Source organism: Lontra canadensis, unplaced genomic scaffold (assembly GCF_010015895.1).
Source record: "Lontra canadensis isolate GAN:19392208 unplaced genomic scaffold, GSC_riverotter_1.0 scaffold24, whole genome shotgun sequence".
NCBI classification, from domain to species: Eukaryota; Metazoa; Chordata; class Mammalia; order Carnivora; family Mustelidae; genus Lontra; species Lontra canadensis.
The window spans coordinates 21189487-21261575 of NW_022631018.1; the positions used below are offsets into that span (position 1 = coordinate 21189487).

At 42.2% G+C, this 72089-nt stretch overlaps 1 protein-coding gene and 1 non-coding gene across 3 annotated transcripts; both read right to left on the minus strand.

The window, feature by feature from the left end:
- Window positions 1-34145: 34145 nt before the first annotated feature.
- On the minus strand, window positions 34146-34280 carry LOC116870899. The gene has a single exon (XR_004383313.1). It is a non-coding gene; the product is annotated as a U4 spliceosomal RNA (small nuclear RNA).
- Window positions 34281-40398: 6118 nt separating this feature from the next.
- On the minus strand, window positions 40399-59592 carry METTL11B (methyltransferase like 11B). Of its 2 annotated transcripts, XM_032863085.1 has the most exons (4): window positions 59374-59592; window positions 47626-47801; window positions 41852-42101; window positions 40399-41087 (listed from the first exon to the last, which is right to left on the minus strand). In XM_032863085.1, exons 1-4 carry the CDS (start codon window positions 59450-59452, stop codon window positions 40816-40818), a joined length of 777 nt encoding a protein of 258 aa, XP_032718976.1. In that variant the 5' UTR covers window positions 59453-59592; the 3' UTR covers window positions 40399-40815. The 2 variants fall into 2 exon arrangements, with proteins under 2 accessions (XP_032718976.1, XP_032718977.1); XM_032863086.1 differs by lacking the exon at window positions 47626-47801.
- Between the last annotated feature and the right edge of the window lie 12497 nt (window positions 59593-72089).

Consider the following 72089-nt stretch of genomic DNA (forward strand, 5'->3'; position numbering starts at 1 on the left):
ATAATGGAATAAACAAGAAAGGCTGGAAAGTAATTTGGGGCTAAAAAAAAAAAAAAGAAAGAAAAAGAAAAGAAATCATGTCTAACAGAGCCAAGAAAATTCACTTCCTTAGAAACCAGATTATAACTAAAATATATATATATTTCTTAGTCTTTCTGAATAACAATGTATTTTTTCTAGCACTATTGCATTTTAGAAGGGGAGTCCAAAGAAAATGTTCTTGGCCCACGTTGGTACCTTTAATACTTCTTAGTGAGAAATATCCTATTAGTCACTTTGCAAACACTCATTTCAAACTTTAAGTGCTCACAACAATCCAGTAGAAAAAGTAAAAATGTCCTAATTGGATAGAAAAGAAAACTAAGGTTACTTTTCTGATGTCATCTTTTACCTGTTTCTGCCTCAATCAGTTCCAGCCATGCTGGCTTTTTCTCTGTTTTGAAAAATACCTCAAACAGTCCAGTCTTCAACTCTTTGAATCAAGTGTCCCTTCTGCCTGGGACACTCAGCTAGATTCCACATGGCTCCCTCCTTTACTGTACTTAAATATCTGTTCCAATGTCACCTTCTCTGAGAGCCCCTACTCCATTATTCTTTGTCTCCTCACCCTGTTTTATTTTTCTTCTGAGCATGTCACAGATTTTCCCACTAAACTGTCCTCAAGAGCTTATAAACATTTGGAGATGGAACCTAATTATTACATAGCTGAAGAGGAACACAGAAATTACCTTTGCTGTACAACCATCACAAAAATGCTGGCTTCCAATCTGACACCTTGCACTATCTTACCTGAAAGATTTTCAAACAAAGCTCACAACTCAATTTTAACAGGTTGTACCTTGTCAAATTCTTCTGTTAGATGGACATTATCTCAATAAGTTATTTCCTTTTACAGCAGCATTTAGACCTGTCAGATTCTCAGTGGGTACCAGTTGACATACTCAAGCCAAGAAAACTCTAGGAATATTAAGTAAGGGACCATTTACATGGCATATGAATTTCCTAGCACTGCTGTACAACAGAATAAGTGGCTTAAACAGAAGAAATTAATTGCTTCACAGTTTGGGAGGCCAAAAGTCTAAGATCAAGATGTCAGCAGGGTTGTTCCTTTTGAGGCCTGTGAAGGAGAATCTGTTCCTGCCTTCTCTCCTAGCTTCTGATGGTTTCTGGCAATCTTTGACAACCCTTGATGCCTCACCCTTGATCTCCACCTTCACTTTAAATGGCATTCTCCTTGTGCATATGTCTCTATGTCCAAATTCCTCCTTTTTTTTTTTTTCTAAAAACACAATTGTATTGGATTAGAGCCCACCCTAAAAACTTGTATGGTAACTTGATCATCTATGAAGATCATGTCTTCAAATAAGGCCATGGTTATAGGCACTGAAAATTAGGACTGCATTGTCTTTTAGGAGGATGTGATTCAACCCGTAACACATAGTACAGATGAGGTGTAGAAGAATTGCAACATGCAGTGTCGTAAGGACAGGACTCTTTCTACCTCTAGGCCTCAAAATGTAAAGGAAGGGCCCAGATACTTGAACAGGAAGGAGAAAGTTGTGTATGGAAGCTGTCTCAAGAAGAGCACTGACCTTTGATTTAGCAACAGAGCCAGGACCAAAGACCCAGGAGAGAGAGAGACCCTCTTTTCAGTCTCCTACCAGGGTTTCTGTTGGTCCAGCCCAGCCAGGAGTCAGAAAGCTAGGAATCCTTTTGCAATCATCAACACAAATCAATGTTTTAAAAACACTTCTAACTTTTAGTATGATCTTATTGTTTTTCATTTTTGTCTTTTGCAATTTTAAGAGAAGTTTACTTGGAGGATGACTTTACATTAGCTTGGAAGATTCCTTTCCTAGTTTTCCTTTATTAGTGGAGAGAAAATGCAGGGCTAAGAATAATAACTGAGTGGATGAAGACGTTTCTCCCCTCACTTGCACGGGCTGCCTCAGAGTCTTGCCCAGAATCTTGGCTCCACCATTTACTAAATGGCTGGACATGGCATGCTTGCCGAGCGTGTCTGCTGTTGTGTAAAATGAGGGGACTGGAGGCAGAGTCCAGGAAGCTAATGATGTTGTATGTGATGTGACTTCTCCCATAACTTCTCAGATCTTCAGTAAAAGCACTAGAATATGACATATTTGGGGAAGCAGGTTTTGCATTCGGATGACACAGGGTGACTACGAAGCAAGGCAGAGAAAACCAAGAAGAAGGAAGCCATTAGGAACTCACAGAAACTGCGGGGATGCTTCTGAACCCACCTACACATCAGATGGAAATCTTAAACCAAGTTGACCTAAGTCTGCAAGGCACAGTAGGACCTCCGCTGACAGATCCTTGACAAAATTCTCCAAGGATTTTTATGCTTTAAAACTTTTCATTCCTTTTTTTTTTTAATAATCCCTCTCATTAAGAACTTCAAGTCTAAATTGAAATTCTTATTTCTGTAATTTCATCTGAGCCTAGGGGTTGTAGGAATAGTCATAATAGCTTGTCAGGTATGAACAATGGAGTCAGACTGTCTGGGTTTGAGTCCCAACTACACTACTTATAAGTTCAGTTGAATTACTCACACCCTGGAAACTACAGTCTTTTCATCCATCGAATGGGATTGATGTCTACATCCACCATAAGGCACTTGTGACTATCAAATACATTAATGTGTACAAAAAAAGGAGCACCTAGTACAAAGCAAGTCCTTGATAATATTTGTTATTAATATCATTACCATATGTTGGGTGTTGTGCTGTTTAAATAAATCATCATATTTCATGCTCACAATAACCCTCAGAATTAGCTATTTTAATCTTCAGTTACATATAAGGAAATTAAAAGTCAGATAACTTAAATAATAAAAAATAGCTATTTTTATCCATGTCCTTCTGTATTTACTGTGGGGTCAATGTGATCATGGAGAAATAAATGTTTGAATGAATAAATTTCCTCCTCTGAACTTTCATGGACCCAGAGAAGGGAAAGAAATAATTTGTCTCTTAATTCCACCATTTTTTTATTGCCTACTAACACTTTCAAACTAAGGATTTGAGTGCCAATTTCATTAATGCTCTATTTTCTTTTTCTTCCAGAGAAGCAATAAAAATATTTATAGGAAAGAGATGTAAACTATTGCTTCCCAAACTCCAACACCTTGACTTTTTTCTTTCTTGATTCTTACACAAGGTGCCTTTAGAACATAATCTATGCCAATTGAAACTAGCTATCAAAATAAATAAAAAATACAATTTTGAAATTTCCGAACCAAACATTCTATAAAAACTCTAATAAATAACATCCGCTTTTCCTTCTCTTGCTAATATAAATTATTCTCCCAAAAAGTAATCTAATCTTCTTGGTACAATTTTTCCTACAGTGCTGTGTCCTCTTTTGCGGACATCATAGGCAAGCGAAGAGCTTTAATTTCTTTACATGAAAGTGACCGACCAGCCATATCCCTCGTGGTCAGCCTCTGTCCCTCCCTGCAATACTCAACACTGTGGTGCCTCGCTCCTCCTCAGCTGTCCGCCCCCCGCCTTCAGTCTGCCGCCCGCGTGCTCTCTGCTTCCTGCCCGTCTTTCGGACGTCTCCTCCTCGTCCACTTGCCTCATCACGTGTGTTCCCTGACTTTTGCACCTTTATTCCCACACTCAACAAACGGGGACAGAGGGGAAGATACAGAGATGAGTGGCACTGTCCTTGTCCCGGGGTGACTTTCAGGCTCACAGACTGAGACAGACGTGACATTAGCTAAGTGGACTCTGTTCCCAGTGCCTCTGAGTTCCCCGAAGTACAGAATTATTTGTCTTTCTCTCACTCCTGAAGTCTTCGGGGGCGGGGAAAAGCTCTTGTGTGTCTGTGGTTATAACATCTCATAGCATCTCTGCTATAACATCTCTGGCCCCTGTCAGGTTGCTTTCACAGAATCAGAGAGTTTCAGAGCCAACGTTTGTTTCACAGATAAGCCATCTAAACCTAGAGAGAGGAAGTCACTTGCCCTTGGCCACTAGGTTTGTAAGTGGCAAAGTGGGACCAAAACCAGACCTCAGGGCTCCCACTGCTTCTGCTGTCAAGCCTTGTGGCAGCCCTTTCTGGGCTGAATTTTCCATGTTAATCCATAAGTAACTTCATACTCAGTGACATAAGAGTTTGGGATTTCCCTCCCTTCCACAGAGCAGACAGCATGGCCTGCGGATTTGAACAGGAACAAAAATTCACACCTCTCCTGACAGCAAACAAATGCTTCAGGTTCCATGTCAGTTTATGGAAGATCCGCTCTGAAAGCCAGTGACCTCTGGCCTCCAGGCTGGAGAAGCCATTCCAAGTCCATTAAAATTCATGCTTGGAGCCTGATGGATCATAAGGGAGCTGCTATAACAGAAATCATTCCTAAGGTCACATGGTGCGTTAACCCCCTTGCTCCTCATCCCAGTGACGACGGCTCAGATCAACAAACGTGGATTTAATGAATCCTCAGATGGAAAAGTCTACCTGGAAAAAGGGTGAATGGTGTCCCCCAGGGCTGTCTGATGCAGGACACAGTATGGAAGAGCAAACATTGACAGAAACCTGATAATATGTACTTTGCTAGTGGTAAAGATGACATGTAGATATTCTGTGACCAAGTAAGGAAATAGGAGAGATTTAAAAAATAAAACAAAAACCAAAGGAGGGGAAGGAAGTCGGGGAGGGGAGGAGATGGGAGAGGAAGGAGGGAAGGGCAGGGGAGGGCAAGAGAGGGAAGGGGAGCAGAGGGAAGGGAAGGGAAGGGGAAGGAAAGGTACTGGAGGGGAGGGAGGAAAGGAGGGATAGAGAGAGAGAAAGAAAACAGGAAGGAAGGAGGGAAGGGAGGAAGGAAGGGAGGGAGTAAGGAAAAAATGGCAAGAAGGAAAACTGTGTCTCCAAACTGATACCTGTCAGGTAAAAGAGACTAGAGCCATAAATTCCTTCCAGCGTTTCTAATGGGATTTTAATACAGCATTTGGCCATCATCTTTCTTTCATTCCTTTAATGACATACATGCCTGAAGTGTAGCCACGGAGCCTCTGAACTCTGTATATTTCTGTAATACACAAAGAAAACAGCCGTCACATCCATTTTAAGGAACTTTTAAATACATTACAGTGAGGTCCGTAGGCCCCGGATCCGAAGGGAACGGCACAAAGCCTGTCTGTACATCATCTGTGACGGGCCTGAATTCCAGCCAAGGCAGGGCTTTTTTTTTTTTTTTTTTAAATAATAAAATAAAATACTGTGTTTTTTTAAAAGGAACATTATATTTTTAAACTGGAAATCATTGTATTTTGTATCTTATGTGGCATCTGAAAGTGATTTAGTTGAACAATGTGGTTTCTGATTGGTATTTGAATTGGTTCCAGAACATTTTTCACAATAACCATCTTAAAGATCCCAATTATCTGATCCTCTGCCCCCGCCTCACATGGTTTTGTAGGAGGTTTCCAGAGAAAGAGAGAAACCTGCAGGGCCAGGCAAGCCAGCTCACATCCAGCTAAGCCGTGTTTGCCGGCTGGGCTCAAAGGAAGGGCTTGCTAGTTACTCTGAGCTGTCCAGGACACATTTATGACTTCATAAAGGAGGACTTGGCCTTAGCAGAATAATTACTTACTCAAACAAGCCCATAAAACCAAAGGGTCACCCCAACTAAAAGGCAAGCAGGGAACTTTTTCCTTTTAGTGTTAACATGGAAATCTAGTAAACTGTATTTAGATTTCTATAAAATCAGCTCTGGATGCAAAAATGAATGCTTGATTTACCGGGTGGGTGTGGAATCAATTCCCCAGGGTTACAGAGCAGCTCAGGGAAAGCAGTCCTGTTAAATATGAAAGAGTCTCTTTCACAAATGGACCTAGCCTCGTTTGCAACGTGCAGAAATTGTGTGGAAGGTGAGAGAGCGGGTCTGGGGGTCAGCGGGGTCTGATGCCGTCTCCAGCACTATCGCACGGTGGTCCATAATCTTTGGGTTTCATGTGTAAAATAGCACTCATGTAATACCTATTTGAAAGGGTTGTTGGACGAAATGAATAGAATAATACCTGTGATCAGCTTGAGTAAGACCTTGTACATAGCAGCACACACAGTAATAGTAGTTCTTACTGCTGGAAGTAAGAAGCTGAGATCTACAGATCTACAGAAAGCGTTCCCGGAGTGAGTAGTAGTGTCTGCAAAGCACCTTGGGAGAGGGGAACATGGCAAAGACGAACCGACAGAGGATCTCTTCAGCCAAAGTGGAGAGGTACCTGGGCAGCACTGGGGGAGACGGGGTAAGAAATGTAACATGCTAGTTACAGCAGGCCAGTCCACAGCAACATGGACCCAACCACATCACACTGGAGATGATAAAGCTTTCCATCTCTCGTATAACATCCCAAGACAATTCCGGGCTACAGGCGGTGAAGGGGAAATCCCAGAGAATCCACTCAGAGATTCATACTAGTTCCTCTCCATTATCTTCGACATGTAGCTTTCAAAATCAACATAAGTGGCATCGTCCCCATCAGCTGGGAGGGTCGTGAAAGTAGCACAGTACCACCTTTGCTCACATTCCATTAGCTCAACTCAGTGACGTGGTCACCCCTGGGAGGAAGGGAATCTGGGATCTGCAAACTGTCTATGTCAAGGAGGAACAGGAAGGGGTATTATTAACAGCTCGTCTGCCATAGGAAGGAGAGCCAGATGATACAGAATTTTAGTTTTATCTCAGGACCAGCGAAAATCTACTGAGGAGATTTAAGCAAAAAGGAGTGAGAGGATCTGATATGCATTTTGAAAAGATCACTCTGGCAACAAACTGGAGAACAGAGGAGAAGGGTACCAGAATGGTGGTAGGGAGATCACGTATTTGAGGACCTTTTAGCACTCTAGGCTGGATGTCATGGGAGCTTGGAATAGGGTGGTTGGTGAGGCTAGAAACAGGGAGCAGCAGATGGATACATCAGTACCAGGAGACAAAACAGTGGCTAGAGAACAACAGGCAAATATCTAATAAGCCCATTTTCTTTGTTAAAATGTTTTCTACTTCCTGTTACCTCCCAGCTCTCCTTTTGTACCACTAGGCCCCTCGATCAACATCGGCAACAATGAAGATGTAAGAATCATCATAAGGGGGGCGCCTGCATAGCTCAGTCGGTTGAGCGGCTGCCTTCGGCTCAGGTCATGATCCCAGGGTCCTGGGATCGAGCCCCGCACTGGGCTCCCTGCTCGGCGGAGAGTCTGCTGCTCCCTCTGCCTCTGGCTGCCTCTCTGCCTGCTTGTGCTGTCTACATCTCTGTCAAATAAATAAATAAGAATCATCAGATCCTTGAATTCAGGAAAAGTTATCAAAGGGTCTTTAAAGAAGCTCTGGACAGAGTCCCTAGGGTGTCAATGGGTTCAGCGTAGCCTGGCCTTTTTTTTTTTTTAATACCAGGCATGTAAAATGAAGTTTAAAAAAATTTTTTTAAGATTTTATTTATTTATTTGAGAGAGAGAGAAAGAGAACAAGCACAAGTCGGGGGACAGAAGGGAGAGGGAGAAGCAGACGCCCCACTGAGTAGGGAGCCTGTCTGGGGCTCTATCCAATGACCCTGGGATCATGACCTGAACCAAAGGCAGATGCTTAACCGATGGAGCCACCCAGGTGCCCCTAAAAATATTTTTAAAAACAGAACACTAGAATGAGCACAAGACAGGAATCAGAAAACACAGGGCTCTTGGGCCGCTGTTTGTTTTCTGATACATAAAATGAGGATAATGATACCTATACGCTCTGGGTGCTGTGAGAACGAAATGCCATGGAAATCACTTACACGGAGGTGCACGGCGGTTCATACGAACAGGCTCTGTGGTGTTTGAAGTTCTGTAATTGCTTGTTCCGACCATTTAAGTATTTGCACATAAAATAAAGAATTCCATGTTCAAAAGCCTGTTCATTCTTTCCTTGTTTTACTGCTACCTAGTATCACCGTGAGTTAGTTACTTGCTAGCACAGACGGCTAAGCAAACAGTGGGCCCATAAGCACGTCACTCAGTGTGTGCTGTTTAACTGAGGAGTTGAGAGTTCATGGTGGAGTTTACTGGTGTGGGAGAGGGAGCTGTTCAACCTCAGCTTCCTCACAGCCACTAACTTCGGTTTCTCCCCTAGTCATCTCGTGGAAAACAGTAGTAGGAAGGGGGGCGGCTCGGTGGGCCCGACTCCTGATTCCAGCTCAGCTTGTGATCTCAGGGCGGAGCGATGGAGCCCTGCATTGGGCTCCTTGTTGGGTATGGAGGCTGCTTAAAAGTGTCTCTCTCCCTCTTCCACCCACCCCCTCTGTCTCTAAAAAAGGGGGGAAGAATCATAGGAGGTAACTCTTACTAAATACCAAGCGCTGTTCTAAGTAACATGTGTGCAAATGCTCCCACCGCGCACACATGTATATCAGTGTGACTGTGCCACTCACCACAACCCTACCCAGAGGGTACACTTACCATGATGTCCAGTTTACGGGTGAGGAAACTGAGGCCCTGACTGGCTAAGAAACTTGCCCAGAGTTGCAAAGCTAGTGAAGAACTGAGTCCGAATTCAAACTTTGGCACCCAAACTCCAGGGTATGTGCTCCTTAGTCCCCCAGAGCCGCATGTGTCTAATGTTCTAAATGCTGAATAAAGTACTATATTCTGCCCCTATTAAGATTATCCTCCTTCTCGGGGCACCCTGGTGGCTCAGTCAGTTAAATGTCTGCCTTCGGCTCAGGTCATGACCCCAGGATTCTGGGATAGAGCCCCAGACAGGCTCCATGCTCAGCGGGAAGTCTGCTTCTCCTTCTCCCTCTGCCCCTCCCCCCCACCTCCCACTCCCCACTCATGCTCTCTCTTATAAATAAATAAATCTTTTAAAAAATATTATCCTCATTCCACTTACTGCATTGTTTTCTCTAGAAGAATTTTCACGGACAGTCATCTGACTAAATTACTCCAAGAATTACCACTTGGCCCCATAGCTATTTAAGTGAGGCTAGTAAGATAATCCCAGATGGGTGGGGGAACGGAAAATTCCACAAGGAACTGCAGCCAGATAAGTCTTGCCCTGCAAAGAGCAGGGTGCTGTCACAAAGTCGCTATGTCTGCATAACAAATCCCAGGACCCTCCAATGTGCAGGGACAAGGAAGTAAGGATTTGGACCTTCCTTTTCTGGTGTCCACCGTCTTGTTGGACGGTTAAAGAGAAGGCATTACTTGAACTGAATCTTGGAAGTTGAATAGATGCTCATTGATTTGACAAAGGGGGAGTGATATCAACTCGAGCAAAGAAAGACCCAGCAGAGAATGGAGAGGGCAAGGGCTAGCAAGACGGGGGAGAGGAGCAGCCAAGTAGGAGAAAAGGCTGCCAGGAACCAGGTCATGTGGGGCTTTGTGGAATGTAGTAACCTTATTCTGTGTGGCTCCAGGGAGCCACTGAAGGGTTTTGAGGAGATCAGTGATAAGTTTCAAATATCAGAGAAAGTATTAGGGTTAAGGGAAAGATTACGGTTTCAGGACTTTCTGAGTTTGAGAAAATCAAACTGAGGGAAATCCGGTGGAAGTGTTCTGTGGACAAAAGGACATGAAGTCTACAGTCTAGAAGTGAGCTCTGGGCAAGAAACAGATTTGGGAGTCGACCCCAGTTAACTGGCAATTGAAGCCATGACTGTAAAATGAGATTTTTCCAGGCAAAAATATACAAAAATACAGAGGAGAGAGATTGGGACCCTGAGGTCCACGTTTGAAGGTGATGGATAGATGAAACATGAGCTTGGGGAGAGGCAACAAGTTCGGGGAATTACATGGGGGCATACGCCAAGGGAGGAGGGAGTATTATTGAAAAGGGTGTGGGCAAAAATGTCAGATGTCTCAGAGCGGTCAAATGAGGTAAGGACCGAAAAACCCTTCCTGTTCCAGTGCAGTGACAGGCCAGCTCCTAACAGCAGGGGTGAAAAAGTGACCTGCGGGGTTCGGAAATGAAATGAGAAAACAGGTGGAGAGGTATCTGAGGAAGGGGAGGCCGAGGCAGCAACCTGGCAGCCATTCCAGGTTCTGCTTTCCAGGGGCCCAGTTTCCTCAAGAAGCTGGCAAGAGGCACACGGCACCACAGCCCTTGTCTCTCTGACGGCCTCTTAGAACAGAGCAAGGTTGCAGACACCTCCCCAGCTGGGAGTTTCACGTGGGATTCCAGCAATCCATTTTTAAGGTGATTTTCTAAATCCCTAAACCTCGGGCCCTCCTTTGAGACTCTGTTACCTAATATCTACTGAGCTCACGTGATGGCCTCAGAATCCAGGGTCTTCGGTGTGTCTGGGGCCCGCTGACTGAACTGAGTCTTCCTGTCATTATAATCCCAGGTAATTTCACAGGCTGCAAGGAATTCTCACTGATTAGTTTTACTTTCCTCTAGGGTTTATTAGTAAGTTTAGTTCATAATCATGCAACCTCAGGGGTATGACTTAAGACAAAAATATTCAAAGGAGCCCAGCTCTGTAGAGACGGCCCAGCTCGCCTTTCCCCAGGTTTAAAATTTCATGGTCTGTTTTCTCCACCCCACCCCTCCCTTGTGTCATCTTGGACATGTCCGTTAACTTTGCAGGATCTCCCTGGCCTCATCAGTCTAAAAGTGGACTGGACAAGATGCTGAAGAAAACCGTATTACTCTACACCAGGGGTCAGCAAGCTTTTGCTATAAAAAGCCAGATAATAAACACATTTGACCTTGCAGGCCATGTGGGCTCTGTTGCAACCACTCGGCTCTGCTGTCATAACACTGAAGCAGCCACGGAGAATGACAAACAAATGAACGTGGCTGTGTTCTGATAAAACTTCATTTACAAAAACAAACAATGGGCCAGATTTGGTCTTTGGGCTGCAGCTTGCCAACTCCTGTTCGAAGCTTTAAAATTAGGTCCTTCAATGTGCTAAGCTGAGCTCTTGGACTCACCTGTTAAAATATTCTCATCCCAGAAAAGGCAAATTGCTCAGCTACTGACAGCTACTATGTGGTGGGAATCACAAAATTCAACTCACGCACGGCAAATGAGAAAAAGCAGAGAAATAGAAGGTTTAGTATTTCATTGGTAAACGATCCGGTCTTGCTCAAAAGGGAGGTGAGAAAAATATACTAACAATCCAGCCAAACCGAAAATTCACTTTGATCCAATAATTTAAACAGTCTATTTGAGAAGTATTTAACATCTTTTTGTTAAAAATTCCCCATCTCTGTGAAAGCCTTTCCTCCACCTCCATGAAGACAACAAGGAGTGAGGAGGTCAAAGCGGAGGAAGGTGACTTGTGGGTCCCCAAAGGCCGCAGGGAAGAGTAGGGTCTCCAGGAACAATGCCCCTTCCTTCCTGCTTTGGGAGACCATCTTTATCTACGAGGTGTTCATGCCCTGCTGGCATTCAGTGGCTACGATCTGTGGCCAGTATAACTTGCCTTCTAGCTGGTCTTGGCAGGGCTCCATCATGACCCTCAGCTGATTCTGCCTCACCTCTACTCCCGTTGGTGTTAGAGACCCCTCTGAGGTCTGCCATGGTTATCATTCATTAGGCCCTGGTTTGACAACAAACCAGAGTTTGCAGCTCTCACCATGGAGCCGTTGCAACCCCTCCCCTAATACGGTGACATCCCCTCTGGCAGGTTCCATAGCCACAGTCTCGGCTCTTTCTCAAGGCTGTCTGTGCAGCCATGCCTCAGAAAAGGTCTACCTTGGACCCTTTCTCTGCCTGAGTTTGCTGCATGACCAGGTTGATGGGAATATAACCCAGTTTGGTTTAAGGCAGCCACTAAGCTGGCCTCTGCCCCAGTACCAAGCTGCTTTGAGTTCTCTTCAACGTACCTAAGGGTAGAGGAAGCAAGACGTAACAGACCACTTTACTACCTCACCCTCTACTACTCCACTCTACTCCTCACAATCTCTGCGCATCCACTTTACCCACCCCCTCTCCCGGCTGCCGTGGGGCTGACTCCACCTCAGGGCAGAAGGTTGTCTGATCACTGCACAAGCTCTTCAGGCTGTTTATGGGCTAAAGGCAGCAATGAAGGGAGCGTTTAGGGAACACGTTCCTATTAATGCCTGTCTGGCTCTGCAGACCATTGTTCAAAATCTAGTTTGTCTCTTAGAAACTGTTTCCTATCTTTCTTCCTTGAATTCCTTACACAACAAATCATAATCTTTTCCCAGGGTAATGGATGGATGGATGGATTTGGAGCACTTGGATGAAGGTCTTACGTTCTAGGAGGTCAAATAAGCAAATGCTTATTTCCAAGGCAGAATGTCATTGCAATCATTGTCTTAATTTATTCAAGAGTGGCTTGTTTTTTCATGAAGACAGCTGAATAAGGGCGAGTTCCTGAGAGAAATAATCCCAGGGTAGGTTAGTATGAATGTAGAAGAACACGGAGAGGCAGTGAAGAGTATGTCAAGACTGGCATGCTGGGTGTTCAGGGTTCAGCACGTGGCCATGATGCAGAGGGAAGAGGAAGAAGGTTGTAGAAATGCGTTTCATCCATGCGTCCAGGATTAACGTGACGCAATATGACAATGGGAGGAAGAGACCTGAAGCACAAATCAGTGTGCAGTCCAGTAAGGAGGTTTGGAGAGAAGACTGAAGTAACAAGCCCGAGCAATGATCTTGCATTATCTGAGCATTAGAACTTCAAGAGTTGGTTCTGTTGCCAAAATGGTGCCAGGGATATAGAACCCTGTTGATAAACAGAGCAAATTTATTTAGTTGATTGACTCTGTGTGGTTCCCCTGACTATGGGACCAGACTCCAGTTTCAGGAGGCTCTACTGGTGAAGGGCCCGATAGGATGCCCCAGGGGGAGCTAAAGAGACCAGCTCAAGAGAAACATCCATTAAAATATTTAGTAACTGCATAGAAAGTTTGTATTTTATTAAAAAATGGATAATTGCTTATGGTCAGAAACTTATACCTACAATTTAAATGCCATCTTGCTACCTACAAAACCATGAAAAACCTATCGGTAATTTACTTTTGACTTCGAAGTGTATTATATAATTTTAGAATTATATTTTTTTCATGATTATGTCACCCCATGGCTGACATCAGCATTTCTTGAGCATGCACTGACTAGTAAAGAGATGGAAGAGGATGTCAGTAAAACAAGCCAACCTAGCCTTAAAAACGCTCTTCCGAGAGTGGAACGTGTGCTTCATTTACTGACTACATGTAGGATTCACAAAACAATCCCAGGCACTTGTGTATATAGAATAAAGACCATGCTGATTCCTCTCCTCAAGGAGATTAAGGTCTAATGGGAGAGAAATAAAATACATAAAATCAACATAAATACATACAGATGTGCACAGCAATTACAAGAGTGCAGTGGTCATAAGGAATCAAGAATTAGGCTCATTAGTCAGGGAATGATTAGGTAAACCTCAAAATACATATATGAAGAAAATAGGGATGCAGGATTCAAGGTTGGTATCCGTGTAGTTTCCCCTAAGATTTAGTCTCATGGTATTCCTCGAGTTTATACCTGTAGCTTGCAATCCCCAGCATCTACGAAACTTGATTTCCAAGACTTATTTCCTACCTGATACCCCCAATCACTGCAGGGATAAGGGTCTGTTACCAACCCTCACAGATGGCGATTTCTCTGTTCAAAACACCAAAATCAAATGTGAGCGCTTGCTAGGGTGTGACGGCAGATGTATGCATGAGGGCATGTAACAACTCAGTCTTGCCAGGTCCCCATTGTTGTGATGTGCGTGGTGTAGGATATTCTCACCGTGGGTTATCTGCGGCCACGGTGCCCCCAAATCCTTCACCAACACAACGCACATCCCAAGGAGTACCTATCTGTGCACTGCAAGAGCTGCAGAGAATAACATCCTCTCGCCCGTTCTGAAGCCGGACAGAAGCAGGTCGCAACGATCGGATCTCTAGGATCATCCTAGAGATCGTCCGTCCTCTCCTCTTCCAGGCCAGAGGAATCAGGAAGAGGATCTATTGTCTGTTTGTGAGGAAGGCCGAAGACCTAATGTCCAAGAAAGGAAGGACTGAAAGGCAGGAGTGAGTGAGAAAGTATATTCTTTGTCCAAAGGGGGATCCAAAAAAGACATCCCACCAGAGAAGAAAAGAACCAGAAATTAAAAAAAAAAAAAAAATCAATATAGCAGAGTCTAGAAGAAGCTTAGAAGGGCTCTGGAATGCTACAAGCTATTGCAGTCATTTGCCAAAAACCCAACCAGCAGTTCTCTGGGAAAAAGAAAAAAAAGCCCATAGGGACTGAAAACATTGACTAATAATTCTTGAATCCATCTCCACAATATTATTCATCTCTGCCAAGGTCAAGTTTGGTCACTGCATGGCTGGAGGTCTGGGCATGCTGTTCCCAGTTTTATTTTTACAGTAGTTATGGAGCCTTTATATTTTCTAGGGCCCTCCTGTCACTTATTACCCACCCGTCCAGACCACCCACCCACACTCCCACACACAATATGTCCAGACACACCCACAAATACCCAGATTCTTTAAACCTTATGGTGATTCAGGCTACAGGAATAGTGTTTGCTCCAAACGACTCTGTTCTACATTCTTGGAGTTTCCCAGAATAAATCTGTTTCCCTCTCTGGGGCGCAGTCTGTGGATCTCTCCACTCCGCAAACATTTACGGAGCACCTACTGTGTGTAGGGCGTGGATGGATGTGGGAGCTGAAGGAGGCTCCCTGGGAGGCTGGGAAGTGGCCGTGAGCCCGTCCTGCAGAGCAGGTGGCCTGCTTCCTGTCACCGAGTGGGGGCTGGAGGAGGGGAGGCTCTGTCTGAATGCAGACCATTTCTCCCACCCATACTTCCTCTTCCCTCCTTTCTTTTCCTTCCCCTTTAATTCATTTCTTCATCTTTTGTGTCTCTCCCACTGCGTCCTCTCCTTCCTTCCCCGTTCTCCTTTTTCTGAGAAAAATGGGAGGTTTCTAAAAACACCTCGGAGGTTCTGTCAGACTGGGGAGCTTTTCCTGCCTCCTTAGTGAACAACTCATGGGCCCTGTGGCCGTACAAACACTAAAAACATGAAAGGGGGGGCAAACAATTGTCCTATCTCAGAAAAGCTGACTTGGAGGAAACCACTTTCCTCCACATCCTAACACTGGGTGCCCACATATCAGGAAGGCCAGAAGGGCCTCCAGCCACCCCGCGCTCAGGGCTGGCTGCCGTGTGGCCCCACAGCCTCCCTAAGTTCCCCTCCCCCACCCCAGGCCCTGAACCCTTAGGATAATTTATGAGGTGTCAGGATATTCTGGCCACAAGGTCAGAAGAGAATGGTTTTTACACTTCAGCTGCCATGAAAGAGAAACAATTTAATTCTGTTTTACTCTGGCACTGTCTGTTTTCACAATGAACAGGGGATTTGGGTCTCCTCAAGATTATTTGTCTAAGCAGAGACCAAGCCTCTGCTGCATCTTGAGAGGTCTGATTTGACTCTGGCTTCCTTCTCCTTCCTCCCCAGCTATGGAAGGAGGCCCTTGCCTTTCCCATTGCACCAAAATGAGACTGAAATCCATTTTACCAAGGCAGTTGTGCGCCAGTGAACACACCTGATGCTGTAGTCGTTCCATCCTCCTCTCGGTTTTAACGGGAAAGAGTGGTTTGAGCACAGAAAGGTATGAGAGAGCCCGATCCTAAATTCAGCAGGCCCCAGGGTCTCTGCCAAGTCGTGGTCTTGAGTCTGAAGCAGTGTTTCCCTTGGCTGGGAAGCACAGCCTCCTGGCTCCCCCCAGAGCTATGGAACCAAAGACATTCCGCTGAGTAGCCCGAGGGTCTGCCTGCCAGCAAAACCCAACGTCTCCTCCGAGAGATCGCAGAGTGGGAGCGCGTCCTCCCTCACTGACTGAGCAGCCAAGAAAACAAACTCAAGGCAATCCGGCTTCTCAAGATCCCACCAACCCCCGTCTCTGAGCCAGACTGGAAAGGTCAGCCGAGAACCAGAACGGGGCAGACGAATCCCATTACGGTCATTGCCCAGGATGCTGACACGGTGGAGATGGGTGCCTGGGCTCCGGGGCCGAGAAGCAGTAGGCCTTTCTGGACCAGTCAACGCAGCCTGCCGTGTGGAACTCATCTCCCAGGGTTTGGCCACATGGCAGGCTCCAGAAAGACAGGAACAGTACCAAGATAAAATGGACTAGATTTCATCAACATTTAAGTGTAACTAAAAGGAACGAAAGAAATCTCTGCACGCTGAGAGGTAATAGTCTTTCAGAAGCAGTAAGTGAGAAAGGCAAAGGCATAATACAGTGAGCTTAGTCAGCTACCGAGTGCATAAAAAGAGACCGTTATAAATTCATATATACTTCTGGGAAAACAGAAGAGGCTTGTTTTAGAGTTTGTCCCCAGAAAAGAGAACAAGAAGCTTCATGGTCAGAATTCAGATGCAGATTTTCTTCTCTCTACATATTCTTGTGTGTTTACAACAACTTTTTAACCCAGAACTCATATTACCTTTATAGAACAAATTTTTCATTAAAAAAATAATAAAGGAAAACCCCAGAGAATGTCAAAGAGAAAGGAGATGGAAGAAGAAAAGCAAACGATTGACCTTTAAATTGCCACCTTACATTGGGCCGGCCGATTCCCCAAAAAACCACTCCCCTAAACTAGAGCACCGAATTCTTGGTGGGAAGAGTAAAGGAGCTATTTGGTAAATGACCTCTTCATGTTCCCTGAATAGTAGTACTTAAATATGTATGGCAGAGTTCTCTACTTTCATGTGGGCGAGAAGATTAATCCCCCAAAAAGGGCTTCAGTAATGCATAGAGCCTCCTTCAATTTCGCATGCAGTGAGCCTCCATCTCAAACAGAGTGCTGAGTCAGACTGATTTGCTCTCCCCTCTCCCCTTGTCACAGTTTCCAAAGTCCCTTCTCTATACTGCTTGTCACAGTAGTAATTATCCTTCGCGTTTCCAGAATGTCATTGATCCAAGGCAGGTGTGTGCCTGTAAAAGAACGTTGGATCCTAGGTCAAACACCCGGGTGTTACTGTACCAGCTGTCTCTCTGGGCTGCAGTTTTCTTCTCTGTGCAGAGAAGGATTTGAATGAGAGGCAGTGCTATGAAATACCTTAAAAGCTACAGGTCTCTGAGTCTTTGAAAATACAGTTATCAGGGTGCGGGCAGATGGAGACCGGGATATATTACAGGCCTGTCACAGGTGTCCATGGTGCCATCTGACCGTCTGATGAACGCATATATGAAAGTACTTTCCGACTTGTTTCTTTGTTAATTGGAGATCATTGAATTGCTGTCCCCAAAATGCTGTCCACAACCAGACCACGAAAACAAGGTTCTGGAAGTACATTCTGCCCTGCCATATGACAGAGAGAAGAGACGACTATGTTGTGAAGTAAGCCTCAAAAGTACCCTGGTATCGCCCCCAGGACCTTGGATGGCTGGCCCACTGCTGACCACATCAATTATCTGATAAGCAGAGCTTCTCATTAAAGGCTACATCCCTGGGTAGACGAGACATGCCCGCAGATGAAGGCCCCTCTTCCCATTCTCCATTCCACTGCATGTGGTTTGGGGTATCAGAAAGTACTTTCTCCATGTCAGGACAAGGTACTCTGGTAGTACCTAGTACTAGCAGCCTAGTACCACCGTCATGGTTTCCATGAACCAGAGAGGCCTGGAAGAAGGCGAGACAGAAAGAATGAAAGAATTGCCAGCATGGCCGCCCCATCCATCCACTCTACCCTAACCTCAGATGGGAAACTTAAAGAACTCAGTTAGTTATCAGCCAACCTGAAATGTGTCTGGTTCATTCTCTGTAAATTCCTCCTCCTCTAACATGTTCCCATTCAGAATATAACTGCTCCTCATTCCTTTCCCCCAGACATTCCAATTCTTTGGTGCCACATGTGATGTTTTCTCCTCAGCCCTATAAAACAGCCGCGATGGCTCCTTTCGTTAGTTGCACTTTTGAGTTTATATCCTCACTGCGACTTGAGTACACTGACACGGTGTGGAGAACAGATTCTGAAGGGATGACAGGAGAGAAGGCTTAAGAACATGAACTCTGGACCTAGAAGCCCTCGCTTAAATTCTAGCTCTGGCCTGGACAGATGGCAGCAGCCAGATGCACCATCAATGGCTTTGGACCTGCTGCTCATGGAGGACTAGGCCCTGCTATCTCGCAAGAGAGCTGCCGGTCCTTTAGAGAATTGTAAATTCCATCTGAAAATGTTTGAACTAGACTGGTGAGTGCCATAACTGGTAGCAATGGTATGAAATCATAGATGCCAATGGAGGAAAAGGGAAAACTTATGGCGGCTAGCTGTGAGAGGTTTGGCTGTGGTTCTGAAATTGACCCGAGCTCATTAGCCATTGGACAAGTTCAAGGAAGAAGAGGCCACGACTACCAAAATCACAGACACTGCTGAGGAACTGTGCCTTCCTCCCAAGGGAGCTGCCCTGCTCCAAGCTAACGGAAGACATAATCCCAGTGTCCCTGGCCAACTGGAAACTGGAAAAGGATGTAGAGAAATGAGAGAGTGAAGAAAGAAGCCCATGGACCAACCTCCATTGGATCTAGTCATGTGGGTTCCCACTCTCAGTGTAGCTGCTTTATATGCCAAAAAGACCATTACACTGGAATTCAGGAGCCATGGGATACATACAAGTTTCTGCCACTTACAAATTTTTGCTCTAATACAGGTGACAGTTAAATGACTTTTAACATAGGCACAGTGTTATGAACAGTGCCTGACACGCACAGCACTGTATTAGTAGTAATCGTAGTAATAGTAGTAGTCGTAGCTATTGGGGATATTAGATATCCTTGGGACCTTGACACACGGTGCCAGGTTTACCAAAAAAAAGTAAAGGTGCTATTTCTGAATCTCTCAGGCCCTCCCAGAACCCCTACTTCAGCCATGGGTCACGACCATCGTTAGCCCTGTTTCTTCACGTGCCACGTGTCAAGCTTCCTCCGTCCTTACTGACACGTTTCCTTACTTACATACCTATCCCTCACTTGTCCGTGTCCTCTCAAACAATAAAGCTCGTTTGCTCTTCAATTTTGAACAATTCTCCTCCACTTCCCTGTTCAAAGTTCTAGTATTTAGATTTGAGTACTAACAGAAACCGAAGAGTTTGAGAGGATAGTCAGACTCACTGTGATCTTTCATGGGATTCTAGTTTCCTCCCCATCTTCTTTTCTTTAAAGTGAAATATTCCATGTGGGTCTGCTTTCAGTTGAGGGAGGTCAAGGAGGACATTTTTCCTGGGGAAATGAATAAGCTGTTCATTACCTGCCCAACAACCACCTCCTCCTCTTACTTACTAATCAATCTCCAGATATACTTAGGTAGCAAGCAGAGGTTTCACACTTTGGAAGAAGTTTAGCCCCTTCTCCGGCCCTACTCTCTATTACATTCTCTTTGCCAATAGTCAGAGGTTGGTCTATGACCCAGATCTGGCTCATAAAACATACAAGGGAGTCTGCTGGGGGCAGGGTGGGAGAAGCTTCTGGTAACTATTTTCTCTATCTTTTTTTTTAATTTTACTCATTTAGTTTAGAGAGAGAGAGAGCATAAGCGAGGGGAGGAGCAGAGGGAGAGGGACAAGCAGATTCCATGCTGAGCTCAGAGCCTGACGCCAGGCTCCATCCCACGACCCTGAGATCATGACCTGAGCTGAAATCAAGAGTCAGATGCTGACTGACAGAGCTACCCAGCATCCCACAAGGAAAAAGTTTGTTTTCTCTGTCTCTAAATGTAATGAGGTGAAAATGTGATGCTTCGGCAGGTCTCTCAGCATAATGAAGCACAAGTGTATCAACGAAAAGCCAACGTGCTGGTAATGGGAAAGTAAGAAACAGAAGGAGTTGAACCACTTCAACCTCTAGACTGCTTTTAACAAAATGCAAAATAACTGTAATTTGGTCCTTCTGTTACTCAGCAGCTGCTCCAAAGTAATACAAATACGCACTTTACAAGGAACGCTGAGTCCCTTGCAATAGCACATTGATTCATCCTTGAGAATCTTCTGTGAGATCCAATCAATATGTATACATATAAAGACCTTTCTGTATTTCAAATTATTGTCATGCCTCTATGATTTTTATTTATATACTTTTGTTAAAATGATTTACTTATCACATAATATAATTACCTCATCCCAATCAAGTCCAAATTTTTACAAGAACAAAGTACCATTTTCTTCTCTAAAATAATGCTTTTAAATAATTATAATCTCATTTGAGTCATTCTGCCCTCCATACTTATACTTACTATCTCTCCCTACAGAGGCTTTGGTTAAAGCATGGATTTGACATCAGAGACCCAGAGTCACAAGTAGTAGTCATGTGAATGGATGAATTACTTATTTTTTTCTGATACTTAACATCCGTATCTAAAAACAATATCTAGGGCTATCACCAAGGTGAAACTAGATGACATAAGTAAAACACTTCCCTAAATCTTGGCACAAACTGAAAACTCAAAAAATTGTGGAGGAAAAAAAATTTGTGGAGGGAGTGGGGATGGGGAAGAAACAAGTGAAGGAGGAAACATAAAAGAAAAAAGAAGAGGAAAAGGAAGACATGGAGAGAAGAAAAAGAAAGGAAGAGGAAGGAGGGGAGCAGAAAAAATGGGAAAAGAGTAATTGGGAAAGAACAAGAAACGGAAAAGGGAAAGAGAGCTAGAAGACAGAAAGATGGAGAAGAAGGCAATAGGAGGAAAAGACAAGGACGAGAAGCAAGAAGATGAGAGGAAAGGTGATGGTGATGATGTCAGTTTTAACCCAGGGAAGAACTCAGAGAAACAAGTTAAGGTTAAGGTTAAATTTTTGAGCCCAGACAAAGCCCTGATCATCTACACCTTCCTACGATGTGATCCTTTTCCCCTTGAGCTTTGGTATTTTGTAGGGCTGACTCTCATGAAGTTTGAATCTAGTTACTCCAAATATCACTACAAAGAAAATTACAAAGGATTGTAAACCTTGGGCAATAGTCCTCATATTTCAAAGAAATGGTTGATTCATCAAGATTCCAGTGCAATCAAAGAACTTGGAGAAGTCCCTAGAGTTTGTTTCCATCAAATGTGAGGTATGCCCCAATTAAACAAGCAGAAACTTAAATGAGTGATTCATTGGGTTTCTTCTATAATGACCAGGTGTCCTCCTTCTTCAATGGTGACAGGACAAGAAGAAAAAGAGGTTTGGGGGTTTGTTTTTTTCTGACACAAGAAGGAGATCTTTTTAACAGTGAGGGCTGTTAAAAGCCCTGTTGGTTTCAAGTTATTTCCTACAGAGAGTCTAAAAATACGGGACTGATTTCGTGCAGTCAGGCTGAAGTGCAGCACAAATGAAGGTAGAGAAAGGACTAGAAAAATCTCTATGAAGACCTTCTAGCCCCACGCTTTCGTTCTGCAGGCAGCACATCTCTGTTTTCCTCAATGGGGACTTTGGGTGGGGTTTTCCTGTCACTTGGTTAGGCTCGACTGTACCAGCTCTCTCCTAGTCTTCCAGTCTCCCTCAAAGGCTGAGGTGGGTCCCACATCTACAGCTCTGTCCTTCCTGCTGAGGAGCATGTGCAAGTCCCCGTTTTGTCTGTGCTTCCCTCTCCACACAGGTTCCATTTCCAGCTTTCGCCGGAGTGCATTCTGAGCCCAAGACTTTCTGGCTTTCCTACAAGATCCCTCTCTGTTTCAGGCTGTACTATCATTAGCAACCATCTCTCAGACCACCCGTGGCTACCGTTGCCAGCGCTCTTCTCCCGTCTGCGAGGCTGGAGTTTAGTTAGAGCCCCGCTCTCCTTCATCACCCATCATCCTAACCCCCACCCGCCAGCCTGACCCCTTCCCTTCCGCATTTAAGCTTTCGCTTGAAAACCCTGTTACCTTGCATCACAATTCCAGTAGAGGGACTTCACCCAAGAAAGGAAGGAAACCCTCATGTTGGCCTGAATTAATAACGGAGAAAGGGGAGAAGTCTAATCTTTCCAGCGCAGAAGATGTGGTGCATTGTTTGTTGTGAGCAGCCCTCAGGGAGGCAGAGATTTCAAGTGCAGCATTTACGTGGCACATTTTTCAATTAGACAATATACTGTATGGCATTTCCCTTCCTCCCCCCAGTCCCTTCTCTTTTATTACCACATGACTTCATCTCCCCGTGTGACTGACAGAGCCCATTGGGCTCAACCCTGATAAAAAACATCTGGGGAAGAAAAGTTGCAATTTAGAAAACAATTAAGTACATCAATTTCAATTCATTTAGTTGGCCAGAGAAAGAAAAGCTCTTTCAAAGAGGTAACCCGATCTCTAGAGGTCATGGATTAAAGGGCATGCAGACTCATTTTCTCCGGGTTGCAGTGCGGAGGAGTGCATCTTAGTGCAGAGGTCTAAATGCAGACATAAACTCCTATTTTGCAATTTTTAACAAAGAGTAAACCACAGAGTCTCCCTAATTTTCTCATTCCTTCTCATTTTTAAGAGATTCTTTCCGTATTCATCCTAAATTCCCAAGAACTTAAGAGTGTCCTTGAAGGATGTATTTTCTCTCTCAAATGCTCACCATGTGTTCATTTGTTATGGGAGCTCTGTGAGTGAACCTCCATTTGCTGTTAAAGACCCCATCTGAAGGACTGATGGGGGTGTGTCTGGGGGTGTGTATGTTCCTGATTTTTTTCTTCCAATCCTCCTCACTAGCTCTGTGAGTGCCCATGGCTCCATGGCTTTAAAGGGCTCACAGCCTTTATGAATCGTGGTATAACTTTTTCATTCAAAAAACCTTAAATAAAGAATTTTATTATTTTTTTCCAGCTTCATTGAGAAATAATTGATATGCGCCACTGCACAAGTTTAAAGCACACAGCACGGTTTGATTCACATATATAATGAAATGATCACCACGGTAGGTCCAGCCAGCAACCATCTTCTCATACAGAGACAATAAAAAGAAAAGAATGAAGACGAGAAAGAAGGAACAGATTTCTCCTTGGAATGAGAGCTCTTAACAATTTCCCCATACGGCGTGCAGTGTTGGCTGCAGTCGTCACGTGGTACCTTACAGGTCTCTTGGTCTCATAACTGGAAGTTTGTACCTTTTGACCTCCTTTATTCAATTCCCCCATGTGCCACCCTCTGTCTCTGGTAACCATAAATCTGATCTCTTTTCCTAGGACTTTCCTTTTAGATTCCATATATAAGTGACATCAGGCAGTATTTTTCTTGCTCTGACTTATTTCACTTAGCACAATGCCCTCAAGGTCCATCCATGTTGTTGCAAATGGTAGGATTTTCTCATTTTTTATGGCTGAATAATAGTCCATTTTATGTATATACATATGTACATATATATAAAATATACATAATATATAATATATAGTTTCTTCATTGTTCATCAATGAACACTTAGGTTATTTTCATATCTTGGCTATTGTGAGTAACACTGCAATGGGCATGGGGTGTTTCAGTCAGGGTTTTGTTTCCATCGGCTCTATTCCCAGACGTGGAATTGCTGAATCATATGGTAGTCTTATTTTCAAATTTTTGAGGAAACTCCATACTGTTTTCCACAGGGGCTGCACCAATTTGCATTCCCACCAGCAGTGCACAAGGGCTCCTTTTTCTCCACGTCCTCGCGGCCATCTGTTATCTAGTGTCTCTTTGATGACGATCGTGTAAGGGGCATGAGGTGGTATCTCACTATGGTTTTACTTCGCATTTCCTAATGACCAGTGATGTTGCCCATCATTTACTATACCTGTTGTCCCTTCAGATATCTTCTTCGGAGAAATGTCTACTAATGTCCTTTGCTTATTTTGTAATTGGGTTGCTTTTTGCCATGGGCTGGTACTATAGTGGCCTGGGGGAGGGACAGGGCAGTCAACCTGTAACCACTTCTCTTACCTTCTAATGCCATCTGTCTCGGTCTCTGTGTTGTCTCTGTCTTGGCTCTCTGTGTTCTAGGATGCTCTCAGCGGTGTCTTGTCCTTGAATAGTTTCTAGTTGTTTTTCTTGTGAGGTGTGAAATCAGGAACAATGAATGTCATCCTCTTGGTTATATACCTTCCAAATAAGGGCCAGAAACATATTATTTAGGTCAAATTACTACCACTGCTCTCATCTCTTGAGTTACCTGCTATGGAAGAGTCACAATAATCACACCTTAGTCATAATATCTGAGAGACTTGTGTCAGGAGGTGAAGGAGGGACAGTAAAGTGCCCCCCAAACTGAGAAGGCACTCTGAGACTGGAAACGAGGGTGACTCCGTACTGAGTCACTGAGTTATATTCCGGGTAACTGACGGGGAGGGCAGCAGGCAGAGAACGATCCACAGCGGTGGCCTCCTTGCTCTCCACAGGTCCGGACCTTCGCCCACAGGTTTTATAGAACAAATGGAGATGCAAAAGGGCACCGTAGTGAGATCAAAGGGTTCGCAGGCACCTTACTGACAGCTAACTTCAATTAGGTCTTGGGACACCACCTATACCTCAGGAAGGTGAAAGAGAAGTTACCTCTAACAGATTTGTGGGAGCCCCCCTAGGTGTGAAAGGCATTTCTAAGGTATGCATATTCCTTTCCAAGGGGCCCAGAGCATGTAGCTCTGAAAGAAGCCCTTGATCGACCATGAGAAGGATGGAATCAAGATTGTTAGCAGTCCTAGACTTGTGACATCAATCCCGTTAAGTAGGTATTATCATTCCTGGATTTTATAGGTGAGAAACTGACTATGTTATTCTAAGGCATGAAAATTTGTTCTCATATAAAAAGTGGAAAGACCTGAAGCCAGGTTTGTGAGCTCCTTGGGTTCATGCTCTACGTACCACATGCAGAACAGCAGCCTAGGAGACGAGCTCTGGCAGAGAGGACCTAGTGATCGCTCTGAACTGAAAGTCTCCAGCCACATTTAATGAAGATAATCTATACAGAGTGACTAGTTAGTGCTTGGTCCAAAGTAGTTCCTCAATAAATGATAGCTCTAATTGCACAAAATCATCTCTACCTAGTCCTTACTCTTATCCTCAATTTCCCTCAAACTTCCCTCAAACTTGGGATTGTCAAGTCACTGCTGAGTTTTTCTTACAATCCCCACTTAAAAGGATCACCTCTGCAGCCTAAAGATCTAAAAGCATGATCCAGAAGCAGGTATCTGATTGAAAAATATGAGCCATCAGGAAATCCCACTCCAGGAAGGAGCCACTAAGTGGAAAAGTCCTAAAGGAGACCTCGCTCACGTTTTATTAAAGTCTGCCTTGGGAAGCAGCTTAAAACATAGCCACTTTCACAGCATGGGTTTCATTTTGCCCACTGCAGGCAGAGAATGCAATTACAATACTACCACGAGGCCATCTGGAAGGCTGAGGTGAGGGCGTACACATTTTGTAATGAGCCAGAGGTGACTAACAGGATCACTCAACAAGTGAACCACATTGGCACTGGGAGGGCTCGAGGCTAGGAAACATGAGCAAAGAGTGGATTTGATGTCAGTGAATGGATGGTAATGAAAAGAAAAGGAGGACATGTGGGTTAGAAGGCATCAAGGGCAGAGGGAGCCGGCAGAGAAGCCACTGGGGGCTGCTCCTTGGTTGAGGCAAGGAGCCCATAAGCTCCTGAAATTCAAGACTCTGGGCTCCTGGTAAAGGATCCAGAGGTGATCTGTGGCTTAGGAGAGATAGAAGGTTGCTGGGAAGAGTTCATTTGACTTAATTGTAGAGATAAAGGGATGGGGGGGAATATCTAATTCTAGCAGTGGAGGATTTGGGAGCCTGGAAAATCTTCATAGTTGAGAGATGGGGAGATCATTGTGAACTGGAATGTTTAAGGCACACCTGCTCAAGAAAGTCTCTCAGTAGGATCTGGGAAGATGAGAAGAGATCTGGGAAGATGAGAAGAAATCTGGGTAGTCTGCTTAGAGGTGAGCGACTGAACAATGTCAAGAAGGCCAAAACGGGAAGGTAATAACAAGAAAAAGAGGGAACTGAAAATGTGTCTGAAGACTGCTGAGGGGACTTCTGGGTCAGTGGGTTAAGTGTCTGCCTTTGGCTCAGGTCATGATCCCGGCTTCCTGGAATGGAGCTGCCCATTGGGATCCCTGCTCAGTGGAGAGTCTGCTTCTCTGTCTACCCCTCACCCTGCTTGTGCTGTCTCTCTCTCTCTCCTGCTCTCTCTCTCTCAAATAAATAAAATCTTAAAATGAAAAAAAAAATAAAAATAAAAAGATGACTGAGCCCCTCACCATCCTCACTACACCAAGTCTCCCGGGGCAGACGTGCTTGCAGAGGGCAGGAAAAGTTGTTCATGATATGTTGGTTTGGATTTTTGTTTCTATTGTTTGTTTTAGTTTGGTTTGGTTTTTAACCTCTCCAGGTCAGCTCAGGATGAAAAGTCAAGTCAGATTCAAAGGTATTGCTGAACTTATCAGAACCATTTTTCTTCTTTGACTTTAAAAATCAGGCAGAAAATTTTACAAAATAAGATTTCCAGTCTTTCTGGCCCCTGCTTATGCCAAGAATGCCCCATGACTGCCCTCCAAGAGGCAACAGCCCTTCAGATCATCAGGAAACCCTGGAGCTTGCTAATAAAAAGAAAGTGATTTTCCATACAAAGTAAACAGTTCCCTCCTGCACATCTAAAAGGACTTGGCTTCAGATGCAGGTAAAGGTTTGGGGTAGAGTTTTAATCTTCATATTACAGAAGTTCATTCTGAGCTTAGATTTTCACATTATTCTTCAAAGCACAACAGAACCCCCTGTCAGGATATATCCAGCATCTGCATTCTTGGAACAGCCATGAATTAGCTTGCCTTGCCCTTTCCCTCTTGAACTTGAGGCTCCTTTCAGGGACCCAGCAGAAACCCTTTAGGAAGCAACAAGTGAAGCTTTGGGGATCCGTTCTGTTATCTAGAATGATTGTTCCTATAGATTCTCGTCTTCTTTAGTCCCCCCACACCCCCCCCAAAAAAACCGGAAGCCTGCTCTTCAGTATCAACATATCGTAACAGATTCAGAACCAAAAGAATCATCTCTCTGGGCTGAATTGCTTTGTCATGGTGCAGCTGAGCAGGAGACTTCTACAATAAAATTCTCCATGTGAATTAGAAGAAAAAAAGAGAGAGAAAACCCTTTTCCCCAACATCATCTTTTTGTTTATGAAATACTTCTGAGCTTAGTGGCAGAAAGGCACAATCTAATGCAACATAGAGGGTGGTCCATTTAAAAGAGTCCCCTGCAACAGAGGATAGCTTTAAGTGTGGCTTGTAAGTGGGTAACCAGATGTATTGTTATGTCAGTCCTTCCTGGCATTGTAAAAACAGGGAAGGCTTTCAGGGTTCGGGAGTATAGGTGGAAATAAAGGGATGCGGACACTTTAGAATTGTGAGAATAAAGGCATCTGCCAAGACGCCTGATCAGGAAATAAAATGCAAGTAAACAAATGGGAAACATGTTCAGTCTCAGCGCTAACATCTTTGTGGCCACAGGTGAGGTTTCTGGGTTTCATTTTGTTTTGTTTTGTTTTCCTCACCACCCTGATGGCTGGTTGTATTTGCACTGTATTATTCATTCAATAAATATTTATTAGAGCATCTACCACGTGACAACGCTCGACTAAATGCTGGGAATATGACAATAAAAAGCCAAAGGCAATTGGCTTCCAGAACCTACAATTTAGAGGAGAGAGATAAACAGATATATACATGATGTGTTGCTGACATGATGTCAGATACTGGTAACCTTTTGGAGAAAATTTCAGAAAGTGAGAAGGGAAGGGAGAAAGGAGAGGAAATGGAGAAGTGCTTTCTTTAATAGAGTAGCATTATAGCAGAGACCTGAAGGAAGTGAAAAGTTAAGCCGCGCACATACTAAGCAGAGGAAAGGGCAAATGCAAAGGCCCAGGGGCAAGGGTGTGCTTGGTGATTGCAGGAACAGCAAAGACGGAAGAGCCCACACGGCAGATCTTAGAGAGGTGAGCTTCCTTTGGGTCTTCCCAAAGTTAGAGGACAAAAGTGGAATAGGGTAGAGCTTGGGTTGCTGTTATTTAACTGAAAGTACAAGTCAAGGTAGAGCAACAACAATCAGCCTACTTCCCATGTCCCTGATCAAGTGGTCACACGGGGTGGTGTACGGTTAATGCGAACACAGAGAGTGAGGGAGGAGAGGGGAGACTTGTGCCTTCTGAAGCGAAGGGGCAGCCACTTTTCAACTGAAGACAAGGAAAGTGTCATGGTTCCCTGTCCCAGGAGGTGGCCATTCCAGAGCCGGTGCAATTACTCGACTGGCTTCAGTATGAAACCTGGCGCTAGCGATGAGGCAATCGCAGTTAAACTGAAACCAACTATTTGTATCCCAGAAGCTTGCTATTGAGGATGGAAAGGGGAAAGGGCATTTTATCCAGTGTTTCCTCTTCTCTCTCTCTCCCTCCACCTGCTCTAACCTGACTCATTGTCTTTCCAGAGCTGGGGAGTTCTCAGCTTCCTTGTCAGAGGCAGTGCTGAAGAGTGCTGGAGGGCATGGGAGGGCAGAGAGGTAGGTCTCGGCTCCTTGGTGTGGCCCCCTAGACCAAGGCTACTACGGATGCCATCAAAGTCTGGACTGGCAGGGACCCACTGCCTCAGCCCAAACTTTATGCCTCAAATGAGAAGATCCCCTTTCCTTGCTGCTGGTCTTTGACTTCTGCCTTCAGGACATTTTTCTGGTATTGTCTGCAGGTCCTTCATAGAGCCTATAAGACATAAAGTCCCAGTGTGGGATTTATGAGCTGAATCTAACTCCCAAAATTTGATCTGCCTCTTTACTCCCAGTTTTGCCCTGATGCCCTCCCTGGAGACAGAGAAACAAAGGAATGTCATCTTTTAAATTATTCATTTATTCAACAGACATTTGTTGAACACCTACTACGTGCCATTGCGCCAGGTGCTGGGAACGAAACTGTGAACAGCACCGACCAGACTTACGGATGGTATGGGAGAAGGTACGGAAGAGATGGACATTTCTTCCCCTTCCAAGTCCCCCTTTACCCCCTGCGATTTATGAGGACCCCATCCAGGGCATCTCATCACAGCCCTCATTTCACAAATCACCCCCAGTGGAACCCCAAAGAATCCAGATTTACTAGCCAGCAAAAATTTTTCTAGATCTTCAGATATAAATTAGATATCCACACCCACTATTCTCTTTCTTGTGTGTTTGCTTCATGGCATTTATCACAATAAAGATTATGGTTTATTTGAATCCATGCTCATTTCACAACTGCCATGGATCAAATTGAAAGTTATTTAAATCTATTTTGCTCCCCATGGTATCCCCAGGGCCTACCACAATGTTTGGCATGCATTAGGTGCCAAATAATACTGACAAATAAACTGACTCATCAGCTTAGTGAATGAGTGAGCAGTTGGACAAATAAACCAATGCCTTCTTATTCACTGGAAGAATGAGGAGTTAAAAATAAAGATTAGAACATATCTCATATATATTTCTCTAGATGTAGGGAACATGGTCACCATATTTCCAGAGTAAAAGCAATGCATCGGGGGCCCCTGGGTGGCTCAGTCAGTTAGGCGTCTGCCTTCTGCTCAGAGCATGATCTCAGGGTTCTGAGATGGAGCCCCACGTCAGGCTCCTTGCTCAGGGGGGAGTCTGCTTCTCCCTCTCCCTCTCCCTCTGCCACTGGCCCTGGCTTAGCCCCTGCTTATGTGCTCTCTCACTCTCTCTCTCTCTCTCTCGAATAAGTAAATAAAAATCTTAAGAAAAAAAATCCATCATAATTTCCCTCAGGAATGAAAATATAAATATGCCAATTTGTCAACTAAGTTGCCTGGCCTCATCCTTCTTCCTATCATCATGGGTTAAACCTGATTTGAGTATCACACACCAGACCCCAGACCAGGGCCTCTGTAAAGAGCACTCATCCATCCTTAGCCAAGACTCTAATGTCCACTCCAGGCAATCTGGGCTCCTGGCTCCTTGAACGGCTTCTTCAGCAGCCAGGCCTGGAAGCCCCAGAATCTACCCACATTCCAGGGAGGGTTAAGGTTTCTCATCAATCTCTGTCTAGACGCTGTCCTCAGATTAGCAGCCACTGAAATGCAATCACTGTGATGAGAAATGAATGGCATGGCCCATGTGAAGCGTAGCCGAAGAACTATCGCTTCCCTGAGACCCCTTGTCCCCAACTTCTCACCTTTCCCAGGCACAGCATGTTCACTGAGAGAAGCCATTACTGTGTTCTCACTGCCAGGCAGAAGGTGTGCAAATGAGTCCTTTCTTCACCACTTGCCATCTCTGTCCACACTTGGTGTCCACAGAGGACACAAAGGACAGTCTCCTCGAGTAGAGAAAGGGAATGCACTTGGATTCCAGAGAACAAAGTCAGACTCTTTTTCCCCAAGTGAAAATAAAAGAACAGGGTCTAGAAAGGATCAATTCTGTAACAATTTGTTATTTTATACTTTGTGCTCATTTATTTCTAGAATATCTTACTGTGGGGTTTGATGGTAGAGGAGAAAAGGGTTATACGGTGCAGAATATGGGAATACAGAAGGATCCAGAGATCACACAGGCCTCGGGGCTGGTAAGGGCAGAGGTAACTTCTTTTAGATCATGTTTGGTACAGTTGTTCTACAGCACTGTATGGTGCTGAAGAGCTCGGAGACACAACTCCAGCTGCATGAACTCAGTTAAGTTACTGGTATCCTTTATGCCTCAGTTTACTGTTATGTAAAGTGGGAATAAAGGTCGTACTCAGCTTCTAGGAACATGGCAAGTCTAAGTGAACTAACACATCTGAAGTATTTACAGAGATGCTTAGGAAAGAGCAATAAGTCCTTGCTATTATTATCTATCCTCAAAAGTACGACTCAGATGTTTGGTTGGAACCTTTCCAAAGTTGGTTTCACCTCTAAGATTCAAGCTTACAAGTTCCTTCTTCAAACACACATGTATTTAAAAAATAAAGGAATCTGTTGAGATGAAACTTAAGCTTGGAAAAGAAAGTCAAATAGAGATAGTCTTACCACCATAATAATTTTTACTATAACACTTCTCTTGAACTAATTTGTAAAATTCTTTGTGTGTGTGGGCATAAATAAAGAAAAAAGGCTCACAACCTACATCACATTTTAAACTCTAAAACTAAGAAAAGACAAACTTTTCTGCAGAGTTTACTGAAACACAAATGTACAACCAAAAACCAACCTGAAGGCAAGTTACTTGTGTGGTTAACTTAATTACAATATGTGTTTTCTATGTATAAATAAACAAAAAAATAAAAGAATTATATTGACAAAATTTCTTTTTTAAAAAAGATTTTACTGGGGTGCCTGGGTGGCTCAGTGGCTTAAGCCTCTGCCTTTGGCTCAGGTCATGATCTCAGGGTCCTGGGATCGAGCTCCACATCGGGCTCCCTGCTCAGCGGGGATCCTGCTTCCCCTTCTCTCTCTACCTGCCTCTCTGCCTATTTGTGATCTCTTTCTGTGTGTCAAATAAATAAATAAAATATTTTTTTAAAAAAAGATTTAATTTGTTTATTAAAGAGAGATAGCGAGAGAGGATACCTGGGTGGTTCAGTCATTAAACATCTGCCTTCGGCTCAGGTTGTGATCCCAGAGTCCTGGGATCGAGCTCTGCATTGGGCTCCCTGCTCCATGGGGAACCTGCTTCTCCCTCTCCCACTGCTTGTGTTCCCTCTCTTGCTGTCTCTCTCTGTCAAATAAATAAAATTAAATCTTTAAAAAAATTAAATTAAATTAAAAAATAGAGAGAGAGTGCGCGATTTGGGGCAGAGGCAGAGGGAGAAGCAGAATCCCTGCTGAGCAGGGAGCCTAACATGGGGCTCGATCCCAGGACCCTGAGATCATGACCTGAGCCGAAGGCAGATTCTTAACCGACTGAGCCACCCAGGTGCCCCTACATTGAAAATTTCTGAAATGTCCTGAAATTATTAAATGGATTGTAAATACTTCAATGCAATAAAAGCTTGCTAAATGCCTCCTTATGGCAGATTTGGAGGAAGAACCTAATAACGTACTGTAATAACAAAGAAGTGAAGATAAATCCCCTGAAAACAAGGAGGGGGAGCCAAAGGCAAAGGACAAGTCCAGGATTTGCCGAGTAGAGGGTCAGCAGTCCTTTCTGGACAATCATTTGACATAGTGACTGGTTGCCTGTGGCCTCTCATAGAAGGCCTGAGGCCTGGCCACCCTGGGTTATCCTTTTCACTGTAGATCTGTTTCTCCAAACCAGGAGTCACAGACAGTGGGATCATCTTGGGAGTGGGCTCTGTGGCCAGGCTCTTCAGAGTGACCCTTTCTCTTAAGAATAGTGTGAAGACTCTTCTGACATTATATGTGAGTGGGACAAGGATTTTCTGGAGGGTGGAAAGAGAAAGCCAATACACAGGTGGGGAAACTACTACATCAAGTTTAGGAAGCTCTATTTGCTAACTCACAAGTGTCGCTCCTACAGAAGGTAACATCTGAGTCTATCTGTGTTTGGGAATGGAATGACATCAGTGTGTAACTAGTGTAAACATAGTATTTTCATGTTCCTAGACAACATGATCATCCCTGCAGATTGTCTCAAGAGCACGGACTTAGCTATCAAGCAGGCCTGGGCTCCTGATTATGTTCGGTCCTCTAACCAGCCACTCATCTTGGGGAATTCTTTAAAACTCTTTAAAGCTCAGTTTCTATACTTATGAAACATGGAATTTACATAAAAATATGTAAAACATCTATCTCACAGGCCTGTTGAAAAAATTAAACAAAATCAGAGATGTAAAGAACTCAGCGAGCATTTGCTAAGAGCTTACTACTACTCTTACCCCAAGCCTGAAAGGAAATTCCAGAAGCCAAAGTGAGGAGGAGACAGAAAGAACTACTCGTGTAACTTTTGGGCCATGGGAAGGGCCAAAGGACTAATAGTCCAGAGACAGACTAACAAGAAATGGTGGTTTGACCCAGAGCAACACCCAGAAGGACCCAGAAGGGCCAAATGCACGGGACTCCCAAGGCCACTGGCTCCTTCACTGCTTGGCTCTCAGAATTTAAATTTCAGTTTTAACAGTAAGTATTGTCAGAGAACATCTGGCAGACACAGAGGGCCGGTCTGCCACATTCCTTTTTCCTTCTTGACAAATATTCCTGGAGGGGGTGAGAACCAGACATTCTCCCTTGACATCCTTTTGTTCTTCTTACAATAACCCATCTCCTTTCTGTACACATATTCAATCCAGCGGCGTGGGAAAATCGCAGCCTACTTATTTTTGCTAAGGTCCCAAGTGCAGGTGTTGGCTGCATTTCCAAGACACTCTTTTAAAGAATTCCTATCAAGAGACTGCCTAATTGCATTTTAGTGCATGACATAATCATGTTGCACGATTTAAAATTTTCTGATTACTTCCTGATCCCAGTCACTGAAGACACTCAGACACTGAAGACAGTTCTGGAGTTTCTTCCCAGCTCGCTTCCTTTAGCCGTGGCAACTAGAGCCCACAGCTGGGGGTGGAGAGGGTGGGATACACACAGCCCTGCAGCTTAGCTAAGTGAACAAGAAATGAGGCTCTTCGGGGGGGAGGAGTTAGGGAGAGGGGGGTGGGGATTGGACATTGGGGAGGGTCTGTGCTCTATTGAGTGCTGTGAAGTGTGTAAGCCTGACGATTCACAGACCTGTACCCTGGGGCTAATAATACATTATATGTTTATAAAAAATTAAAAAATTATTTAAAAAAAAGAAAGAAAGAAAGAAATGAGCCTCTGGCCTAGGCCAGACCGGCTGGTAACCCTTGCCCGTGAAAGGATAATGGAGAGCAAGGTCAAGGCTGCTGAGAGTCGCCACTTCCTCCGTCACTCTCTGCGGCTGAATCCAGAGCAGGCAAACAGGGAAGCCCTGGTAGCCTGTATCTTCTGCTACAGAGACAAGGGCACAGAGAACGCCACCCACAAGAAAAGAGGAAAATGAAGCGTATTCTCAGAGAGAAGCCAAGGCTTCAGATGGGGAGGGTCTATTTCATGGGTTTCCAGGGGCTCCCTTTTCTCTGGTCCCATCCTGAGGCGCAGCCTCACCCTTGACGCTCACGAGGCATCCTTGCCTCTATGTACTCAATGTTCCCCCTTTTGCCCAGCTGGACCAGTGATCCAGTCTATTTCCCTACGGGCTGTTTCCCTTAGTGCTCTGGCCCTGCACTTTGTCCACAAGAAGGCAACTTTCCCATTTAGGGCCCACATAGGACTAGACTACTTTACCTGAGTGTATATTTTCAATTAGCAATAATCGCACCTCGGATAAACCTCATTGGCTACGATGCCACTGCGCAAAGCTACCTGAGTTTGTATTTTCAGTTTTCGTGTGTCTAACACAGGTCCTGTCGCAGGAAGGGGGAATGCTTCTTACTGTGTTCCTCGATTTCCATAGAGAGGCACAGGTTTTTCATTTTACTTCCAGGAGAGATCGGTAGGGGAGGAAGGAAGGGGCACTTGAGACCTTTTCCATCTTACTCCTTCTCACAAAAAGGGTAGCGACTTCCCTTGTTGAGTTTGGCGGAAGTGATTGGATTCACAGAGCGAGCATTGTCTTCCTTCTTGCTCTTGGTTCACTGTGGAAAGAAAGACTGACAAGACTTTCTTGTCAGTCTTCCATCTTCCCTGGGTCAGGAGAGGTTGCACATGTCCTTATATCTCTCTTGGCAAATAGGAGCCCTTCAGACCGGAGTCTCCCCAGGTTGGGATGCAGTGGGGAGCACTGGGCTGGTGGGGCAGCCAAGCCCCCCAAGATCTAGACGTGTGGGGTAGGGGGAACCGGAGCACCAGAGGAAGTCTTATTGGTCACGAGCCTTCCTTCACACTTAATTATATAAATATTTCATCCTTGATTCCTGAGTCCATATCTAAATTGGCTAAATTGTTTAGAGGGAAAAAAATGATTGGTTCCTCGGAAGTCTTAAAGCCACTTTAAGGAATGTCGAGTTCCATAAGAGAAAGAAATATCTAATTACAGAATAGAGTGTCCCCATGAAGCCTCAGCTGAGTGATTATCTATTAAAGGTAGGTCATCTTCCAGGGTATCTCAGCTGCTGTCATGTATTCCCTAAACTCTACAAGTTAACTTTTCCACCCAGTGACTGTAGCTAGAAATCTTCAAGTCTTCCTCAATTCCTTTCTTTCTCTCATCAGCCACACCCAGTCAGCGCCAGCTCCTGGTGATTTCGCCTCCCCTACATGTCCTCTGCTCCTGCGGGCACTGCCTAAGTTCAAGCCCTTTGATCTCTAGTTATCTCTATCACTGTAGCTGTTTGGTTTTCTTCTCTGTGTTCCAATAAAAGTTTATTTACACAAAAGCAACAAGCTGAATTTGGACCACGAGTCATGGTTTACCAACTCCTGATCTATCTGGTCTCCTTGCTTCCATCCACTGCTACTTTTCTCAAGTCAAGGAAAGGTCATTTCAATACTCTGCTCAAAACTCTGCAGTATTTTCCCTTCTGGGTCAGAGTAAAAGCCCCTTCCATAATCGTCAAGACCCTACATGATCTGGCCACAGCCGTATCCCTAGATCTCATACTAATTGCACCTTCTCCTTCATCCACCCTGCCAGAGCTCCTCTGACCTCCTCGCTGGCCTCCAAGTAGGCCAAGCATACTCAAGATTTGGGGTATTTGCACTGGTTGTCCCCTCTCCCCCCCGACATGCACTTGGCCAATGTCCTTACCGTCTTCATTCCTTTGCTCAAATGTCACCTCACCAAGGATCCAATGCGGGCCACTATTTTAAATTACAGCCCTTCCTTCATGACTCTTAATTCCCCTTACTCTTCTCTATTTTTCCCTTTTTTTCTCCAATACTTACCACTTTCTAACATAACAGATAATTTACTGATTTATATTCACTGCACCCCCAGCTCTTGTAGAGTACAGGCCCCACAAGGCCAGGGATGTTTGGATTTGATTCCCTGGTGTATCCTGAGACCCTCGAGACCTGGGTGACACACAGGAGGCTTTCAAAAAATGTTGGGCGAGTGGATTCTGTGTGGCATCCCTCAAATCCCAGAGATTCTGGTTTCTACATCACTTTAATTCTTTGTCCATACTTCTCTTATGGTCCTTTCCGTCCTGACTCGTTATTCTTTATGTATCTGTCTTTCCCATTACAGAACCATGATCTACTTGGACATTTTCTATATGTTTATTTGCCTGTCATATAGCAAAAGGTCAGACCATGCCAACTTAATGAACCTACAAAGGTACCGTATATGCATAGTTCTCTGTCACCAAATCACTAACTCTGCAAGTCAGTTATTATTTTAAAAGTCTCTCCTCAACCCTGCTCTAGATACGTCTATACACACACTCTACTAATTGAGATAATTTAAAACTATTTTTCACATATTTGCTTAATTAGCTTGCAGTGACCTCTGCAAAAACACTGGCCTCTGATGATTATAAGAGGTAGTTTTCTGGCATGGACACCAAAGCATCAAAGAGTCAGGGGAGCTAAGGAAAGCACAACACAACTGGTTTTAATTATTCGTGACAGGCGGCCAAAGACATCTGACACGGGGCTGCTCCCCAGTACATCACTCAGAGCAAGCCAGTTTCAGGAAATGGTAGAGAGTAAAAAAAAAGCAGGATCAGGCCAAAATGTGTCCGTAACACAAAGCAGATCATCTTTCACATGGATGACCTTATTCATTTTGTTTTCTATTTTTATGACAGTCCCAAACCTATAAAACTGCTGACCCCAAAGACTCGGCGTGCTCCTGGGATGGCGCTTCCGAGGGCAGCTCAGGCTCTCAGAAAAGGAGGTGGGTGAAGACTGCACCCGTCCATGAATCACTACACAAACCGAGGGGCCCTCCAAAGTTCATCTAGAGCTGCAGGCGCATTTGCACTGAATTCAGCTGGGACGTACAGGTGAGCAATTTCGGCTCGTGTTCAATATTCACAGAAGGATTAACTTCATCTACAGCCTAGTTCGTCTCTTTGGATTTGTTGCCTAGCGGGGAATGGGAGAGGATTAAGAGTTGCTTTGCTATGACCTACCCACAATTTTAAACATCTCTCTTATGAAATCCACCCTCTCACCTGATGAAACTATGGGGTTTGGGTTGGCCATGCCCTTAGGTTGGCTCCTATTAGAAAAAGGGATTTCTTAATTAGGCAGCATTTCACCTCAGAACCTAATTTCCTTGCTACAATCTCTTTCCAGATGCTTGATCCCTGAACTCCCTGACTTCTTGTTTCTGTGCATTTCCTGGTTCTTGTGAGCTGGAATTGTTTGATCACCGTTTTGACCAGTCTTGCACATCCCAGTGCCTGTGCAACTTCAGAAACCCTTGTTTTTTACCTGCTGCTTTGCTCTGATTCATGTTGAATGCCAGAAACTTAGGCTGTTCCTGAGTCTTTCTACATAACATCACCTTTCAGACTTCCAACAAAAGCTTGAGTTTCTGCTATACTAGGGCCTACGCCTATGACTGAGACTCCAACCATGAATGTTCCATTAAAGAGCTCAGACTTAAAGAGGGGAAATGTCAAGTAGCCTTGCTTACGATGACATGACGAGGGCTGTAATAGGTGAAGCACGGGGTATGAAGGTCGCACAGAGTGAGGGCACCTAACCCGGCACCGAGGGGTTGTAGGAAGCTTTTCTAGAGTCAGCAACATCTAAGCAGTCTGAATCAGACAAAAAAGAGTGAGAGATGTTCTATGCTAGGAAAGTAATATCTGTAACTGCCACGAGCTATAAATCATATCTCCTTTAGGGAACTGACGTAGTTAAGTACAGCTGCAGGGGATGTGGAAAATCTGAAGCTGCAGAAGGAAAGCAGGGCTAGATCACAAAAGGTTTTATATGTCCTTCCAAGGAGATGGGAATTCACTCCATCAGTGATGGGGAGTCACTGAAAGTGTATACATGACATAGATTATATTGCAGAAAGACTGACAACAGTGTGGAGAACAGATTTCACTATCTAGCTCTTCCCCAGAAAGAGGCCCATACTCTTGCCTTCCCTACCTTATCTTCCTGGGGTTCTGACTAGCCCAGTTCCACAACTCTTTTCCCATCAGTATTCTCAAACAAAGCTAATTATCAGAATCAGTTGGAGACCATATTAAAAAATACAGATTATATCTGAGCCCACTTCACAGAACTAGATTCTCATGGGGACAGGACCAGTCAATCTCTATCTTATAGAAGCTTCCCACATGATTCTGAGGCAGGTGGACTATGGACAGAACTGGGGGACTAACATAGACTGTCACTTGCACCACAACACACAGGCATCGATGAACACACAGCAGTGTTTGGCTTGTTGAATTAGACTGAGGATGCCTGGAGTAGGTTCACTCAAAATGTCTTCCTTTGTGGTGCCTGGGTGGCTCAGTGGATTAAGCCTCTGCCTTCGGCTCAGGTCCTGATCTCAGGGTCCTGGGATCAAGCCCCATATCGGGCTCTCTGCTCAGCAGGGAGCCTGCTTCTCCCTCTCTGCCTGCCTCTCTGCCTACTTGTGATTTCTCTCTCTGTCAAATAAATAAAATAAAATCTTAAAAAAAAAGTCTTCCTTTTACACAATCTACACCTCCACTCCCATGACTAGGAAAATCAGTCCCTTACTTAAATCCTCCAGAATTTTCTCCTGTTGTTTGTGTAACACATCCAAACCTTAGCATGACCCACGAAACAGCATGATCTGGCTCCAATAACCTTTCCTTTTCAGCCACTCTTCCGCTTACCTTGTACTTACTCTCAGCAGAATAAAGAGGGGATGTTAATGCAATGTGCCCGCCCAACTTTAGCCTTCTCAATTAAGGATGGATATGGAGTTGGGAAATTGTATAAAGCAGTAAATATCTGAAACTGGTCTGAGAAGAATTGTAAAGTGACTTGACTTAGGAACACAAAGGGACTGCTGGTCAACCTCCAAAACTCATCTGAGTTAAAGAACCTATTTCTAGGACAACCATGTTATTTCTTCCAGCTCAAGAACCTGGGAGCAGAGAAAACTGACAATTTGTCAACTAGCATTTGAATATTGGCAAAATAGAAAGTCAAGGGATAAGAGAATTAAGGGTGCTAGTATAAAAGAAAATTTCTAGAATAAGTCTTAAAAAATTATTTGGCTGATTTTCTCCAAGGCACGGAGGATTAAATCATGAATGCCCATGTTTGGCCATATTCGTTTGTTTAGCAAAGGCTTGCCATTTGATTTAGTTCTGGTTTGTTCTCTAATGGTTCCAACTCTCATTCTGTTATGTTACCCTAGAGCATGGTGAGTAACACAACATGTAGAAGGTGCCAGAGGCAAAGTAAGTGACTTAATTTTCCAGGACATAAATAATACTACCACGGTAATCCTATAACAAGGTAGTAAATGTTTCATAATGATTGTTTTCCTCCTAAGTTAGAGCTCTGACTTACAAGTATGATTTTTTTATGGTTATAGCGTATCCATGCAGTAGACCTTCTTTACTTAAATTGATATTTTGCATCTCAAACAAGACTCAACATATATCAAGATACAAATACATGTCAGTATACAAATATGTATATTTTCAACATGAAGATATTGGAGTGCCTTAAATCAGTTATATTTAAACACCCCGCTAATAAAAAGTAAATTACAAGTTGGAATGCCTGGGAGGCTCAGTTGGTTAAGCAAGTGCCTTCAGCTCAGGTCATGATCCTGGAGTCCCAGGATTGAGTCTTACATGGGGCTCCATGCTCAGGGGAACCTGACTCTCCCTCTGACCCTCCCCCCCCCCCACTACCATGCTTTTTCTCTCATTCTCTCTCTTTCAAATAAATAAATGAATCTTTAAAGAAACATTAAATTGCATTTTTTGTTTGAATGATTTTAGATTATTTTTTGAGGTGGGGAGGGGCAGAGGGAGAGGGGGAGAAAAGATCCTGCACCTGGCATGGAGCCCCATGCAGGACACACCCTGAGATCATGACCTGAGCCAAAATCAAGAGTTAGATGCTTAAAGAACTGAGCCGCTCAGGCACCCCTAGATTATTTTTAACTAAACCAATGCCTTAAATTAATCCAGTTAGCTTAGTTTTCATGGTTTATCATTTCCCTTCTCTTTCCACTGTACATTCTTAGCAAAGAAAGAAACAGGACTGGCTACAATGAAGCAAGCAGTGTTGGAGGCCAATGGCTAAAATTAGATTATTGAGGACATTTACTTATACATTACAGCTGAAATTTCAACATACAACATTTTCTCCTGAAAGGAGACACTTATCACTGAAATGGAGACCTCTGTTATCAAATTACATCCAGATTACATCATTGGGTGGTAAAATTGAACCAAAATAGAAAGTGAAGCCACATATACTTTCTCTGAGAAGAGAAAGGCTAAAGAAAAATGAAGCAGTGGATTTGTTTTCATAGACTATTTTGACTGGTGCCGTCTTAATTAGGGTGAGATTTTTTGTCTAAGAGAAGTAGCTGTCCTAACGAGGAATGAAATAGACTGTAACTAGCATGAGGGCAGAGAAAGGGGGTCTAGACTTGAACCCACCCATCCCGGGATACTCCATAATGCAAATCTTCACAGACCAAGACAGTTTAGAATTTAACATTGATCTCTTTTCTGTTTTTGTGTTCACTTGTATAGTTTGGGTGTATACAAGCAGTTCTTAAAACAATTTTCCTGATGTTTCACTCTATATATCGTCCAGAAAATCCATTGGGTGTGTGCATGTCCTTATAAAATTAGTGGAAACTTGTACATACTACATCATTTCCAGCCATGCATTGCATCTCTTCTCTCCATCACCTCATGAACTAGGAGGAGAGGACCTCTGCCCCAAAGCACCCTGTGCAGCCCAGCCCTGCATTCCACTGCCAGTCAGGAATGTCCATCACTGTGCAACGTGAACATCCACACCGGGACGCACTGCTCTGGAAAACCGTCCTGCTTCTCCTGGCCCAGCACTACCAGCCCACTCTTCCTAATGAGGCTCCAGAGGGTGTCCATGTCCCGAGTCACACTGCTGTCAGAGAGATCAAAGAGACAGCCCTGCCGAGCCACGTTGTCCTTCAGTATGACGACACCATTTTCTTTCAGGCCAGCTCGGCACCGGGAAAGAAATGCAAGAAGGTCTTTATCAGTCAGGTGCCCTACAGGTGAGGCCAAGTAGATGGGGGAACAGGATGAAATGATGGGTGTGAGGGAGGAGAGTAGGAAGGTAGGAAAGACCACAAGGCTAAGAATAAGGAGACCATTTGTTCATTCATTCATGAGTTACTTAAGAGCCTGAACTGGTCTAGTTGCAGGAGACTTAAGAATTTAGGTAAGAGGACGGGTATCCTCTCTGAGGAGGCTCCGTGTCCCATCTATAAAATAGGAATTCAACCAGCTGGTCTGTCTATCTCACAAGCACAAAATAAACTATTGCCTAGCCCCTGAGTCCATGCCATTGTCCCCAGACAACCCAATTTTGTCATCACTCCTCTGTGTCTCCTAGCACACACACACTCACTTAGACCAAATTCTAATTCATTGCTACCTCATTTCCTGAGAATTTAAATCTAAGAAAGTCTAGTTTTGTCAATAAATGGGGATAAACTTTTTTGACCTCACTTTTTAAAGTTTTTCAAGAATTTGGTTTTCTTCTTAGAGTTAGGTTGGTATAAAGGCATTCCATCCCTGAAGATGGGAACTTTCAGGCTTGTAGCAGAGCATCTTAGGGGAGAGATTGGGAGGACCAGAGCTCTGGGGGTTTCTAAGATGCTAAGTCCAGTTAACTGCTCTAAGCATGACTACAACTCTATCTCCCTTTAGGTCTTTGCTTCCCCTCCACTCATCCTCAGATTAGCCCCAGGTGTCGTCTTCTCTATCTGGGAAGGGGAGAGAGGCCGATGTTGGGCCATGCAGCACTAACCAGAGACCCACTGAATCCAGATGACATCGTATCTGCCCAATGGGGGCATGAATTCCTGCAGGCTGTGACAGTGGTAACTTTCTACCTTGTCCCCATTGACCTGCAGATAGTTCTGGGCTTCGAGGAGGAACGATTCCATCATGTCCACCAGCTCCACACTGTTGAAAACCGGCAACAAGACATGCTTGCTGACCCTTCCTATCCCAGAGCCGCAACCCAAGGCACAGTCTGTCCCAGCTCGCCCGGGGCCCTGCAGAAAGGTACCTTATGGAATACTTCAAATACAAACACTGACCCTGAGTCTAGGACGCTCCAATGACCTCTTTAAACTAACTTTATTTTGGTCAGTTTCACATAATAAAATGCATTCTTTTAAATACACCACTCAATGAATTTGAACAAAGTATACGGGCATGTACCCACTACCACGATTGAGTTCTAGAATACCCAGTTACCTTTTTCAAAAAATACCCAACCTTGCTAGCTTTCACTTTCTTTATTTTATCCAAATATAGATCTTCAAAAGAATTTCAAAGTCAGAAAGTAATATCTTAGGTCTAAAAACTTGGTAATTTTCTCAAGGAAATGAACCCCTGAAAGTCCTTTAAAAGTAGAATTGTATTAACTGCAAATCTGGGTCAAGCCCACAGCTAAATGGACCTGCAGGGTGGCTTATGGCTATATAAAAAAAAAAGGAAGGAAGGGAGGGAGGGAGGGAGGGAGGGAGGGAGGAAAGAAGGAAGGAAAAAGAGAGGAGAGGAGAAGTGAGAGAAGAGAAGAAGAGAAGAGAAAGGAAAGGAGAGAAAAGAAAAGAAAAGAAAAGAAAAGAAAAGAAAAGAAAAGAAAAAAGAAAAGAAAAGAAAAGAGCAAAGCAGTGAGAAAGCCTTTCAGGCCAGAATTTTACTTCAAACCTAGCCCCAATGGCACACAGCCCTATCACATGGATAGAAGGTGTTTGCAGCAAAGTCTCCTTGTCTCTTTTCATGCTAGAAACAGTTTTCTGCCTTTATAAGAGAAATTACCTGATTTACTGGGCACAAATTCCCTCTAAAATTATTTTTATAAAGTATGTCTGTATACTAAATCAACTGGAGGTGAAGGATAGATAGGCGGTGCAGGGGGAAGCCAGCCAATGGAAACTTTCTCCAACTTGCTTCTACAAAGTAACATATACCTATACATACACATACACAGATATATATGTACATACATATATATATACACATATACATGACTGTATATTATTCAGTGTATGCATTATCTTGTCTAGATTTCTTGTCATAAGGGATGACTGCTAAATATGTTTTGTGTTAAAAATTACAGCAATAAGATACTTATGTTGCCAATCAAAATCTTGAGAAAGACTGCTCTTGTTTTCACAGCAACTAAGGATTTTAAAAAAACATTTGTCTAAGGATCAAGAGGTGATGTTTGAGCAGAAGGAAACAGCGGAAATGCTCCTTTCTAGTCTACCCAGGAGGCCTTCTTCACATCAATAAAGTCACAATGAAGAACAAAAAGTGAAGCAGTTGTGGCTTCTTTTCAAATGGAATCATAATAACCATGATTTATCAAGTGCTCATACACAGAAGCTCTTTGCATCTGTAATAACTATAATAATCAAAACAATTCCATAAAATCATGATTATTCCCACGTTTGAAGCTGAGGAAACTTAGATTTCTAATACCACACAGTAATGGCTGAATTAGGGCTTGAACACGGAACTGCTTGAATCCAAACCCAGTTCTGCCTTAGCGTTGTCACCTCAAGTACCAACCCTGATTCCCTCAGTAGTATCTGCCTAATGCTGTGTTGAACAAAATCATAAGGCTTCAATGAGACTCAATGAAGGAAAGAGTTCTGTGATTGTCTAGTAATGTCTGCCTTGTGCATGGGAAGGGGAAGTGGTGGTACATGTTCCATGGGTTTGCCATTCCTACTTACACTATGTCACCTCCCTCATTCGGGTATTATAACGTAAACTAGTTCAGAAAAAATAAAAAAGGCCTAAGCTAAAGATTTGTATTGTTAACACCATAATAAAAACATCTTTTAAGTAAAGCTGTTACATAAACAAGATGAGGAAAGTATAGGGAAATTCATTTAAGTTACTGAAAATGATGTTACTAGAAATTTATATGCTCAATTAGAGATTATAACTACAAATTTTTCCTACCGTTACTTGGCTTTAAGTCTCTATGGATCATGTTGCTCAGGTTATTGTAGCAAGTAGTCTTAGGATTAAACCACAGAATGAAAAAGAGGGCTCAGAGACCTGTGCCAGAGGAGTGGAGATGATAAAAGCTTTCCTCCTTTATCTCAATGAACCACATAAACACAAAGCTGCTCTGGCTAATGGGAGGTAGGGCCTCACCCACTCACCCTCCCTATCATTCTCCCAATAAGACCTTGAAGGATCTTAGCAAAACCCTAGAGTTTTTAAAGCATTCATGTCTAATTTCCCTACTTTTTTAGACAAAGAAACCAAGGTTCAGAGAGGTGAAAGGTTTGAGATAGAATTCCCTTGAAAATTCTCACCCTTGGAGTTGTATTTTTCTCCAATTTAGATGTGTGATATTTGACTATAGTTACTTTTGAAACAATGGTTATTTACAAATACATTAAGTTACCCTTCACCCTAATTCTGTGTACCACAGCTCTTACCACTATTGCTTAGTTCTCATTATCTACTCTACATGTACTGGCACTGTCTCCCCGATCCTGGCACCAAATTTCACTCTCTCTCTTTCACACACAACTCCTCTAGGAAGGAGTATTTAAAAACAGATCTCAGGGACATCTCCTGCCTCTTGGACACTATGGCTGCCCCTATTGAAAGTTCATGTCTTTCCATGAATATGACTAGACCTACATACAATGTATGATTTCAAAACAAGACGTTTTGTTATTTTCTTTTTAATTGAAAAATGATTTTATTATATAATGACCTTGAATAAATATTACATCTAATATTATGCTTATTTTTTATTATGTTGAGTAAGCCACTCTATAGTACATCATTAGTTTTTGATGTAGTGTTCAGTGATCCGTTAGTTGTGTATAACACCCGGTGCTCATCGCAGCACGTTTTGTTATTTTCATCGTCACTTACGATGCTGTCTTCCTATGTATGGATTCATATAAAATAGCAAAATGCTGTTGCGAATTTCATTTTAGTTTTGATTCTGCCTGTATATTTTGCTTTGAAGAACGTCATTTTAAGTTCATCCAGTGGAGTTTAAAACTAAAAGGAAAGTGTTAAATGCCACCATATAAAAACCATGAAATAGAACAAGTGAGACCCAGAGTTTTTAGTCATCTAATCTCTGCAAGAGGTCAAAAGAACCACCAAATACTGGTTACTTTGTATAAACTGCTGCTTTTCCACTAGAAGGATAAAACCGAGGAAAGTTATCGGCCATGCCACTAACATCATCCTGGTATCATCTGTTTGTTTGCTAAAGCAAACATATTTGAAACAAGTTTAAACACCTTTCCCACTGTCCTGGGTCACTAAGTGGTGAAAGGAAGGCAAAACTTTGTATTAAACAGCCTGCCTTTTCCCAGTTGACAGGAGATAAATCATGTCAGATACTCATATTCCCTAGCGCCTTGTATCTTGACCTGGATACTAATTTAGCAGATTATTAAGGTCAAAGCACCAAAATATCATTTCTTTAAAAAGACTGTGTGCAGTTAGTTAGAGGTCACTGCTTCACAACGAGCCTGGTCCATTGAGAAGGACTCCTCGTATTTGTTTGAAAAGAGCAGGCTGTTTTTTTCCAACATAAATATGCAAGCATAAGGCTGTTTCCTTTCCCAGGTCCATGGGCACGTGTATGGGCTCTGTCTGACCTGCAGCCCTGTGGTCAGCTTGGCATTCCACGCGGAGTGACAAGCAGCTGGATTACAAACTAAGCTTCTCAGACGCACTGGGATCAAAGTCGGCCTCGCCACAAGGCAAGCAGGAGGGATTGCTTTCGGCCAGGCTGGAGGAGAACTGAGGTCTGTGGTACACACACACACACACACACACACACACAGAGAGAGAGAGAGAGAGAGAGCACAAGGATTTTTCTGCTTCATGAGACAAATGGAAAAAGTACGTTGTGGTTAAGAGTGAAGAGTTTGCTGTCAGAAGATGTGGTTGGGCTTCAGCCCCGGCTCTGTCTCTCACCAGCTCCATCACCTTGAAAACTTATTTAACATGTCCAAACCTCAGTTTCCACAACTGGAAAAACAAGGATAATGACAGTACTTACCTTCTAGAATTCTTATGGAACGTAATCAAGATGGTACCTCTAAAGTGCTTAGCTGAGCGACTATCTCAGAAAACCACGCCAAGAAATCAGTCAGCAACACTGATTAGAAATACTCCAGTTGCCCTGACCTATCCAGAGCCTCAGCCACCACCTCCAGCCGTACCGTCCCTCATGGCGGCGGCTGACGCTCACACAGGGGCCCCAGTGGGTGCTCCATCCTGATCCAACTCTCTCTGCTCAGGCACGTGGGGCTCCAAGGAGGATGGATGTGAGGTGAACCTCACTCAACACTAGGGATATTCTTAACAGTGTGCTTCTAAGGAGCTTGGCAACCTAACCCAAATACTTATTTATAATGTTTATTTATAATAAATTTATTATAAATTATTATTTGTAATGTTTACTTATAATGCTCCTTTTTTAAATTTAAACTCAATTAATTACCATATAATGTACTATTTGTTTCAGAGGTACAGGCCTGTGATTCATCAGTCTCCTATAACACCCAGTGCTTTTATCAGAATAAAATGGGCTCCAAATTTCCAATAGATGACTTCAAAATGAATCGGGATGAAACCCGTTTGCCAGTTAGGACTTTATGGCTTCAGCAGGACCAATAGCAGCTTTATTGTGTCCGCAGCTCCTAAGTTTATTCTAACAACTGGATGAAATTCCTTAAACTGTAATGAACATATTTCATGAAAGCCTATTATTAGTAGTAGAAATAAATTAGATTTATTGGATGATAATTATGCACAACAAAGCAAGCACTTGATACATATTATCTCATTTAATCTTCACATTATCCTATGAGGAAGGTTCTAGGGTTATGCCCTAGTCACAGGTAAAAAACGGAGACTTAGAGCACTTAAGAAACAATTCCAAGGTAGCTTATACACTAAATAGAAGAACCTCATGAATCTGAAGACCAAGTTTTTGGCCACCACACTATACAGTCTGTCTCTGTGGGGTGGGGGAGTAAGGAAAGAGTTTCACCCAAGACCAGAGCTACAGAGAGATCACATTCTTTCAAGGCAAAGTCTGTACTATGTATTAAATAATATAAAGAGATTCTACTGTTCTTATCATTTTAAAACCAAGCATAAGTATGCATTTCTTTACTATATTGAATTTGTATTACAGGAAATCAATAAATGGCCCCAAGATCCCAAATGGCATTCTCATCAATCATTTTGGTGTCAACTATTTCATCTGTGAGAGTCCAGAAAGAGATGTCTTTTTAATCCCCAAATTATAATATTAGCAATACTGGTTCACCTTCCCCTGAAGCATGAGAGATTAGCTGGTACTAGGATGATGAAATGCCAAGTGGGATGAACCAGTGGTTTGATGCAACCCATCCTTTCTCAACATCTTAAAGCAGGCTTTCAGGCTAAACTCTTGGCTGAGCTATATGGCTTCAATATGATTTAAATGACAACACAGAAGCATGTGAGTGCAATGTTTGCAAAGACTTTGCTTCCTTATCAAGCAGCAGTTGGATAACTCACCCCAACATATTTCCTAAGAAATTCCCAAGAAGCCTGGATATCTGGCTTGGACAGTTCAATGAAATTTCCCATCATACCCTCTTCTGTAGCAGGTACTTCTTGGTAGAAAAGTTCAGCTCTGGCATAGAACTGCATCTCACCATTGATGATTTGACTTGTTAAAGCATACAATTTCACTGCAAATGAAATATTATTAATATTTATATGACAGAACAAGTTCATTCTTAACATACATTGAATTGTCTCTTAGCAGCCTGTGAATTTGTGCCATGAGGAAAGGCATAGTAAGAAGACCTAGGTTTGAGTTCTGGTTCAGAGACTTACTATGTTACCTTAGGAAAACTTCTTAACCTCTCTGATCTTCAGGTATCTCATCATAGTGGCATTTTTGTGACTTACTAACTCTATAGTTTAATGGAACTTTAGTTTATTACTGTATTTTCTAGAAGTTTAACAGCATTTACTATAATAGAATGAAGACGGTCACAAGCTTCATAGTGAGTTTTACCTTTGAACTCCAAATGTTTTGTGAGAACTTAATCATTAACCTTTACTTCTAATCACAAGGTACATTCAGGATAGCTATTTTTTTCACCACTTTTTAAAGCAACTCATACTGAACTGTTTCTTTGTACCAACATTACAGAAGATGTGCTTGAGCTCTTTCTTCTGAAAATAAAATAATAAAAAAGGATAAAAAGATTTGTTGAGCAACTATTCTGTACCAGGTAGTATATTAGGTACATTCGCATATACTGTGCCACTTAATTATTTAAGAAACCATACAAGGTATTATTTTAAGACATTTATTTTTAGAAAAAATATGTACTCCTATTTCTGAAGAGTAAATATGGATGTACGTGTTTTTTGTAGACAAAAGTGCACCTCTTTAGATATAAAATATTCTCATTAGAGGACATTCAGGAGGAAACGATAGAAAGCAGAGGAAAGAAAGGTAATTCTGATTCAAGTCTGTAGGCTGAATACATGCATTTATCTTGCCTTTCCCCATATTCCTCCCCAATTTTTTTTTAAAGATTTTATTTGTTTATTTGACAGAGAGAGAGAGACAAGTAGGCAGAGAGGCAGGCAGAGAGAGAGAGGAGGAAGCAGGCTTCCTGCTGAACAGAGAGCCCGATATGGGGCTCGATCCCAGGACCCTGGGATCATGACCTGAGCCGAAGGCAGAGGCTTTAACCCACTGAGCCACCCAGGCGCCCCCCCAAATTTTTTTAATAAACTCAACACATAACAGTGAAGAAAATGAGAGGAGTGCCACTGATGGATTCATGATTTCAACAAATGTTTGGAAAACAAAAAGAAGATGGAACAAAGCTAAAAAATGTTTCAGTCTTGTATAGATGCAAAAGGAAATAAGAGTTAGTCAAAAATCTCTCTGCAAGCCAACCAGTGAGAGGACAAACACACCCTCCCAAAAGCAACTGGCAGCACAGCTATAACCCTGGGTGAGGGAGTGTCTTCTTTAAAAATTTTTTTTAATTCAAGTAATTGCCCAAGGAGACCTAAAGCAGTTAGTGTTAGGATCCTGGAATACGACTCATTTTAGCATATAGATGAACCCAAGCATCTCATCTGCTCACACAGATCAGAGTCTGATAAGATCTACCTATACATGTACAGCTCTTTGTCGTCCTTTCTTTTCAGGGGAGACATATTTAACAGAGGAAACCTTCTCCATTACCTAGAATCATTGAACCTGTCCTTATCCCTAACTATGGATAAAAAATGATTTCTAAACATGTGAGGGTAAAACAGCAGTCTGAAAGAAAAAAGATAGAGATAAGCCATTAGAAATGACCCAAAAGAAAATAGAAATAATTCAGGAAGTAGATGAGACTTTAAATCAAAACTAAACAGAAAAAAATATAACCTTGGTGTGATATGAGAACTGGTGCATCCATAAACCAAAAATAAGATGCCAAGAAAGTGATAATTCAAAGAATAACAAAGAATTCTTAGAAATTAAAGTTTTGATTACCAAAAACTTTGGAACAGAGCATTGAATAAATTTGTCAGAACATAAATAAAAAGACAGACATGAAAAACTGAGGTAAATAGATTAGAGCTATAAAGACTTAATTCAGGAGGCCCAAACATCAAGCCAATTAGAATTCTTGATAACAGAGAAATGGAAGGAGGAAAATTATTAAAGAAATAATAGAGGAAAATTTCCCAGAGCTGAAAGTGATTGTAGGGTCCAAAAAATAGTGAGCAACATGTATTTAATTTACAGAAATCCTTAGGAAATTTCAATACACAAAGAGTAATAATCCTAGAAATAGAAGATCCTAAAGTTGTTTAGAAGGGGAAAGGTGGTTGACCTTCAAGGAGGGTTGCCAGATTTAGCAAATAAAAATATGAGACAAGCAATTAGTTTTGAATTTTATATAAACAATAAAAATTTCTTAGTATGTGTATACTTGAAATATTGTATATTGCACAGGGCATACTTACACTAAAGATTATTCATTGATCATTTAAAATTCAAATATATCTTGAGTTTTATATTTTATCTGGCAACTATATTCAAAGGAGTAGAATCAGGCTTATAACATAGGTCTAATCAGAGCACTGGGAATTATATGCAGCTAATGAATCATTGAACACTCATCAAAAACTAATCATGTACTAAACAGTGGCTAGCTGAACATAGTAAGAAAGAAAAAAGAGCCGAGACCAGAAAATAGGGTCACCTGGCTGGCTCAGTCAGTAGAGCACATGACTCTTGATCTGGGGCTTGTGAACTTGAGCCCCATATTAGGTGTAGAGATTCCTTAAAAATAAAATCTTTAAGAAAAAAATAAATACTAGAAAACAAAGAAGGAATGCCATCAATATTCTGAGAGAAAATTATTTTGAACCTAAAACTTAATACCCAGTCAAACATGGAAGAATATTTACCTACCACAGATTCATTCTTCAGAGTTTCTTGAAGCTATATTCCAGCCCAATCAAGGTGAAAATCAAGACAAGGTATGTGTCAAAAGACCATGAAATTAACCCAGGAATCCAATGAAAAGAAATCCCAAAATGATAGATACTTATCAGATCTGGAAAGAAATCAGTCTTTATTACAACAGAAAATATAGGCTTCAGAAACATAAGTTCATCCAGAAGTAGAATGAATTGGATTCTGGGCAAAAGAGTAAGAAAGAATCAAAGATACATTAGTTATATTCTAAAGAAGACATATTTTTTTATCTCAACCATCACAAATAAAAGACAGGTGAAAACTCCAAACAAAATATATAACAGTACAAAAATGTTATGATATAAAGCAAATCAAAATAAACATAACTTTCAGTAAAAAAAAAAAAGAGTATATGAGAATCTATTTAACCTTAACTGGAATCATTTTTATTCAAGTAGCACCGAGGTTGTGAAATTGGACTAAGGCACTACTTGGTTCTTGATTGAATAACAATTACATAGTCCCAAATTTTGATTTTAAAAGTTGAAAATCCAACAAACACCACTTATAATGTTTCATTATAATATATTCCATCTATGGAGTTACACCAGTATTTTCCAACTCAAAGATGTTGGAGCCAATTTTTGGACCTTTGAATGGTCATGAGTTTGCTGAAAGGGATAGAAGAATCAGTTCCAATGTACACTTTCTAGAGACTAACAATATTATATGCTATAGTTCCATATATATTAACTGTTACAGATTTTTTTAAATACAAATCTTTTAAAAGAATTAAATATGTAGATGCTTTTTGCCATTTTATACATATATTAACAACTGAGAAAATACGTTAAAAGGAGAGTTCTCAGATTCAAAACATTGGGAACTACTACCCTACACCGATCTCTCTTCTCTAGCACTTAGTAAAGTGTTGTGTGAACAGCAGGTGGCTCAATAAATTCTACAGGGACAACAAAAATCAAGCTTAGCCATCCCAATACCATGAGTGCTCCAAATTCTTCTGTGTATCTCAGAAAACCTGTCTAGGAAATCACAGCTCATAGACTCTTCCCCAAGTTGCACGCTGCCTGGGACCACAAGCAAGCTAGAGCCCAGTACTCTCACTGAGCCAGCCAAAGCAGCAAAGCAGCCATACTCATCACCACCTGCTTAAGTCAACTAGTTGGTGAAGTCTATTAAAACCCTTAATCTGGAAATGGGAATGGTCCATTATGCCAGCAACACTTAGACCACAAGTGAATGCCAAGCCCAGCAGGGGTCAGATTCAATAGGTAGGTTTTTATGGTTATGGGCTTCAGTTCTCATTTTCACCTAATTGACAGGAGCATTTCACTAAAACGATATATGAGGTGTCATGGCCAGCCCCAGGTTCCCCTCTCTTGGTAGCTCCCGCAACGGTGCAAGTTGACTCAGATAAGGTAATCAATCATCAGCTTGTGCCTTTTTAGTAAAGGAATACACTAGCAGTTCATTCTTGTAGGATTGCAATGTCTCTGTGAAATTTGGGGTAGTCTAAGACAGAGTTCTTGATATAGTTCTATTCGTTCTTGATATAATATGGTACTTATTTCCTGACCTACATTATGGGCTGAACTCCCAAGATCCTTGCAATGGTTCAATTGTTACAAAAAGGAAAGTAGAATAACATTAATTTGCCCTGAAGAAGAATTCGGATCTTGCAAACTCCCTAAGGAAAATTTTGTTAATAGCTAAGCGCTTATACCTGCTGAGTATCTTTTTGTCTTTTGTTTCCTTCTTCTTCCTTTTTGTTTTTCTAAACGGTTGGTTATAGTTTTTCTTAGACTTTGTTCCAGATGTTAAAACTGTTTGTCAACTAAAAATTGATCTGAGAGAATAAGTAGGTTAAGTTGAGAGATTTAGTTTGAAATTATTTGAGATAGGATAATGGATCATGTTAACCTTTTGTTTATAAACAGGAAAAAAAAAGCCCAATAGGAGATGGTTTCATGAATGGTAAGACCTTCCATAAAAGAGATTTGCAGATGGGAACTTCCCAATTTAGCCATTAAAGAATTAATGGTAAAAATGGAAAGAAGGAAAGAAGGAAGGCAGGCAGGCGGGAAGGAAGGGAGGGAAGGAAGAAGTATCTAGGTATCATGGAATATTATTCAACCACAAAAAAGAAGGAAATCCTGTCATTTATGGCAACATAGATGGACCCTGAGGGCATTATGCTAAGTGATAGAAGTTAAACAGGAAAGACAAAAAAGGTCTGGTGTGTTGGAATACTAGAATACTTGTGATTATCAAGTCTTGGAATTGCCCTGAGGGGCCCTCTAGGTTTGATTTACTCCTTGGATGCTTTAGGTATCTGGTGGTTTTGATCTCTAAAATAATGCGCTACCTACCCTAAAAGTCTTCAAGTGCTTCTTCTTTTTCAGCTGAGGGCTAGTTCAGCGGTTCCTAATTCTTTCCAGGTTTGAACACAAATGAGATAACCAAAGGGAGGGCAGGAGGGACAACACACTTTCCCCGCTTCAGCAAGGACCTGCCACCCCACGCCATATTCTCTACCCACTTGGCTGAACATCTTCCCAACTCGCTTTCTTGAGTGTTCTACCTCACCTACTATCAAACTTTAGAAGTCTACAAGTCAGGCTAAGATAGTGGGGGGAGACTCCTCACGGTGAGATGTGCGCTGGAACCATCAGACCTGATTCATCAGTCGCCATGTGTCCTGTGCACCTCGCCAGCAGCCTGTGGGGGTCTCTAGCACTGTTTCCACATTCCACAAAAACACTCTGTGTGGATCTCTCGCCCACACTGAATTCTTCAGGCTAAGGCTGTCTCTCACTTGTGTTTGCAACCTCAGCACTTACCATTATGCTTAACACATAGCAGGCCTCTTTTGAATCTCCACTGACTAAATGAATATGGCTCACTTTCTGTTCTTTGAATAGCATGCAGGTTCAACAAAGGAGAGAGTGGCTAGAGGGAAAAGCTGACATAAGAGACACAAGTTACACTTTTTGTGTAGTTTCTATCTATCCTCCTAATTAGGCATATCCACATAATCAAACATAGTAACTGCCACTGACCAAACACGGACGTATGCACTACCTATGCTTAGGGTTCACACCTAACAGAACAGGTAAGATAGATGCTGTCACCTACGGAAGAGCACAAGACAGAAAGAGCTAAATTACCCAAGATTGAGTAGCTACTGAGAACGCAACCAGAATTTAAACCCAGATCGAGGGGCGCCTGGGGGACTCAGTCGTTGGGTGTCTGCCTTCAGCTCAAGTCATGGTCCCAGGGCCCTGGGATCGAGCCTCACATCAGGCTCCCTGCTCAGCAGGAAGCCTGCTTCTCCCTGTCCCAGCCCCTGCTTGTGTTCCCTCTCTCACTGTCTCTCTGTCTGTCAAATAAATAAATCTTTTTTTTTTAGATTTTTTTAATTTATTTATTTGACAGAGATCACAAATAGGCAGAGAGGCAGGCAGAGAGAGAGGGGGAAGCAGGCTCCCTGCTGAGCAGAGAGCCTGATGCGGGACTCGATCCTAAGACCCTGAGATCATCACCTGAGCTGAAGGCACCGGCTTAACCCACTGAGCCACCCAGGTGCCCCAATAAATAAATCTTTTAAAAAAATAAATAAACCCAGGTCTATTTAAACCCAAAACCCGCATCTCATCCCTCTCATGCCATGTGTGTATCTAAAAATCTGCTAAATAAAACAAGGTATCTGGTTCTCCATTTCTTTAAAGCAAATAATCTTGCAGCATCTGCATTGCAAAGGTAACAGCAAACGTTTGAAAACGTATCACTCTCCAGTGAGTTGTGCAGCCGTGCCTCCACAGGGGTAAAATCAATTTGAAAAATGCCAATGGTTATATGCTGAGTTTTGTTTGGCAGTCCCACGTGTCTTATGGGAAGTGTTTTTATTTGTTAACTCTGGCCTTTAACTGTGTTGCCAGACAGGTGACCATTGCTGCAATTTCCTCCTTAGAGACCGATTCCTGTAGAAAGAGGTAAGGGAAGGGGGGGTACTAAAAATTGGTGGGTACCTCTTAGGCACCCAGCCTTATATTAAGCACTTTCATATTAACTCTTCACATTATCTGTTTTAATCCTCATTATGATAACACGAAACTGGGGGTAGAGTCATCATTTTGCCCATGAGTGATGAGAGACTCAGAAAGATTTAGTAATTTAATGTCACATAGAAATCACGTGTCATAGCCATGTCCTACCCACTCCGTATTCTGCTAAACTGTGGAACCCCTGTTCTAAATGTGAAGTTAGACGAAGCCTTTAACAACACGCAGGAGTAATAGACTCTTACTCCGTGTGTGATCAACAAACGGTCACTGACTTCTATGTACTCGGAAGTACATTGCGGAGAGCGCTAGAAGGATCCTTGAGGGGCTAACCTGGAGAAACGTCTCTGCTGGGCCTTAATAAGCCTCGTGAGCACTGCTTCACCAACTGGAGATGTATACAGTTGTTATTTCCTATTTGGTCGCCAACAACCACCTTCGGACAAATCACTCACCCCAAGCCCCCAAGTGCCCTTGTGCAGGTATAACTAGGTTACATGACCCTACTCACTGGCCTGCCTCTCTGGTTGATTATCTCAGTACAAAGCTAATGTTCCTGTCAACAAATAAACATAGTAAACCTTCCATCACTGCCTACATAACTCAAGTTGCCGTTTTCACTGGGAGGCAACATGATTCTGAACCTCAAAAAAAGGCCGACTCTGGAGTCAGACTGCCCCGGTTCTAACCCTGCTTCCCCACGCACAGCCACGTGACCTCCAGTAGGTCGCTTAACTCCACGGCACATGGGCCCCGCAGACATAAGGTGCGGAAAAGAATGGTACCACCTAACGGGCGTGCCGTCAGGAGTCACTGACTTGGGAACGCGCAGAGCACTGAGAGCCGCAGCCGGCTTACTCCTGTTTCTTCCCGCACAGTGATGTGTTCGGTGCCACGGCCAAGCCATCACAGGGAATTTGCGTTGCGCATGCTCTTGCTTCTCCACAAATTTCTGAATCTGGCCAAGGATATTCCAGCAAACGTCCCCATGACTGAATGTCCCTGCACAGTGTGCTTGTGGGACCGGCCACCTAATGCAGGCAGCTGGAAGGAGGAAGGCAGGAAAGAAGGAATCAGAGAGTCTGGTTAGCCACCGTCCTTCCCATAGTTATCCCAAACAACAAACTCTCTGTGCAGGCCCTACAGTAGCCTTTCCCTAACCTTTTAAAAGAAGGGCTTTACTTTCATTTCTATGAAGTTTTGAAACCACGGAAGGAGGGGAAGCCAATTCCAAGACATTTGAGCGGAGCTGAGGAGAGAGCGTATCTACTGGCTAAGTTTTCATTTCAAACCAAAAAGCTCACTATCCCTTGCTGCCTGAAAAGTCCCACACAAGTGCGCTGAGCTTATCATCTTTGGTAATGCCTGTGCTAGGGAAGACCATCTGGTAGCATTGGAAGACCACCTCGGAGCATTGGCTCCGAGGAAGAAAAGGAAAACTAATCCTTACTGAGTATTGGCTATTTACTATGAGCAATTGTTTTTAATGCTTCTAACTGCCCTGAGGAAAATGATACTCAAAGACTTTAGCAACTTCCAGAGGTGACTTTCTCTATCAGGAACAGTGTCAGAACTTGAACTCAAGACTTTAGTGACCTGAAATTAATTATTACTAGGAGGCCACTTGATCTGCTGTGAACAGATATGAAATTCTTTCTCTGTGCCAGGAACCACGGTAAATGCAAAATTCTGTAGATATGGAAGAGGATAAGATAAATGAGTCATGGGAACTAGAGTCCCATCAGAGAACTAATATAGGTAGGTACATGCGTTCCATAAATAGACGTTATAATCACCTAGGGGAGAAAACCAAGGGTTAAGTAAGATAATCACAGGTCTGGGGAAGACTTGTGATTGGATGAAATTCATACTAGCAGGCGAGACACACGTGCTGGTTCCTTTCTGCCCCTTGAAATTAACTTAGAGTCTCCTGGAGGTGCTCCCCATCTGTCATGAGAAGAAAACACTGCAAAAAAAAGCCGAGTATTCATAGGGCTGACAGCTTGCCTTTCCTGTAACCTTAATTTAAACTTTTTAAGGATTAATAAAAAATTATTTGTTGATTTGCCTTCATTACCAGTTTATAAAATTCTGAAGAACAGATACCGTGTCTAATTGTTTGAATCTTCTCCAGGACATTGAAGAGCTCTTTGCACAATGACAGAGTTCCATAAAAGTCTCTCACACTAAATTGAACTCATCAGAAAGTAGAAGTGTCTGGTGTTTCTATCTCTAGAAATCAGTGTTTCTCCCTGGCAGAAGCGTTTACCAGAGACCACACATACATACAGTATGTCATGTTGCTCAGCAGCCCTGCAGTTCGACAGGGCCACACAACTGGTTCTGGGCGATGGTCTCTAAGGAGATGTAATGTATGTCCTTCTGGGACACAATATTTATGGGCTATTAGGGAAAACTTCAGCTCTTAGCTTCCCTTACCATAGTGACTAGCAGTGTTCTCAGTGGTGGAGCCTTTGTCATCCTGAGTGTCTATGTGGAGCACAGCCTCCACCCCCATAATGCATGTTGAAATGATACAGCAAAAACGTAAACTTTTATGTTTGGCCATTGAGATTTTAGGGTTAGTTTGGTACTGCAGGATAGCGTAGTGCATACAGACTAAAATAACTCCCAACTGCTAAAATCAAAGAGACACCATGGATGGGGCCACCTCGGTTACTCTCAAGGGAAACGAATGTCTGGGCTGAATCATCCCAGTCAGAGAAAATAAGCAGTACCTGTTTATGCAAAACTGACTAAGTGAGATGGATTTGTCTTTGGCTTAGAAATGGACTAAGGTTTTCAAAGAGTGTTAATGGGAACTGATGGGAGATATCAAAGTGCCTCAGGAGCCATTTGTGAGGCTAAGAGGACAAAGCAGGGCACACATCCTGTCCCCAACCCTAAAGCAGAAAATGTTCACTTTTTCCTATTTCACACTGGGCTTCTATAGGAGACGCTGTCAAAACTTTGTTCTTACTAATATTTTTGGTAAAGATTGAAAATCATTCATAAACCACCAGCACACTCACAGAGGAGAAAAATCGGTATAATCAGAATGACTCTACTGATTAAAACAGGGATTGAGACGAAACATAAATTATACTCTCCTTTTCCCGAATTAATTTTCAACTGATTTTCAGAAGATACTGTTTTATTCTTCCATCTTAACTCATCTTCAGCTACTTTCAGAGGGGAAATCTCTCTCATAATTAACATTTGGCTGCCGTCTGTCCCTTGGTGAGTATCTTAGTAATTTTAAGTGATAGCTTTTCCCAGTCTACGGCAGCTCAGCCACTAAGATGTTACTGAGATGTGGCACACACAAGGCTTTCAAGAGTGTCTCTGGAAAAGCAGTGCTTTGCCGGTGTGTGGAACAACCAGGACAGCCTCCCCTTCCAAAGGGACTGCTCTAGTTTTTCCATTTGGATACAAATGAGATGCATGACACATCCTTAAAGGATTACTCATGGGCTGTGTGACCTACGGGAAAGAGCCCTTGTCTTAGTTTCTTGCTTTGCTATCTGAATGAGATCTGTCTAGGTTAGATTTCATCATCTCTGAATTTTCTATTCCCCATTTGAAAAATTAAGATGGGGAACAAGGGTGTGAAGGTGGGAGGAGAAAAGTAATCTTATTATCCTATCCATCCCATGGTGTAGCTGCGAGGAACTAACAGAATCATAAATAAGGAAATTCTTAAGAAGCATTGTATAAGATGAAAGCATTTGTAGGTCTAGAATTAAAGATCCCTTCATAAATGGATTTATAAAAAGAAAACTTGGTAGGCTGCTAACAACTAGTTTCTTGAACGCAGTACAAAGAATTACGTAGCTCCTACCGTGTCTGGAAACCCTGGCCACATCAAGTGCACAAAGGGGCTTTCAGACAGCCTTAAGAAAACAGACTGGTGCTGATACTTACTGGTCCTGCTTTCATTGGGAGAAAATATAAATCAAAGGGGGGACACTTCACTCTTTAATCGCAAGTTATTTCCTCTTCGGCGCTGTTAAGGGTTCCTTGAAATAACCCCATTCACAGAGGCTAAGAGAAATAGTGGAGCAAACCCGTTAAGCTTTTTATTGCCCTATTGTCTAATTCCCTGAAAACTGGAGGAAATAGGGAAAAGGGAGACAGACCACTGCCCCAGGTTTTTTGTTAATATTCAAAGACCAGACTAAAACCTGCTCCTTTTCGGTTCTCTATTACTGTGACTCAGGAAAGCCAGAAAGGATCATGCAGAGTGTGGGCTCATGTACACACACACACACACACACACACACACACACACACACAAAACAAGGACACCTCGATCTATTACCGTTTAGTCTTTCTTTTTATCTCTTAGCTGACATATTACTATGTTAATACTCTCATCTTTGAGTTACCTAATTTGCCCCCCTCTCAATTGTGGCAAATATTTTAAAAGTCCTTCAAAACTCAGGAAATGGATTTCTGTACGCCTGGTAGTCGGGCAAACCAACACTCAGGGAAGAAAATCACAGTTCTTGACAGGGCGTGGGCATCGCAAAGCAGAGACCCAGCCTTCCAGACAGCACCTGATCTTTGCACCTGGCAAGAAAGAATGACGTGGAAACGTTTAAGCCCCCTGACATCGGCTGTAGGTTCTTTTTACATGAAAAGTGTCCTTGTTCTAACTTCTCTTGCTGAGGTCTCAGGACCTCACAAAGTCCTCCTTTCTTGTCCCTTATCTAGTAGCTCTGACTCACTTACCCAGGGGAATTTTTTCCAGCAGGTAGAGATAGCTCTGAAAGAAGTCATTGCGAATGGCTTTGTGGAGGATAAAGGACATGCTATGTCGACGGAGTTCATCATCGGTCTTCTGTCAGCGGGATCTAAAGGCAAAATGAGCTCCCAGGTGGGCCATGGAGAGGGGGCTGATAATTATTCCTACAGAGAAAGGGAACTTGCCCAGCTGTTTCTTTGAATTAGCCTTCTCTTCCGACACAAACTTGAGACTGTCATTTTAAACCAGCCCCTGTCCATCCATATCAGGAGAGGCTGTCATGGGGGCGTGGGGGAGGGGCAGCAGACTTGGAAGGTCAAGCTCCTGGCACATCCCCCATCTAATGACTTGGGCGACACCGCTTCAAGCCAGCAGTGAGATCCTGCTTCATCCAGAAAAAAACAACCTTCCCTCTTTACTTGCCACTTCAAACTGGGAGGAGCGCAACCCGCTAACACCCTGACTATTTGCTTTAATTTGATTCCTAAATTGGAACAGCCTAATTTCCATTTCAAAGCATAGGAAATATTTTGCAGGAGATTCTGTTCCTGATTTCCATCACTTGTCCTGGAACACAGAATCCTCAAGTTACAAGGACCCTTCAAAGTCATCCTAGCCAACCAGGCTCCTCCCATCAGGGCAATCTCACCCAAATCTTTTCATAGAAGTGGATATGCATTTCCTATTTTTAAGGATTTTTCAAGGGACACAACTACATGAAAGCCTGTTTTGATGTTAAATACCCATCTCTGCCAACAAACCAAACACTCCATCTAGTTTGCTCTAAACAGCGCCTCATCATGTACGCCTGTTTCTTCTTCTCTCTGTATCATGGGGATGATTTTCCTCGTAAGTACTCAGTTGGTTTCTGTACTTCTGATCATCCCTCTGGGTCCATTCTCCACTCTTCCCACACACTGTGTACCTCAGAGGCTGACCTGTATTGACAACGGCAGAGGATTCTTTGCCTTCTCAGTTCTAGTTGGGTTCAGCCAATAGGTAGTGACAGCAAGAGACTGGAGGAGACTAAGCTGATATATTTATTCCATGGGCACTTTCCCTGTGGAGATGCCACAGGCTGACTGCTTCCTTTAGTGGAAAGTCACAGCTCCAATCTGGCATCTTCTCATACAGACATCTTGTCCTACTTCTGCTAACTGCTCCCTCCTTTACGGCTTCAATCCTTGGGGTAGTGATGTGTCAGGCTGCCACAAGCCCTGGAGTAATGCACTATTCCTTGCAATTTTGCTGTACTTACCTACACCTTTGTAAATAGTCCCTTTATCAAACCCACTCAAACTCTCAACGTGCAAATGCCATCTGTTTCCTATAGGAAACATTACTACCATTTTATCCCCATAATGTCCCTAACAGGAAAGCCCATAAGAACTCAATAGTCGGGCGCCTGGGTGGCTCAGTGGGTTGGGCTGCTCGCTGCCTTCGGCTCAGGTCATGATCTCGGAGTCCTGGGATCGAGCCCCGCATCGGGCTCTCTGCTCAGCAGGGAGCCTGCTTCCTCCTCTCTCTCTGCCTGCCTTTCTGCCTGCTTGTGATCTCTCTATCAAATAAATAAATAAAATCTTTAAAAAAAAAAAAAAAGAACTCAATAGTCTATTGGACCCATATCATGTGTGACCCCAGACCACCCACCAACTCCAAAGGTAGTAGATACACACACACACACACACACACACACACACACACACATAATCCAATGCACACAGGATAGGCAGCCTCTAAGATGGCCCCTTGTCCTGCTTGATATTCACACCTTTGTGTTATCCTTTTTCTTCAAAGTGGGATAGACTTACTGACTCACTTCTAAAGAATACAATATGGCAGACATGACAGGATGTCACTTCCAAGATTAGGATATAAAAAGGCTGTCTTGGACATTTTCTTTTGCTCTGTTGCTTGCTTGCTCTGAAGGAAGCCAGTGCCTGTTGGGAGCAGCCCTATGGAGAGGCCCCTAGGGCAAGGAAACTGTCTCAGTGTAACAGGGCTGAAGTGTAAGAGGAGGAACTAGAGTCTACCAACAATCCTGAGTGAGCTTAGAAGACCTTCCCCCAGCCAACTTGGTAAAAATCCCTGAGCCAGCTAAGCTATGCCCAGTTGCTGACCTACAGAAATAAATGTCTCTTCTTTTAAACCCCTAATTTTGGAATAATTTGTTTCAATACAGCAATAGGTAGCTAGTTCACACATCATCAGTGGATGTTTTCTAAGATGTGGAATCCAACTATGATCTTTCCTTATGTTTAATTTACATGTTAATCTTACAAGGGAATAAGGATTCCATGTGTTTGACTCTGACTTATTTTCCTCCATTTTCCTAAGCTTCTACTTTCCCTTTTTCCCTCCATCCATCTCAAGGAACAGCCATTCAATTTTGATGAAATTTTCCCCAACCCTGGCTTCAGGAATTGCCCTAACTGCGATCCAAGTTATCCATTTTCCCCTTGCTGCAGCGTGTGGTTCATGAAAGAGAACAACATCCCATCCTGAGCCAATCAATTCAGTGTTGTCCCAAGTCCTGTTTTCATTTGGAAGCTGATACTTTATCTCAATCTATTGTTGTTAATGCCAGCTTCAGTTGGGTTGATGAGACATGAAGTCTCATCTAACACAAATGCCATCCTACCTCGTTTATACTCAGTTCTCATGAAGATGGAGATAAAGCAGATGATACCAAATGGAACAGGGAAACCGAGTGAGCATTTCATGGTGTTGGGGAAAAAAAGATTTGACTAAGTTAGAAGCTCATTTCTACCACTTGGACAACCTTGATGAATTCTTAGTCTCACTTCCCTCTTTTGTAATAGGAGGATAATGATAATAGTGTATATCTCATATAATCATTATGAGGACTAAATATACTTCGTTTAAAACACCACAGTGCCTGGCACAGAGTATATTTTCAATAAGTGCGAGGGATTATCAGTATGATCTTTGGAAGAAAGTTATAGGTCTTGAACATACTTTGCCCATATGGCTCTTCTTGGGTTACTTTCAGTGTGACACTGCTTCTTACCTACCATGAAATTTCACCACCTACCCAGGACATTATTTGTACTGGATGCATTTCTAAGTTGAAAAGAAAATAAATCCAAATGAAATGTGCCATTAGAGCTCATTCATCTATCCTTCAGAATTTTCTATTGCTATAGGGAAAACTAAACATCAGCAAAAGAAAACTAAGGGATCCTCCTTTGTTACTTCCGTTTGTCAATACATCTAATAGGAGGTGTGTTCTTAACCTCAACAGCAGTGATGTCTTGACAACATTTCATATGCTGAAAAGGTTGGGATATTTCGTCCTCAGAGAGAGACTGGCAGTCACTGACCTCAGCCACCCAGTATTCTTTATTTTGCAATGGATATTGGCAAGTTTCTCAGTTTTTACATAAAGAATGGATTTATTTCAGTTCTTTATGGGCATTAATTACTTGTGTTTGGAGAAAATTTATTAAGTGCTCTAAGATCTCTGTATTTCAAACCCGTAACTCCTGAGCGTGGATGAAAGACTGATTGGTCTACAAAATGCCTTGTCAGCTTCTGTTTATCTCTGTGAGTCATGTTACGTTTTGTGACTATTTCTCATACTGGTACAGCTGGCACCAGTTTCTGGCTCATTGCATTTGTTTCCTTATGCAAATAATTTTTCCTTCCCAGCTGAAATGTTCTATTTGTTACCACCTCACACCACTCACCTATATTCACAGAGAGAGTGAGGTTAAGATCTAGATCTTTACCACAGGAATCTAATTTTCAGGCAGGAAAGGAAAGCCACAAATTTAAAAGAAAGAAATATACGGTAACAAGAGAAGGTGGGGACTCCGAATTTATTCAGATTGCTTTGCCTTCTCACAAGGGATCATGAAGAGAGAGCCCCAGAAGTAAAAAAAGATAAAGGAAAAAATTATATAGAAAACATATTCATTCAGTAGTATGATAAGCTAAATATTTTGGAAATCTCACAAAATGTAAACTACCCATCAAATTAAAATTCCATACTTGAGACTGAAAATTCAGCAAAGTGGACAAAATAAAGATATTTTAGGTCAAGACTGAATTTATCATTCATAGACACTTACTGAAAAATTAACTTAAAAAGTCTACTTCAGGAAAAGAAAATGAAGACAGTGTATAATTAGTACAGGAATGGGTAAAAAGATTACTAAAACAGGATAAAACACCCAAACAAATCTATTCATATATAGTAAGTTGATATAAGACAGAGATAGTATTGCAATAGATAAAAAAGTATTTTCAGTAAGAGTCCTGATGTTGTACAAATTGGATCCCTACCTTACATCCTGCACAAACCAACTCCAGGTGGATTGAAGACTTAACTGCAGAAAAGCACAGTTCTAAAACTCTTTGAACAAATTATAGGAAAACATATTTAGGATACCAGCGTGAAAAAGAATACCTTTTTTAAGATGCAAAAAACAAAAACCACAGGGGGCACCTAGATGACTCTGTCACTTAAACATCTGCCTTTGGTTCAGGTCATGATCCTAGGGTCCTGGGATGGAGCGAAACCTCAAGGTGGGAGGTCTGCTTCTCTCTCTGCCCCCTCCCCTGCTTGTGTTCTCTCTCTCTCTCTCTCAAATAAATAAATAAAATCTTTTTTAAAAACCAGGAAAAGAATTAATTAATTTGACTAAATTAATATTTGAATAATGAACTTCCAGTCATCAAAAGAAACCAAAAAGAAAGTGAAAACTCAGCTAACAAAAAGAGCAAAAAAATACTTAGAACATCAGTAATCAATAAAAATTTGTGTACTAAATAAAGAGTTCCTACAAAAGAATAAGAATAATACAAATAATCCTATAGGAAAAAAGATGAAGAATAATATATACAGGTTGGCGGCTAAAGCAAGGCTGAAGTAAAAGCACCTGAATGACGATTCCCAACCTCAACACAGGGAGGTAGACTTAGACAGCTAAAATAATAACCCAAAATCAGTGAAATTAAACTTAGGATAAAGTCATCACTGTATAGTCCCATATACATGTTTTAGTGAAAATTAATAATGAGAATACAGGATAAGTAATTCTGCTTGATGAAGTCAATGCTTCTTTCTGCTAACGTGGGCACGGAAGTAGACGAAGTGAGAATGATACAGCAGGATGAAAAATAGTTAAAAAATGGAGCAACTCACACTGACTGCCAGGCCTCATTCCTCCTTGGACTGGTCATACAGAGTGTTTCCCTCTTTTTTATCTTGTTTTGTTTAAGAAACAGGGACCTAGTAAATACCACTGATTATAATTTGGAAGTCGTTAACAAAGCCCATTACCTGACTGTGGCTGGACTAAATGGTACTGGAGTCAAGTTTCGATGACTATTTTCATGCACCACAGAACTTCATAGAGTACAGAAAGGCTGTCTGTTGGGTATATAAAACAATTAGATTTGAGGTTAGCAGACAGGTTTCAACCTCACATTCCTCATTAAACTAAAATGGAATTTGAGGTAAGTGACCCTTTGCAGCTGAAGAAATATTTAAGCCCATAGTTTTCAGGTCAAGTCATTCAATTTAACAGATGGAAGGGCTGGAGTGGCCCTTGAAGGACTTCTTCCTGTCTTCCTGAGGAGGAGAAGAATTCAACTGGGCTGCCTAGTTCTCATTAGGGGGTTTGATTCCCCAAGCATTTAAATTAAAAAAACAAAACAAAACATATTCACATTTATAATAAAGGGAAAAAATGTCCCTGCCTAAAACATCTGTTTGGGGTATGAGTGTGTGTACTTTTCTCTTTACCCTCACTTAATGTTAGTTAAAATCATAAAACATTATATAAAAAGTATATATGTTATTGTATTATATAGATAATATAAATTATAGGACACTCAACTTCTTATCAAAAATCTCCTTTAAAATATCATGAAGCTTGATTTCACATAATTTCCATAATTTCCTATTTCAATAGGACTTTGAATAGGTAAAAGTGCATAGAACACTATCTAGACAAATCAATCCTTGCACATTTCCCTTACCCAAAAAATACTAGATAATAATTAATATAATAAAATAAAATTATACTTCTTTTCTTCATCTTAGTTGAAGAGTTAACAAGTATGATGAAGTCTGAGATTGACATCTCATGTTTCAGTTTTCAACCCTTATTTTCTGTTTCAGTAGGAAGACATATTGAGGAAAGAAGTTGAAATGTGGATTGGAATGTAAAGAGAATCTGCCATATCAGTACTAACAGGTCTTCTTGAAAGATTAGGGGCTGAGCACGATGAGGTGGACAAGCAAGTAGACTTGGCGTCCCCACCCTCTCACGGGCCAGAAGAGCAGACTTTAATTTTTATACATTAGAATTCTGTGTAGGCTTACCTTTGAAAACAGTGCCGTGCTCCCATCCCCTCCCTTCATCATACTTCCCTTCTACCCGATATCCTGGTGCCTACTTAATTTGCCCCTGGGTTTCTACTCAACAATGTTTTCATAAGTACATGAACCTCCATACTTACCCCATTGTGCATTTAGCAAACTGGGTTTGAGGTTAAGCATTCTTTGTAAACTAGTCTCTGACACTGTGGAACTGAGCATAGGTCAGGACCAGACAGAAATTTTTAGGAGCTGTAAGTACTGAAAGGAATAAGCTGCCCCATCACAATATGTACTACAAAATAAAATATTCTGTCTCTCTGGACTAAAACAAGCATTCATGTTACCTCCTAATGTTATCAAATGTAGTATACTGTGCAAGCTTCAGATTATTTTTTCTTTTTAAGAATTAGACAATTATAGAAATACAGTAAGGAAGTCTTCCCTAACCTAATTGCTCTGCTGCCTTCCTTGGAAAGTATGTATATTAATGTGGTTAATACATATTAACTACATTAATGTATATAAACTACATTAGTATATACAAACTACATTAATTAATAAACTACATAAATTAATATAATATATATACACACACATATATGATACGTATATATCAGCTAATTCCATGAGATGCAATGATAGCAGCTCCAACTTTCATTCTCACTTTGAGTTCCCTTCTCCTTTCCGGGGCCTTGAAATTTCCCCATTATTTTTAAGCACAAGAAAGTATATAAAATTTGTAATTATTGTCAGGTGCTATAAAACATACTATAGACTGGGTAGCCTAAACACAGACATTTATTTCTCATAGTTCTGGAGGCTGGGAAATCCAAGGTTCAGGTACAAACTAATAGACCTATTCTTTATTTCTAATACCTAGTATTCTGTCATGATTTAATCCATTCAAGAGAGCTATGAAATGGGAAAAAAAGGTAAAAAAAAAATCTGTCATATTATCAGTAGAGAGACAATCTTATTGTTACAAATTTCCATCTCATATTATTTTAATGAGGCTCTCCTGTGGGAGAGGGGGAAAAAATACCTCTAAAATGTGCAAGCTGTCCCGGGCCTGGGAAAGCAGACACAAAATAGTTGAGATGGCCAAAGGTTGTCACTGGGGACTAGGGATTAGAACCTGGTCAAAGCAGCAAATAAAAAAAATTTAAAAAGCTCTTAAAAGAACCTGACAAGGGAAGCTTAAATCTTATTTAAGGGGTTGGGTTGTACTAAGCCTTGAAAAATTCAATCCTCTGGAGGACTATATCTCACTAAGAAAGCTCCATGTAAGTTTATCATGTATCCAACACCTAGACATTGGGCCTTGGAGACCACTAGGATAATATTTCCTCTGGATTAGCACTGAAGCTTGGAAGTGACATTTGTACGAGGCGTACTTTAAACTCTAGGGCTTTTCTGATTATAAAATGATAATTCGGAGGGGAAGAAAAGTGCTTACTGCAGAGAGAAGTCACCATGATTTATAGGGGTTGGACAGTCTTCCTTTTTCACACAGGGTAACTTCTTAGACCAAATATGTTTTGCTTTTCCTTTTGTTTTTAACCAAAGTTGTCTTTTGATTGATATGATAGATAGAACATATTTGTTTTAGTTCCACCATGTCCAAAAGAATGATTGTATCAATCCTGGTTACAGGTGACGTCGCAATTCATTTGCACGCATCGCACAGAAACGTTAGTGTGAAATGCCAGAGTGAGGCTCGGGTGAGCCCCGCAGCCTCACCCACCGTCTGGCCCTTCGCTGCACAGACTCTGTAGATGACTCTCCAGCTGCTCTGGGTCTCTGATGAAAGCCAGACAAAAATGGAGTGATGCTGAAAAGCTGTCCCTCCTTTGCGCCTGGTGCATCTATCAAGATCTCTGGGATCACTGTGAAAGCTCCTATCATTCCAGTTATAAAGGTACTTTGGGTGAATTAAATATCTAGTGACAACCAACGTCATAAACTACTTGACTCCCTTGGGTCATTTTTCCGGGCTGACATTAATAGTGCTTTGGCCAGCAAGTATATTTTGTGCAGTTGGGAACATAGATGGGCTCAGGGATGTCATGTAAAATAGTGTGTCTGTTAGTACTCGCATGCGGAGGTCCAGGCTATCTAGAGAACAAGTAAGGCAGACTTGCATGTGAAGCCAAATTAAACCTTCTAACTGTCGTTCCACTTTATAACTGCAGGCTGGACTCCTAATTGACTCATCTCTTTCATAAATCTGTAAAACCCGCCAGGGGCGGGACTGATTAACAGATGAGGGCTACATCACAGCAAATCCATCACCTCTGGTAGAAAAACAACTCCTAGGTTTACTGACGAGGCCAGGAAAATCATCATTATACAGAGAATTCTTCCCTCTCAAAATAAAAATGAATCCTGAAACCAAACGTCAGAAGCCCACCATCAGCCAGAAGATTGTTTTACATGTCACACATTCTACAGAACAAAGACGAGAAACCTGGTGCAAAAAAACTCCTGGCGGCAACTCACTCATGCACGCTCTCTCCTCCTTGCTTCTGCCATTTTCCCGTCGCTCATTCCCTGTTCCCTCCATATCTCCTACACTTCGCTTTATCTGGACTCTGGAGGTTTTATCAAGGCCTGAAAGTCGTCATAGGTTTTTGAGGTCTGTGAAAGTTCTGTATATACTCAGAATAGTTTTACCAATTATTTTAAAAATTAGGACATACACACTTTTGGGAAACCATGAAGATTGGTGTTTCTTAAGCAACTCTAGAACCACATTTAAAATCAGCATTAACCAAAGCGAGACCAGAATCATATAAAATTGAGAGTCATTTTAATATTAATTAATGTTAATATTCAATACAGTGATTGAAATCAAAATTCCAGATTTGAAGAGGTACACGAAGCACCTATTAACAAAAGGAAGACCAGCAGAGGAGCAGGTGGCAGCTCAGCCAGGACTCTGTAGACTTTACCACATATCACCTGAAGGAGAGGGAGGAAACCCTAAAGCTTAGAACACCTAAGTTTGGGGGAATTGTGGAACACTGGTGGTTGGATAAGAGCTAATATGGAATAAAACTGTCTAAACACCCTTTTCTACACTTATGCATCCTTTTAAAAATAGGATTTTGATCACCTGCCATGATCCCGACACTGTACGTGGCACCGAGGGTCAAGTAGTGAACAAACCTAATCTCAATCTGTTATTCTCATGGAGTTTACAGCCTAGTGGGGACAATAGGAATTGGCCAGATAATCACAGACACATGAAAGCATGTCTCTATGATGAGTGCCAAGAAGGAGAGACATGCTTGCCATGACCGCCCATCAGAGGTGGATATATTCTAGTCAGGGAAAGTTCCCCTGGGAAAGTCACCCTTGAGCTGAGCTCTGAGGAATAAGCAGGACTTAACTAGATGCATAATTGGAGAGAAAGATGGCTGCCCTCCACTGCAGCAAAATTGAGGGCACTTGGCTGGCTCAGTCAGTAGAGCATGTCACTCTTGATCTCAAGGTTGTGAGTTCAAGTCCCCCACTGCGTATCGAGATTACTTTAAAATAAACTTTTAAAAAATGAACTGTAAATGATGGTATTTCTAGTTTTTTAAAGCATAACTCACTGACTTAATAACTGTTAAGACTATGATTAAGAGATTAAATGAATGAATGGGTAGAGTAGTTCCTTTTCTCCCCAAGCTTACTGAGGTATAATTGACAAATAAAAATTATATATATTGAAGGTGTCCAACATGTTTTGATGGATCTATACACTGTGAAATGTTTATCTGTCCCCTCACATAGCTATTTATTTATTTACCTATTTATTTGGTGAGACTAGTTAAGCTCTAGCCTTAGTAAGTCTCAAGTATACAGTATAGTGTTGTTAACTACTGTCACCCTGCTATGTACATTAGATCTCCAGAATTTATTCATCCTGAATTTCTGAAACTAAAAGTTTATATGCTCACTCCCCAATGAATCAAAGGGGCTCAAGCCCCTGGCCTGGTTCTATTTCCAGGCTCTCTCCCCCCTTGGTTGGAATGTGGCTTTGATTCAGGGGCAAATTTAGCAAAGAAAGGCGGGAAGAGTGTTCCTAGAAGAGGGAAAAGCTTATGCCAAAGCCCTCTGGCTCAAGCAAGAAGCAATGTCTGCAGAGCTTTACAGACTGTGTCAGAGAATTCTGTCTTAATTCTAAAACTGTGGAAAGCCTTTGGGCTTTAAGCAGGGAGGAAGAAAGAGATGGGGCTGACATGACCAGTTCTGAGTTTTGGAAAGGTTATCTAATCTATAATACGGAAAAGAAGAAAAGTAGTAAAGTTGTAAAAAGTTTGATTGTGTACAGAGCATTTGTCTCAGAAATATTACTAAAATAAAGGGCTTCTGTAATGTTACACAGAATAAGGATATAATAATCACCTCCCCATTCATTCATTCAAATGATATTTATGGTGCATCAACAATGTTATCAGGCAGGTAGACCATGTGCTCTACCCTCCTGGAGTTTATGGAATTAGACAAAATATAAAAGTGAATAATACAGCTTGTGAGAACCCAATAAGCACCATGGAACAAGAAAAAATAAAGCAGGATAAGGGGAATTGAGAATGAGAAGAGAGTACAATAGCATGTAGTTTTACACATGATAATCAGAATAATCCTCTTTGAGAAGGTGTGTTTTACACAAAGACTGAAAGAAGTGAAGACATCCACCTTTCTGAGTCTGGGTCAAAGGGTTTCTGGCCAAAGGGCAGCCAGTGCAAAGTCTCTAAGACATTAGCATATCTGCCATGTTTGTGGAACAGCTAGGGGTCCAGCATGCCCAGAGTAGAGTGAACATGGGGTTAGAAGCTAGAGATGAAAACAGAGAACTGGGCCTTGAAGGACATCGGCAGTCCTTTGAGTGAGGTGGGCATTCACTGTAAGGTTTTGAGTGGAGACTTCTCAGGACCTGACTCCTTTTTAAAAAAGTTCACCCTGCTGCCATTGTGGACAACAGGCTATAGCAAGGCAAGAGGGAAGTGGGGAGACCAGTTAGGAGGTTTCTACGGTGAGGCAGGTGAGAGATGACAATAGTTCAGACCATCATCACTGGACTTGTGAATGGTAGCAGTGACAGAAGAAATAATAAAAGGTTTTCAAAATTCTGAGAAAAAAAATTTCAATAATAAAATGCTAATACTCAGCCCAACTATCAATTATGAAGTATAGGAAGAATGTCTTGCTGTGGAAAAGGCACCAAAAATTACCATGCACCATTTCACAAGAAGATACCAAAAAATGTGCTATACGAAAATGAGAGGATAAACCAAGAGGAGATATGGGATTTTTAATTCTAAATAAGACAAAACCCTAGCAATTTTATTTGAATAAAGAGCACAAGAGAGTCATGCATTTTTTAAAAATGCATAATCCTTTTCTAGCTCAACAAATAAACCTCAGATGCATTTATAAGTTTTCATCATAAAAAAAAAAAGACGTCCATTTGGATATGCTGCAAGGGCAACAAATTGTTAAAGACAGCCAGTCAGATTTGCACATTTTACAAGTAACAGATTTCATAGGATATAGCCACAAATTCTAATGTCTGGAATCTAAAAGTTTCCCTTGTACAAATAATGCTTCTCCAGTTTTAAACAACTAACTCAATAGTCAAATCTATTTTTACAGAAATATTAACACTGGACAGGAACGTAAAATCAAGACTTTTGTAGACTTTCCCAAATCATTATATTATCAAGGTGAGTGATAAATTTCCCTAATATATTTCAGTCAGGGAAATATAGTTGTAATATTTTTACAGGATTTTTCCCAAGTAAATGAAGGAGGCTTAAGTTATGTAAACTTCAATTGCCCCAAAATGCTCCATTTTGCTATTGTTTGAAGTATTACCTCTTAAGCTACTTTTCGTTGTTGTTTTTTTCCTAATTTGCCTCATATAGTCCAGTTTTCCAGGATAAATTCAATCTTTTTCTTTAATGTCACCTTTTATCAATACTTTTTCATTAAATTATGAAAACAGCAAAAAAATATAATAAACTTAAGCAACTAAAAGGAATGATGGAACATTTTTTTCCTTTTGAGTTTTCTCAGATTTCCTTCACTAGTTGCTTGAAAGTCCTGAAATTCTTTTTTTTTTTTTGAGATTTTATTTATTTATTTACAGACAGAGATCACAAGCAGGCAGAGAGGCAGACAGAGAGAGAGGAGGAAGCAGGTTCCCTGCTGAGCAGAGAGCTCGACGTGGGACTCGATCCCAGGACCCTGAGATCATGACCTGAGCCGAAGGCAGCGGCTTAACCCACTGAGCCACCCAGGTGCCCCGAAAGTCCTAAAAGTCTTAAGGCTAAGAATTGGCATCTTATTAGTTAGAGA

Coding starts and splice junctions, on each gene's coding strand:
- METTL11B (XM_032863085.1), bottom strand. CDS start 59,452: ATGTCCTTTATCCTCCACAAAGCCATTCGCAATGACTTCTTTCAGAGC. Junction 47,802..59,373: donor GCTGGAAAAAATTCCCCTGG/GTAAGTGAGTCA, acceptor TTTCATTTGCAG/TGAAATTGTATGCTTTAACA. Junction 42,102..47,625: donor TTCTTAGGAAATATGTTGGG/GTGAGTTATCCA, acceptor ACCTTTCTGCAG/GGCCCCGGGCGAGCTGGGAC.